The following is a 72,089-nucleotide window of genomic DNA, read 5'->3' as shown; positions in this document are numbered from 1 at the left end:
AAGGGTTCTGAGTAACTTGTCTAAGTTCTCACAGCTGGTTAGTGTCAGAGCTAAGACCTGATTTGGGGTTCCTTAACTCTTGGTTGAGTGTTTTTTCCATGATACATATAGTATACATGCAGCACAAACTGATAAAGAAGGAAAGATTTGTGATTATTTATTTTTCTTCCTTAAAGCTGAGGTTCCCTACTGGGGTAGTAAAGGAGATAGTGTAGCCTAAAAGCTGTATCTGTCACGTGGATTTGAAACCCAGATCCTCCATTTACTATTTGCTTGATGGTGGGCAATTTGCTTCTCTGCGTTTAAGTTTCTTTATCTTTAAAGTGGACACAGGGGCGCCTGGGTGGCTCAGTCGTTAGGCGTCTGCCTTCGGCTCAGGTCATGATCCCAGGGTCCTGGGATCGAGCCCCACATCGGGATCCCTGCTCCGCAGGAAGCCTGCTTCTCCCTCTCCCACTCCCCCTGCTTGTGTTCCCTCTCTCGCTATCTCTCTCTCTGTCAAATAAATAAATAAAATCTTAAAAAAAAAAATTTTTTTACAGTTCAAAAAAAAATTTACAGTTCACCCATACTTTGGAATTAAATAACAATTAAAAGCATATCTATGAAGAATATTTAATGGCATGAGACTATTCAAGACATTTTTAATACCATGGAAAAATTATTGACATATAATAATATATTCAAAAGGCAGTATGTACACACTACATTTATGATCCCAATTTATAAATATATACTAGTGTACATATATATTTACACTGCAAGTATTTTTGAAGCTTTAATATATTTCCTGACAATCAAAATATTCCTAGTACACAGTTTCCACAAATCAATGAAAAAAAGATAATTAACACAATGGAAATACGAAGAAAAGACCTGAACAGGTAATTCACAGAAGAAATATACAAATGTACATGAAGCATATGAAAAGATTCTCAGCCTCAAATAATTACATTCAGATTAAAACAAGGTATTTTCTTTCTAGCAGATTGGAAACATTTTAGAAAAGCCCTAACATTTTATTACAGATGTAGAGAAACTGGAATCTTAAACACTGTGGTAAGAGTCTAAACTGTTGAGGAGGAAATTTGACAATATTATTAAAACTTAAAATGTGCACTCCTCAGACTCAACAAAGTCTAGTTTTAGCAATTAACCTTATAGAATGACTCCCATAGTATAAAAACATAGGTATAAGGATATCTGAAAAAAAGAAAAATTTGAAATATTCCATAGATCTTTATATTTATGTTGGATATTCTTTTTAAGAATATAAATGTTATTGGGGCACTTGGGTGGCTCAGTTGGTTGGGCGACTGCCTTCAGCGCGGGTCATGATCCTGGAGTCCCGGGATTGGGTCCCATATCAGCCTCCCTGCTCAGGGGAGTGTCTGCTTCCCCCTCTGACGCTCCCCTCTCTCATGGTCTCTCTTTCTCATTCTCTCTCTCTCAAATAAATAAAAGAATATAAATGTTATTTATAAATATATTACATGTTAGAATTTGAAAGAAATCCTTTTTACTTTAGCTTGTCTGAATGAGTTTCTGCTACCTGTGATTAACTCTTCACTGGGATCAACAAAATTTTAGAATACTTCATGATATTGAGAAATATTCATTACAGAACATTAAGTGAAAAAAATCAAAACACAAAATTTTACATTTCACTTTATCACAGTCTGTAGAAGTATACAGACATACACCCACACATAGTAAGAACTGGAAAGAACTGATCTGTATATACACACATGCACACATATATAAAAATACATCGAGCTGTATACTTAGGATCTGTGTTTAAGTTACACTGCAATAAAAATGTTTAAAAACTAGAAGGAACTACATAAAGACATCAAAATACTAACAGCTTAATTCTGGACAGAATTATGAGTCACTTATTTCTGTACCTTTCTATAATTTCTAAATTCCCTATAAGAAATTATATTTTAGGGCGCCTGAGTGGCTCAGTTGGTTAAGCGACTGCCTTCGCCTCAGGTCATGATCCTGGAGTCCTGGGATCGAGTCCCGCATCGGGCTCCCTGCTCAGCAGGGAGTCTGCTTCGCCCTCGGACCCTCCCCCCCTCTCATGCTCTCTCTATCTCATTCTCTCTCTCAAATAAATAAATAAATAAATCTTTAAAAAATTTTTTAAAAAAAGTTTTTTTAAAAAAAGAAATTATATTTTATAACTCAAAGTTTTATTTTTAGAGAAAAATACCATGATCTTCAAACATGTTTTTTCCAACCCTCAGATTCTATAGTTTATGTACAGGTCCACAGGTGTTTTTCCACATATTAAATGAGCACTGAATTAATCAATGAATAAATCAGAGAGAATATGTTTTTGTTCAGGGTCACACCCAGAGCTAAGCCCTCTGTAGTAAATTTTGCAAGATATAAACTACAAAGCTAGAGAACAGTACTCTTTCCCTCTCCTGAACCCTATAAGGAACTGATCTTTTCCGAAGTTACCTGATTTATATGCCTGCCTCCTCAAAAGACTATGAGCTCAAGGACAGCAACTGTATCTCACACATCTATGCAAACAAGTGTCCTATCATCAGGTTGGTCTTTTAGTAAGAGAAAAGTATGGTAGAGGACTTTGGAGACAGGGAAAACAGGCTTCCAATTCTTGCTATATGACCTTGGGCACATTATTTAAATTCTCTGCACTTTAGGTCCCTAATGTATAAAATGGGGATAATGCCATCTCATACCTGGCATTGAAGTATATTCAATAAACAATAAACACCTATTAATTTAATTATCATCTATTATAACAGGATAAAATGCTACTCTAACCTCACTTTCTTACCTGTGTTCCCTATAACCTACAGTGTCCTTGTCAGTGGGATGGTGAGCTGAGAGTAGCACAAAAGTAGATAGAACAAAGCTAGCTGGTCCTTATGGAGACCGACACAATGACCTTGGCCTCACTAAATGCACCACACTCATAACCAACTGAGCTAAGCAGCTAACAGAGCAAGATCAGCAGACCAACAATCCTCCACAAAACACTACACATTCTTCTAGAAGATAAAACCACAAATGATTAAATACGCTTTCAACACAATAGAAATGCAGGGGAAAGAATGTGTTTCATACAGATGTGAAAAAGAAGAAGGCTAGGAGAAGAATATTAAGTAACTACTTAGCAAAGAAAGGGATTAAATACTATTTGGACATACAGAAGCTCAGAGGTAGCAAACTGGAATGGCTGTCAGTTCAGCAAGTGATACTCCTAGATATCTGTTATGGTTTTTTCCCAATAAGAGATCATGATCCTGAGTCAAAAGAACTGGTTAAATAAATTAAAACCAGATTCATACTGGGTATTTACCCCAAACACAGATGTAGTGAAAAGAAGAGCCATATGCACCCCCATGTTCATAGCAGCAATGTCCACAATAGCCAGACTGTGGAAAGAGCCGAGATGCCCTTCAACAGATGAATGGATAAAGAAGATGTGGTCCATATATACAGTGGAATATTACTCAGCCATCAGAAAGGATGAATACCCAATTTTTACATCAACATGGATGGGACTGGAGGAGATTATGCTAAGTGAGATAAGTCAAGCAGAGAAAGTCAATTATCATATGGTCTCACTTATTTGTAGAACATAAGGAATAGCATGGAGGACATGAGGAGAAGGAAGGGAAAAATGAAGGGGGGATATCGGAGGGAGAAACCATGAGAGACTATGGACTCTGAGAAACAAACTGAGGGTTCTAGAGGGGAGGGGGGAGGGGGGAGGGGTTAGCCTGGTGATGGGTATTAAGGAGGGCAGTACTGCATGGAACTCTGGGTGTTATACGAAAACAATGAAGCGTGGATCACTACATCAAAAACTAATGATGTATTGTATGGTGACTAACATAACATAATAAAATAAAATTTAAAAAAAACAGATTCATTAAAAAACTAAAAAGCCAGGTTCACCTGAACTATTATAAAATTTAGTTTTATAGGGGCGCCTGGGTGGTTCAGTGGGTTGAGCGTCCGACTCTTGATTTCAGTTCAGGTCATGATCTCGGGGTCATGGGATGGAGCCCCACATAGGGCTCTGTGCTCAACACGGAGTCTGCTGGAGGTTATCTCCCTCTCCCTCTCCCTCTGCTCCTCCCTTGCTCGTATGCTCTCTAAAATAAGTAAATATTTTTAAAAATTTAGTTTTATAAATTAAAAATTATAAAACAATTGGAATGCAGTACAAAACACTTCTTCCATCACCATCTTACCTCTAAATCTGACTTTGACCCTCAACTTTTTGAGTATGGGAAAACAATCAATGCTATTCCTCTCTTCTACAGACCTCCACATTTCATCGCTTATTCAGCACTTAGAAAAGTTGTGGAAGCTTGGCTTAAATTCTAAAGGTTAAGTCTTGTGCTTTATATCAGAAAAAAAAAAACAAACAAACATGATTATATACAATTCTTTGAAAATCTGAATAGGCAGCCTCTATCATCTCATAATTAATAGAACAAATCTTTATCAGCAACTACTATGTAAAGCACTGTCTTTTAGCAAAGCTAAGAAATTTGTCTAGCTAACTCTGGGAAACAGGAATTTATAACATAACTTTATAATGTTTTAATTTTTATAATGACCTACAGTTTTTTATCATCAGTAAAAGAAAAATTAAGAAAAATTTTAATGGTCATTGTCAAATAAACACTCTGGGAAAAACAGGAAAAGGGACATCGAACTTACGTAAAATAAAATCTCTAATTTTCCTCAATATAACAATAATCAACACCTATCTTCACAACTAGGCTAAAACAGTGTCAGAGGGCTATCATTTTAAAACTACAGGGGCGGGGCGCCTGGGTGGCTCAGTTGGTTAAGCGACTGCCTTCGGCTCAGGTCATGATCCTGGAGTCCTGGGATCGAGTCCCACATCGGGCTCCCTGCTCAGCAGGGAGTCTGCTTCTCCCTCTGACCCTCCCCACTCTCATGTACTCTCTCTCTCTCTCTCATCCTCACTCTCTCAAAATACATAATAAATAAATCTTTAAAAAAAAAATAAAACTACAGGGGCGACTGGTGGCTCAATCGGTTAAGTGTCTGCCTTCAGCTTGGGTCATGATCTCAGGGTCCTGAGATCGAGCCCCTGGCATCATGCTCCCTGCTCAGCGGAGAGCCTGCTTCTCCCTCTCCCTCTGCTGCTCCCCCGCTTGTGCTCTCTCTCTGTCAAATAAATAAATAAAATCTTAAAAAAATAATAAAAATAAAATACATAAATAAAACTGCAAAACCAAAGAAAGAAAAGGACATCAGCTGATAACTGAGAAAAGAACCAAGTCCTTTGACATTCCTGTGGAAAGTAATTCTAATGTATAAGAAAAATGCATGTAGAGGCGCCTGGGTGGCTTAGTCATTAAGCATCTGCCTTCAGCTCGGGTCATGATCCCAGGGTCCTGGGATCGAGCCCCGTATCGGGCTCCCTGCTCAGCGGGAAGCCTGCTTCTCCCTCTCCCACTCCCACTGCTTGTGTTCCTGCTCTCGCTATCTCTCTCTGTCAAATAAATAAATAAAATCTTTTTAAATAAATAAGCATGTAATTTGTTATAAACTGGTTTTATCCATTACAAATTGTAGCTTATGATTATCATTTCTAAATCATTTCCTCCTCTGCCTGCTTTTAAAAATCCCGGAAGTTTCTTTGTTGCTTCCCATAATATTTTTTCGTTATACAGAATATGGTAAACCAGAAGTTACAGCCAGCCTCCAAACTATAACCACAAAATATGCAAACTACAGCCTACACTGAGGGATTTCTGAGGTTAACAGACACAAACCCTTTTTTTTTTCAAAGAAAACAAACCTCAGACAAAAAAGCATTAAACATCCTGAAATAGCCACACCAAAAAGGGAGCTTCTTAGAAACAAAACCCTAGTAACTATTTGATCTAAGACAGACATTTCCAGAACTGATAACAGTGGGGTAGACAGGAAAATATATATATAAAATAACAACCAGCCTTAACTACAATTCAGACCATGAGTGACCTGGTTCCTCTCCCAACAGAGCTCCTCTACTGCAATGTGGGTTGGGGACTGAACTAAAAAGGTCACACCATAGCTCTGCTATTCAATGATTAAGCCATTGCTTCAGTTTTCCCAAATCTGTAACTAAAAACAATAATCTCATCAATGGTGTGACAGCAGGCAGAAGATATGGATTCTAACAGTTCTTTCTAATTTGCTAGGTGGCAATGGACAAAAAATTATATTTCAAGTAGGGCTGAAAAAATTTTAAAACTCTTTAAAAGTACACTGCAAAACTATAAAGTCACTTACAAATATTAATCATTACCATCAGTCAAAAGTGATGGAAAGACTATCTCTCATTTCTAGCTCTGACTCTTTAAATTCTGTGACCAATATTAATGAACGCACACTCATATTATGTTTTGCCAACTAGGAATAGTTTAGAAGCCAAGGAATCCCACACTCACAGAGGAATGAAGCTTAACAAGAGGAACCTCCATAAACCTTCTTCTCCCTGCTTAGGACTCTCAGCACTCCATGAAAACTCTACTTTAGACTAACACAGCGAGTTCCACCTATACAGTAGATTACAGATAGCCTAGCAAAATTCTGACTTGACTTACCCATCACACTCATGAACAAAAAAATATTAACCTGGCTACCTTTAACAGGAAACTATGACAGATCCCAAGTATAAAATATTATACTTAAGGTCTCAGATATTAGACCTTAGTATAACATCTGAAAAACCTGATGATCTAAACTATACCTGTTCCCATCTCACTTCCTAGAGTCATATCTGATCCTCTAGGAGCATACTGAAAATAGCTTGAGAGCTGGCACATGCTCTCATTTTCCACCATGACAGGACTCTGTCACTCATAAACCCAGTCCAGGGTTCCATATACTCCAAACTAAAATCAGTCACCACAGGATATCTGGAACACAGACATTTGTCCATTATCTGCCTCACTTAGTAACTTTTGAAACTAAATCTAAAAATCTGGTATTGATAGCCTATGTGTAATCACTGAATTCCCTAAGTCACCAACTTCTAAAAGGTTAAGTCTTTCTTTCACTGGATCCTATGCCATATCCAGCAGGTTCCCTCATGTACACCTAGGTTCCTGAGAGACCTCTAAGACCCCTTGACAGTAATTCATATCAAGAGATGGCAGAGGAGTTGAGGAGCCAAGCCAAGTCCAAGAATGCCATCCACCAGAGTTAGCCAGAAAACAAGCTTATAAAAGGATATAGAACTGGAAACGGGCTTGCCAAAGGACGCCTTAGGCAAAAAAAAAAAAAAAAAAAAACCTGTTTCTAATCTAGGAGGGAAGGAAGGGCAGAGCAGAGTCTTAAGAGAATTTGGTTTAAGCACCAAACACTGTGATTTAGGATTTCCTCCTAAGAAGAGAGGAGCATGGCTCCAGTGCCATTCAGGTAAAATTCACTTACCTTCAATGTGATCTTCCCTACCTGAGGGAGTGCAAAGTGGGGTTCTCTCATGTTTAAGAATATACAGTCTCTCCAATTAAATTTAGCACGTAAATAAAAATTTTTTTTATTTTTTTAAGTAGGCTCCATAACCAATGTGGGGCTTGAATTCATGACCCCAAGATCAAGAGTTGCATGCTTTATCCACTGAGCCAACCAGGTGCCCAGCATGTACTTTTAACTGCCTTGGACTGCTCTGTTTTCTGTGTGTTGACCTCTTCTCTTGATTTCTCCTCTGCTCAACTTTAAAACAGGAAATATGTGACCTAACTTAGGAAATCTTCACCTGATTTAGCAACCTTGACCTCTGGAAGTTATCACAGACACTTGAGGTAAGCTACCAGGATTTGAGTTTTGCTTCAGCTAGGAGTCTAGGATTCAGAGCAGAGGTGCTTTTAAACAATGACCATGAGAGAACCTGCATAAAATTGAAAGACTAGCAGAGGAAAATAAAAATAAAATAAAAATTATCTCATACTGACTCCCTGTTTGAAACTGGCTCATCAAGCTTTTTATAGCCACTTCATCTCTGGAAAGAGATAGCCTCTTTTTCTTTCTTTTATATAAGATATCCTTCTTAGCCATCAGGGATATGAAAATCAAAACCACAATGATATATATTCACACCCACTAGGACGCCTATAATCAAAAATAAAGTTAATAAGCGTTGGCAAGGACATGGAGAAAGTGGAACCTTCCTTCATACACTGCTAGTGGGAATGTAAACCAGTATAGTTGTACTGGAAAACGGTCTGGCAATTTCTCAAAAGGTTATTAAACACAGTTGCCATATGACACAGCAATTCCACTCCTAGGTATGTACCCAAGAGAAATGCAAAGGTATCTCCACACAAAAACGTGTACAGGGGCATCTGGGTGGCTCATTTGGTTAAGCGTCTGCCTTTAGCTCGGGTCATGATCCCAAGGTCCTGAGATGGAGCCCCACATCAGGCTCCCTGCTCAGTGGGAAGCCTGCTTCTCCCTCTCCCTCTGCCATCCCCCTGCTTGTGCTCTCTCACTCTCTCTCTCAAATAAATAAATAAAATCTTAAAAAAAAAATGTACACAATGTTCCCAGCAGCATTATTCATAGTAATCAAAAAGTATAAACAACCCAATGTCTATCAATTGATGGATAAATAAAATGTGGTATATTCCTACAAAAGAATATTATTCAGCCATAAAAAGAAATAACATACTGATAAATGCTTCAACATGGATGAACCTTGAAAATGTGCTAAATGAAAAAAGCCAGTCACAAAGACCCTATAGGACTCCATTTTATGAAATGTCCAGAACAAGCAAATCTATAGAGATCAAAAATAGATTAGTGGTTGCCTAGGGCTGAGGAGGGTTACAGAGTTGGAAGGAAAGGGGGAGTGACTGTTAATGGGTATGGGTCTTGGGCAGGGGGAGGGGGGTAACGAATATATTCTAAAAGTGACTATACTGATGACTGCACAACTCTGTAAATATACTAAAAACCACTAAGCTGTACACTTTAAATATGTGAATTATATGGTATATGAATTTCATCACAATGAAGTTGTCTATATATAGGTATATATAAGAAAGAACATACACATACAAGTGATAAAATAAATGGAGCAGAATGTTAATCAGTGAATCTGGAAAAAGGATGTACTGAAGTTCTTTGTACTATTCATGTCAATGTTCAGTGTGAAATTATATGAAAAGAAAAAGCTAAAAAAAACAAGATATCCCTCATGAAAATCACACATAGTATTCTTCCCTAATATGAAACAGAAACCTGCACTAGAAAAACTGCCATAATGTCTGCTCCTGCCCCTGCCAAACAAATATTTTACTTGTCCCCTCTACTCAAACGGATTACTGCAAAGCATCACTCAAATAGCAGAAAAGAAGAATAACATGTGACAAGGGAGAAAAATATTCTCCAACCTTCTCATGGCCTCAGTTTCTTCATCTGTAAAATCAGAAGTTTATATAATCTCTTGAAGAGTGCTTCCACATTTGACATGCCATGAATTTTAGGTTCTAAATTCACTGCTCAATATGGTTAAGGAGGAATATGATCTCACCAGTCCTCTGACTTTTCTAGTCAGTAAGCATTTTTTTCTCTCTTCTGATATTAAGAGATGATTTCAGTATATTCTCAGTATTCTAAATAGACTCATACAGGACACTGGCCAGTCTCCTATCTATGGCCCCAAGCCCTTCTGTTCAATTCTTGGCAAGGCCCTCTGCTCAGAACCTGGGAAAACTGGAGTAGCGGATGCATGAACCAATACTTACATCTCAACGCTAGGTGCAGGTCAGTTCAGAGGAACTTAAAAAGATTCCAAAGCAAGAAATAGGTCACAAGTATTCTGGAACCTTTATTCTCAGGCAGAGACAGGGAAAGTTAAACTCAGGAATCCCATCTCACAGTAAGCCTTCTCCTGCAGTCACTGGTGGCGACCACAAGAAGAAAAAGGGGAAACTAAGATACCCAGGACATTCATGCATCAAAGGGGTAAAGAGGGACTGGACTCTACTACCATCTGCCTCCTCACTTAGGATGGGCCAACAGGAATGGAAAACATAAAGACAATTCTTACAGGTTTGCTTATCTCTCTGACAAGCTCAAAAAGCTAACAAGCAGACACTATTTCCTAAAGTTGGCTAAACTTATGATTCATTCATTGATCACCTCCCCCTCCAACCCAAAATACTTCAACTAACCTGAAAACAATTTTCATACCTTCCTCAGTTCCTTGCACAACAAATAAGCATATGACTTGCCTAATTACTTACTTATGAAAGAAAGGGGAAGTGGCAGGGAGAGACTCCTATACAATCCAGTGATTTGAGTTTATATTCAACACAGCAAGCTCTATGCTTCTTGTTGCAACATGAGAATGAATCTTAATCCTTCTCCACAAAACTAGAAGGAACAAGTAAGTGTCTTCGATTTGCCTGTTCTGGATTCGCTTTGTAAGGGTATAGAAGTTATCTGAAGTATAGAATTTAATTTGCATAGAGAGAACTTAAGACTCCTCAGTACCTCCCTAAAGACCTGGGTGCAATTCTCAATTTCTTATAGTTTGACTTATTATGACATCATCAGTTTGAGAGCTATAAGGCCAGCTATGGAGAGAAAACGCACCCTGGAGAGTCTCAAGACTGACCTGCATAAAGCTATTTGTATTCTGGTTTTATTTTATTTAGATTCCCCCTGGGTAGTCCAGATTCCCCTACCAACTCACCAGAAATGAAATGAAGGAAAAAAAGAAACCCTTCAATCAGTGCCCATTCGAACAAAGGCCACCTACTGAATAAATGGTCTTGGCATTCCACTACTGCAACCACATTTAAAAAGACAGAAAAAATACTCTTTCTTCACACATTTTATACAATTGATTCCCCCTTTCTTTATTCTCCCAATAAGCTTTCACAGGGATATAATTTTAGCTTGCTGAAAAAGCAGATAATTAACAGATATTCACTAAAAGAAAAGTAACATTTTTGAGTGTCTACTTGATGAAATGCTTTTTACTTACATTCCGTTTTTTATAGATGAAGATCCCAGCAGAGTTATCTAACTTGCCCCATAGTCACAGGGATAGCCAACATACTGCAGAGGGTAATGTTTAACTGCAAAACCCATGCTCTCACTAACACATCACTTCCCAGCTTCATTCTTATGCTTTACCATTTGCAAACCATTCTCTTTATTTTCTAAAATCAAATTTCTTTTTTTTAAGATTTTATTTATTTGTCAGAGAGAGGGACTACAGGCAGGGGGAGTGCCAGGCAGAGGGAGAAGCAGGCTCCCCGCTGAGCAAGGAGCCGGATGTGGGACTGGATCCCAGGACCTTGGGATCATGATCTGAGCCAAAGGCAGACGCTTACCCGAATGAGCCACCCATGCATCCCTAAAATCAAATTTCTATATAATTTAGTAGACACTCAAAAGCACAGCATAAAAAAAAAAAAAAACACTTGTGTAGGGCCACCACTTTAAAGTTTCTTTTACTGGGTTAAATTAATAACTGTGTTATTTTTAGTCTTTCTCAACATGTTAATGTTTTCTGAAGACCCAACCAGGCAATGTGATGCAGTTCAGTGTAAGAGAAGAGCACTGAACCAAAAGTCAGGCAATTAACAGAATGTAGGCCCTACTGTCCTTCCTGGGGCTCATTTTCCTCTCTGAGGTCTCTTCCAGCTCCAACATTATGAACTGAATTCCAACAATTACATCACAAAGTCACAAATTTAATAAATATGAAACACAGATGAAAAACTAACATCTGTATTATAAGAATTTGAAGACCTAAAAAAGTGATCTTGAAACAATAATGTTGCCCCAACAAAAGGCCTAGTATTAAGAGCATTACTGCTTCATGATTCTTTTTCTCCATCTGGTATTAATTTGAGAAAATAGTGTATTTGTTCTGACCTTGTTAAAGGTCACCAATTTATCATGTTTTTTAAAAGATGGTCTATTGTCATTTGAAGTATGCACCTAAATTTTTTTTTATAAGAAACACTGGAATTTCTCTGGTAACAAAAAACAAAAACCCTGTCCTATTATCTCCGAAGCAAGGTAAAATTAGTCAATAGCATAATCACTTTCAGGAAACTTTGGTGACTACATCATGACAAAACACTGGAAAGGAAGATCCCTCATCAAATCAGGATGATACAACAAACCTCCGCGCACATGAAACCTGCAAACTGGACACTCCAGACAAAAACTTTTTCAAAACTGTTGCAATTCAAAGGCTCCAATGACAGTGCAGTGGAATTCATGGGGATTTTACAATTATCTTTTTCAATTCTTGTCAAATTTGATCTGGGCCCCATCTTCACTTTCCTACCACTTCCCCTTTGAAAGATGACTTGAGACGCATCACTACCCAACCAAGAATCTCCCCTTTTACTCACGAATGAAGGTGGTCTCCTAACAGCCACCAATTACTTTTCATAAAAAGAGGCATGGCCCCGTGGTACAGGCCCTTTCTGGAACTAAGAGAGTTCTCACCCTTCTTGTTGTGGCTCAAGTTCACTTTATTACTTCATGTCCTATCAAACCAGGGGGCCCAGCCCAGGGCTGAGTTAAAACGGTTTTGAGGAACTGGCTTCTTGGGAAGAGGCCAGAAAAACTCACAAGTTTCTGTTTTGCTCTCCTTGTTGTTAAGTCTGGGTGGAACTTACTTTCAACTGAGATGTGGGATACCTTCTTCCCTCACTAGCGGGTGTTCGACAACAGGCTTACCTTCATCTTGTACTAAGTCGCCAGATAGAACCCACAACGCTTCCCCCTCCTCCTGGTCCCCTACTACAGGACCACAGCGCAGAGGGGAGTAGGGGCCGTTCGGACCCCTCCCGACTCAGAACCCCTCATCCCGCTTCCCCACCTCCAGCCCGACGCCCCCTTCCCCCGCGCCAGCCGTGGGTCCTGCGCACCGGCCCTCGCCCAGCTCCCGGGACAAAGCGGGGAGGTTTCCTCAAGGGTCCCCGGCCGCACCGGGCGCAGGGAAGCAGCCCCGGGCTCCGCGCGCACTCACCCGACAGCTCGTCCGGCTCCAGCCCGGTCTCGGTGTCCAGCCCGCAGATGACAAAGTAGTCGGCGAAACGACTGGGCGCCGAGCCCCCTCCGCCGCCGCCGCCGCTCATGGCGCCGGGGCCGAGCCGGGCCGGGCCGTGCGGAGCACGGAGCCCCCGCACCAGGGCGCCCGCCCGCCCTCAGGCCGCCCCTCCCGCCGCCGCCGCCGCTACCGCGGGTCGGGCCACCGCCCCCGGCCCTGGCCCGGTCCCCGCGGCCGCCGCGGCTGCCGTGACGGGGCAGGGGGGCACCGGGCCGCCCCGCGCCGCATCCTGGACGCCTTCCTCTCCGCGCCGCCGCCGCCGCCAGCCGAGAGCGCCGCGACCCGAGAGAGCCTGGAGAAGGGCGGAAAGCGCGGAGGAGAGCCCCCACCGCGACCCCCTCCCGCCGCGCCTGCGCAGGCGCCGTCGGGGAGGGGGCGGGCGCCTGGCGGAAAGGATGACGTGATGCTCTTCGTGCCCGAAGGGCCGCAGCTTCCCAGGCGGCCGCCGCAACGCGGCCAGCCACTGCCCGGCCAGCCGCAACCGCCACCCCCTCGAGGCTGCGACTCCTTTTGAGAGGATAAGGAGGTGATGGATGAGTGGGCGCATGCCGCAGAGCTGAGACCCTGGTCCATGTTCTGTCCCCCACCTACTCCTCACACTGGAGGTCCCGACGTCTCATTAACCCGGCCCTGTCACAGGGATGGGGTCACAGGACTGAGCTCGGCAGCCCACCTCGTCCCATCTCCAGGCTAGACCTAGACCCCAGATAGCTCTTTCCCTCAGCCCCTGCACCTTGGCTTCTGTGCCCTGCCCTTTCCTCAGGAGAGCTGAAGATGCCCCCTTTTTTGGCGAGGGTGGATCAGCCAGTCCCATATTTACCTTTTTTTTACAAATGGGGAAACTAAGGCTTAGAAAGAAACAAGGACTATATAGACTCTAAGAGACAAACCCCGGACGAGAATTCTGGGCTCCTCCTGGTCAGCTCCCAGCTTCCTCACTCACCGCCCCAGGTAGGTCTTTTCCCATGCACCAGACTGTCCCCTCTTCTCTCCTGGAGCCTCCAGAGGCTCAGGCCACTTAGGAGCTCCCCTTCCACTTCTGAGAATTTTCAGATCCATCTCTGAGCCGGTCCTCCTGAGAGAAAGTGGAGAAACTTGCTTCCTAGCCCTTGTCTTGGGACCCTCTGATTTGGTTTCCCACAGAAGATAGGCAGGAAACTGGAGATCAGAAGTCAGGAAGGCAATATAGTATGATGGTTACTATCATGGGCTCTAGAAACAGAATGCTCAGATTTGAATCCTGACTTTGTCATTTACTATGCGACCTTGGGCACTCTCCAGGTGCCAGCAGTCATATTTTTGTGAAGATTACATAAGATAAATGTGCAAACTGGTAAAATGGTCATAATGGTGCCTGGAACATAGATGGCATTCCATATTATTATAAATAATAATAATTTTTTTTTAATTTTTATTCCAGCAAGAGGTTTGCTTTGGCAGGCTGCCACTAAGGACTCTGGAAAGCAGCTGGTTTCCCCAAGGGCCAACCATGGGTTTTCTCCTGGGTACTTCTCGCAAGCACTGGTTCCCTTGGGGAGGGGGGCCTGGAGGTCACAACCAACATCACTGGGAACCATAGCACCTGCCCCTCCCTGTATGTAACCTGCCTGAACTGATGGGACAAAAAGGAGAGGGAAAGAGGCACCTGGGTGGCAGAGTTGGTTAGCATCCAACTATTGATCTCAGCTCAGGTCTTGATCTCAGTTCCGGTCTTGATCTCAGGGTCGTGAGTTTAAGCCCTGCATTGGGCTAAAAAAAAAAAAAAAAAAAGTGGGGAGGAGAAGGTAGGTTCACAAAGCCTATTCAGGATGATGCCCCACTCCATCCTGTATGTTGGGGACACAGAGACAGTAGAGGGGCTCAGAGAGCTAAATAATTATAGAGCATCTGGGGCATCTCCCCATGTTGGGAGATGGTCAGGGAATGCTTCCAGAAGACAGTGTAATCCAACGTGAGTTCCAAAGGATCAGAGAAATTTCTCAAATAAAAAGGGAGAGAAAAAAGATGTTTCAGAAAGCATGGGTGACAACCGGGAGTGATTAAATGGTACATTCAGGGAGTGATTAAAATGGTACATTCAGGCAACAGCAAGTAATTCATTTCTATGTGAAATGGAGAATTAAAAGGGGATAAAACCAGGGAAAGAGGAGAGGGACAGAGCAGAAAAGGCTTCATACGCCAGGCCAGAGAATTTATCCTGTAGAGTGTGTGTCAGGGGTGGTAACTTAGAGGAATTTGAGCTGGGGAATGATAAGATCTGACCGACATCTTAAAATGACCACTGGGGGTGATATGGAAGAAGAGACTTGAAAAAGACTTAAAAGTCCTCAGTTTGAAAGTCCAGAGACTTTTTATCCGATGCATCCAGGGCAAGCAGGTACTGGGAGATCTCTCACCTTAACTCAACCCATAAAACACAAGTTTGAAACAAAAGCCCAACTGTATTGATTTGCCCTGGGAAATGTAACTGCTCAGAGGCCCAGAATACTCAACCATAAAGTGATCTCCTTCCCAGTAGGAAGTATGTTTGGCAAAGTGATTGCTTCTTTTGAGAGTCAGAGAGAAAACAGAACCGGATGCTCTGTAGATTTAGTGTTTAAATAGCTGTGTGAGCTGAGGCACATAAGTTAACCTCTCTGGAATAAGAATAATCATTATTACCTTTCACAAGATTGCTTTGAAAATTGTTAAATTAGGGACACCTGGGTGGCTCAGTCAGTTAAGTGGCTGCCTTCGGCTCAGGTCATGATCCCAGGGCCCTGGGATCGAGCCCCACATCAGGCTCCCTGCTCGGTGGGGAGCCTGCTTCTCCCTCTCCCTCTGCCTCCCTCTCTGCCTACTTGTGCTCTCTCTCTATCTCTCTGTCAAATAAATACATAAAATCTTTAAAAGAAAATTGTTAAATTAATTTTTTTAAAGATTTTATGTATTTATTTGTCAGAGAGAGAGACAGAATGAGCACAAGCAGGCAGAGGGAGAAGCAGGCTCCCCACTAAGCAGGGAGCCCTATGCGGGACTCATCCCAGGACCCTGGGATCATGACCTGAGCCGAAGGCAGACGCTTAACCGACTGAGCCACCCAGGTGTCCCTGTTAAATTAATTTTTTTTTAAAGATTTTATTTATTTATTTATTTGACAGAGAGAGACAGCGAGAACACAAACGGGGAGTGGGAGAGAGAAAGCAGGTTTTCTCCTAAGCAGGGAGCCTGATGCGGGGCTCGATCCCAGGAGTCTGGGATCATGACCTGAGCTGAAGGCAGACGCTTAATGACTGAGCCACCCAGGCGCCCCTGTTAAATTAATTTTTAAAAATCAATGGAGGGGTGCCTGGGTGGCTCAGTCGGTTAAGTGTCTGCCTTCGGCTCAGGTCATAATCCCAGGGTCCTGGGATCGAGCCCCGTATAGGGCTCCCTGCTTGGCGGAGAGCCTGCTTCTCCCTCTCCCTCTGTCTGCCGCTCTGCCTACTTGTGCTCTCTATCTCTGTTAAATAAATAAATAAAAATCTTTAAAAAAAATCAAAGGAAAAAGGACTTTCATATATCTGGGACATGATATACTCTTAATAAGTGGCATATTGGGGCACCCATCTCACGATGAAGGACATGAGAGAGAGCAAGAGGACATTTGAGGGAAGGTAATTCCAGGAAAGGGCATGAAGCCGAAGTGTGCCTAGAGTGCTCAAGGAGTTATAAGAAGGCTAGGGCAGCTACAAAGGGCTGGGGTGGGAGGAGTGGTAGAAGATTGTAGAAGGTGTGGTGGATTTAGCTTGTAGTTCACCAAAAAATGTTTCTCCTTCCACAGTGTGTGGAGTTGTCCCTAGGAAGCAGCTGTCTGGTCATGGCAACTTTTTCCAGTCCCACTTGCATCTAGATGTGGCCACGTGACTAGTTCTCACCAATGGAATGTGTGCAGGAATTTATGTGTGTCACTGCTGGGTCAGGGTATTTAAGAAGCAAATAAGGCTTCTCTCTCTCTTTTATGCCTTCCACCAGCTAGAAGTAGAGGATTCTGAGGTTCTAAGGAATGGTGAAACAGAAGACAGAAGGAGCCTGGATCTCCGAAACAAGCACATAGAGGAAAGGCTCCAGCTGACCAAGAATACCCACACTGGACTGTTTTGTTTTGTTTTGTTTTTTATTTTTTTAAAAGATTTTATTTATTTATTTGACAGAGAGAGACACAGAGAGAGAGGGAACACAAGTAGGGGGAGCGGGAGAGGGAGAAGCAGACTTCCCGCGGAGCAGGGAGCCAGATGCGGGGCTCAAACCCAGGACCCCGGGACCATGACCTGAGCCGAAGGCAGACGCCCAACAACTGAGCCATCCAGGCACACTCACACTGGACTGTTTTGTGAGCAAGAAATAAACTTCAATTATGTTAAGCCCCTGGTACTGTGGAGTTTATTTGTTAAGCAGCTATAGCACTACCATCACCAAAGCAGAAGAATTTGGGGGTGGGGCTAGGCAGATTACAGAGAGCTTTGTCGGCACACTGTAAAGATTTGGCTTTGTCTCTGAATAAACTGAAGAGTTACTGGAGAGTTTTGAATAAAAGAGAGTCATGACTTTGTTTAAAAGGACATCCAAGGCACTGTTTTAAGCACTCTATACATATTAACTCTGCCTAAAACTTGTCCTTACACTCAAGATTTGTGTATCTAACTGACTTCTTAACATCTCAGTTTGGAGTTCTAAAAGGCATCTCCAAGTTAACATATTCCAAATCAGATTTCTGATTTGCCCCCATAATGCTGCCCTTTCCACATTCTTCCCCCTTCTCAATAAATGGCAACCCCATTCTTTCAGCTCATGCAAAAACCTTACATTCATTCTTGATTTCTCTCCTCTCTGTCTTTCTCTCCCTCTCCTCTGTCTCTCTCTCTCCCTCTCCCCTTCAAAAACACACACATTAGAAAATTCTATTAGTGGGGTGCCTGGGTGGCTCAGTCAGTTAAGCATCTGCCTTAGGCTCGGGTCATGATCCGGGGGTCCTAGGATCAAGCCCCATGCCGGGCTCCCTGCTCAGCAGAGAGCCTGCTTCTTCTCCCTCTGCCTCTCCCTTCTCCCTCTCCCCTCTGCTCTTGCTCACTTTCTCTCTCAAATAAATAAATAAAATCGGGGCGCCTGGGTGGCTCAGTGGTTAAGCCTCTGCCTTTGGCTCAGGTCATGACCCCAGGGTCCTGGGATCGAGTCCCGCATCAGGCTTCCTGCTCAGCGGGGAGCCTGCTTCTCCCTCTCCCTCTGCCATTCCCCCTCCTTGTGTGCTCTCTCTTTTGCTCTCTCTGTCAAATAAATAAATAAAAATCTTTAAAAAAATAAATAATAAAGGGCGCCTGGGTGGCTCAGTTGATAAAGCGACTGCCTTCGGCTCAGGTCATGATTCTGGAGTCCTGGGATCTAGTCCCACATCGGGCTTCCTGCTCAGCAGGGAGTCTGCTTCTCCCTCTGACCCTTTTCCCTCTCGTGCTTTCTATCTCTCATTCTCTCTCTCTCTCAAATAAATAAAATCTTTAAAAATAAATAAATAAATAAAATCGTAAAAAAATAGAAAATTCTATTAGTTCTGAAAAACAATGAATAAAGCATAGCACGGTACTGTCCAACTTTTAATCCCTTTAAAATTATCTGGCTCAAAAGTTATAAGGAAACTGAAAAAAGAACAAGCTACTGAAAGTGTGAAACATTTTGGTTATATGAAATCCAGAAAATCACTAAGCATAGTTTGAAAAATACTTTGGAACTTCATAAGTTTCCTCTACTTTTAGTGAGTGTTGCTAGATAATGATATCAATAATGGAAAAACTGGGAAATAAAAATAAGTTCATAGTGTATGAAACATAATGATATATGCAATGCATGGATAAACCCCTCATTTTAATATAAAAATATATAATTTGTATTAATAAATCAGTTTCCTTTTGCTTGATATATATTCAATAAGTTGGGTTTTTTTAAGTAAGCTCCATGCCCAGTGTGGGGCTTGAACTCACAACCCAAAATCAAGAGTCACATGCTCTACTGACTGAGCCAGGCAGGCACCCCTCAACAAGTACTTTTAAAATACCAGTTTGAAGGGACACCAGGTTGTTTGCCCTTTTATTACTCCCTGGAGTGTTGGTGCTGCCCTGGAGGAATGTAGGAATAACAGGGCTGTCTATACCTTGCAAGTCTCTACCCTGAAAAAGCAACACCAAAGTAAAGGAGAGGGATGATATGATCACAACAGATCACGCAATAGCAGAACCAAACCCTGCTTTGAAAGATGGAATAAGGGGCGCCTGGGTGGCGCAATCGTTAAAACATCCGCCTTTGGCTCAGGTCAGGGATTGAGCCCCAAATCAGGCTCCCTGCTCAGCGGGAAGCCTGCTTCTCCCTCTCCCACGCCCCCTGCTTGTGTTCCCTCTCTCACTGTGTCTCTCTCTGTCAAATAAATAAAATCTTAAAAAAGAAAAAAAAAGAAAGATGGAAAAGGTCATTGGTGTATCTTGGATAAAAACTAACTGGAAAAATATATATATATATATATATATATATATATATATATATATATATGTGCATTGTAGTATGTAACAGCAAAGACAAACAGAAAAACTAAGTGGTAACAATCAATATCCAGCTATAGGAGACAAGTCAAAGAAACTACAGTTTGTGCAAAACTTGAAATATTACTCATGTGTAAAACAAAACAAGCAAGAGAAAGAAGGAAAGACAAAAAGGAGACTCATTGTGTGCTGATATGGAAAAATGGCCAAGATATATATTTTTTTTAAAGATTTTATTTATTTATTCATGAGAGACACAGAGAAAGAGAGTGAGAGAGAGGCAGAGGGAGAAGCAGGCTCCCAAGGAGCAGGGAGCCCAATGCGGGACTCGATCCCAGGACTCTGGGATCATGACCTGAGCCGAAGGCAGATGCTTAACCATCTGAGCCACCCAGGCGCCCAAGATATATTGTTAATGTAAAAAACAAGGTGCAAAACAGTGTGTGTAATAGCTAAAATATGGAAGCAACCCAAGCGTCCATCCATGAACGAATGAATAAGCAAAATGTAGTATGGAATGGAATATTGGAATATTATTTAGCCTTAAAAAGGAAGGACAATCAGACACATGCTACACCATGGATGAACCTTAAGGATATTACGCTAAATGAAATAAGCCAGTCACAAAAAGACAAATACTATATGATTCCACTTACATGAGTTGCCTAGACTAGTTGAAATCCTGGAGACTGAAAGTAGAACGGTGGTTGTCAGGGGTTGGTGGGGAGAGAAGAATGAGGAGTCATTATTTGATGGGTATAGAGCCCCACACAGGGCTTGATGCAGGGCTCGATCTCAGGACCCTGAGATCATGACTTGAGCCAAAATCAAGAGTTGGACACAACCAACTGAACAACCTAGGTGCCCCTGGACACTAGCTTTTAAAAAGGAAAGGGTAGGAGTTCCCGAGTGGCTCATTTGGTTAAGCGTCTACCTTTGGCTCAGGTCATGGTCCCAGGGTCATGGGATCTAGTCCTGCATCGGGCTCCCTGCTCAGCGGGGAACCTACTTCTACTTCTGCCTGCCGCTCCCCCTGTTTGTGTTCTCTCTCTCTCTCTCTCTGACAAATAAAATCTTAAAAAGAAAGCTCCCTCTCCAGTTGTTGCTGGTACTCTGGGCCAGTATCAACAGGTCCTCCAGATGCCTGTCACTTAGTTCTGTAGTCTCTAGTCTTGTCCATGAAGAATTTCTGTACAGGATCAAGTTCCTTATTAAATGCCATTGCTGGGGTGCCTGGGTGGCTCAGTTGGTTGGGGGACTGCCTTCGGCTCAGGTCATGATCCTGGAGTCCTGGGATCGAGTCCCACATCGGGCTCCCTGCTCGGCAGGGGGTCTGCTTCTCCCTCTGACCCTCTTCCCTCTCATGCTCTCTGTCTCTCATTCTCTCTCTCTCAGATAAATAAAATCTTTAAAAATAAATAAATAAATAAATAAATAAATAAATGCCATTGCTGTAACGCCAATGTTGCTCCTCAAATGGACTGAGACTGCAGACCTAATGACAGAGGAGAACCTGAAGAGCCTCTGAAGAATCACGGTGATTCTGTTGTGGACAGGACACATCTCGGAGACAGTCTGTGACTGGCCGGCTCTAGGCGAGACAGACGAAAGACAGCTCTTAATGGAACTGAAAATTCTGTAAATAACTGAAAATTACCTTACAGAAATGTATGCTAAGATAGCACTTCTTAATTAATGTGAAATGGCTCAGTTTCCTGATTTATAAATTTTACCGTTGGGATTTTTAGTAGAATAAATATTGGTATTATGACATTCCCGTAATAATACGGGTCTCTGAAATCAGATTCCCCAGGTTCAAATCTCAACTTTACCATTTACAAAATCTGTAATGTTAGGTGAATTTCTTGACCTCTCTAAATGGAGATAATACTACCGGTCTCGTGTTTGCTGTAGGAGTTAAATGAGATGATACATGTAAAAAAAACAAGGGTGTACAATATGTTATTATCTGTGTGAAAAAAGAGAAAACAAAAGAACTATGTACTTTCTTTCTTGTATATACATATACTATTTTTGGAAAAATAAGACCTTGTTAAAATTGATTACTTCTAGGGAAGGAAACTGAATGGCAGGGATAAGAAGGGAAATGTTTCATTGTACTTTTTGGGTATTGAACCATAATGATGTATTATCTCTTCAAAAATAAATAATAACAAACCGAGGGGTGCTGGAGGGGAGGGAGGTGGGAGGATAGGGTAACTGGGTGATAGGCATTAAGGAGGGCATGTGATGTAATGAGCACTGGGTGTTATATAAGACTGATGAATCACTGACCTCTGCCTCAGAAACCAATAATACATTATATGTTAATTGAAATTAAATTAAAAATAAATCATTTTTTAAAAATAAATAAATAATATTAAAACTTTTTAGGGGCGCCTGGGTGGCTCAGTTGGTTAAGCATCTACCTTCGGCTCAGGTCATGATCCTGGAGTCCTGGGATTGAGCCTCCCATCCATCAGGCTCCCCACTCAGTGGGGAGTCTGCTTCTCCCTCTACCCCTCACCTTGCTTGTGCCTTAGAATAGGGTCTTGCTGCCCCAACTCAGACTTGTAATTCCAAAAGGAAGAGCTATGTGGGTCCAAAAATCCCTGGGCCAATGGCCTTTGTCCACTAAAAAACTCAGGAAGCAGAAGCATCCCCACCTTCTCCTTCCAAGCTAGGCCTGCCCTGGGCCCAAAGAGAAAAGCAAGTGGTGGGACACTGTTAGGCAAATATGAGGACCCTCACATGACCTGACATACTATACAGGCAAGGAGGCTAGAACACCCCTCCCTTAACCTTCCCATCTATACATTCGTACCTTGGCTCCATATAAAGAGCCTCTGAAGAGAGGATAGGGCCGAGGCGGGATTCCAAGCAAATACCAGATTAATTGTCCTCCTTCACCTGTTGACCACATTCAGGGCCGAGCTCATGCCCCACCTCTTCTAAGGGTCCTCCACTGAGAACCCCTAGAACCCTCTTCATCTCATCACACAGGGCTTTGATACCAGCTGCTCAGTTTCCTTCCCCCAAAGCAATCAATGTTAGCAATGTCTTGTTTATCCTTCCAGAGATAGTCTATGCCTGTACTAACAGGGGCACTTCCTCCAACAAGACTGGAATCAACTCGACTCCACCCAGGCAGAACCTGTCCACTCCCCAGCTCACAGCACAGCATTCAAGACAAATCAGCTGATGAACCCTTATTCTCCAATGCTCAGTGAAGAGTTCATTGTGTGCAAAATGAAATGAATCTCATTGATGATACAGAGAAACGGATGCTTTACAATATGGGTTTTCTTAAGACTAGAAACACAAATTCAGCTAGATATAGACTGACAGGCCCACAGCCATCTGTGGCAGCCAGTTCCTTCTGCACAGGGATCCATCTCTACAAAAGTCACACAGGCTTCACTTTCCCATGCCCTACTGTCCCACCAGCACCCCGTACCTCATTCATAACCAGCATCAGGCTCCTCATATCTCTCAATGACAAGAGCTCCCCGAATTGCTTAAAAATTAGACATCATCCTTCCACATCCATCCAGTAACAAAGAAGCCCCAAAGAAGAGTCAGCATCAAGCAGTATCTGATGGCTCATGGCATGGGGAAATATGAAGTTGAGCAACAAGAGAAGCAAATTGCAGATAAGGTCCACAAGTGATGCAACGTTCCCAGAAGTAGTTCATGAGCACATGCATATGCATATCTTTGTACATGTCTGTTTTAGTTTATATGTAAGTGAGCATCTGTGCATAGGGTTGATCATGTATATGTGCGCATTTATGTATATTAGATTATGTTTGTGTATTTGCATGTGCAAATAATTGTATGGTGTTGGTATGTGTGTGTGTGTTGTGCGTACCTGAGGAGGCTGAGACAGGGCAGACTGGCAAGACCAGATAAGCAGAGGGATATGTCTGCCTCTTGACAAACCCAGGAGTGACTCACTGGTGGTCCACTCTTTCCCTCTATCCTCTTAGGTTGACGAGTCTTTTGAGAGTCTGGGTGGATGGCCTTATACATGCTGTTGCCAGCCCTCTCCCTTGGACTGTGAACATAGTGGCCTCACTCTTCCCATCAACTTGAGGGCCAAGAACTTCCTGGGAAAGGCCAGATGGTCCAGTGAAGAAGTGAAAGGCCTTTGGAGAAGATCCCAAAAGGAAGATATATTTAACTGTGGCTGAACTCTCAAAAATTTCTTTGGGGTGATGAAATTATAATGTATCTTGATTGTGGTGGTGGCTACATAATTGTTTGTATTTCATATCTCACAGAACGATACACTAAAAAGAGTGAATTTGACTATATGTAAATGATACCCTAATAAAAAAATGAGAAAACATCTATAGAATTGATAATTGAATATTTTAGGATTTTTTTCCAACTGACTGTAAACAAAAACATAGAGTCATACTATCAATTTTCTAAGTTATATCAATCTGCCTTTAGTGTGACAGACAGAAAAAATCATACCAGAATTATTATAGAGAAAACTAATGATATTTATTTATTAGATGATTAAATTTATAATAATGATATCCACAAAATTCAAACAGCACATCAAGAATTAACTGTAATCAAAATAAACTGAATTTCTAAAGTTCAGGGCATTATGTCCTAGAACATATTTGGAGAACACTTTGTCTTTCTTCATGCATAGGGGTTGCTCCACTTTTAAGAGTACAATTTAATGTATTCTGTGGACAAAGAAGAGATATAACTGGGTCACTAGTAAGTGGGGAGCTTACAAAATAATTATTAGTCATTGTTATTAAATGCAATGCATTCACAATATCCAATAATCTTTTGGCAAATGTTAATGAAATGGTTTGGGCCCTTTCTGAGTCTGACTAAAGGTTCATAAAACTTCAGGAAAAAGAAGAGGGGGCGCCTGGGTGGCGCAGTCTTTAGGCATCTGCCTTCGGCTCAGGTCGTGATCCCAGGGTCCTGGGATCGAGCCCTACATCGGGCTCCCTGCTCGGCAGGTAGCCTGCTTCTCCCTCTCCCACTCCCCCTGCTTGTGTTCCTGCTCTATCTTTCTCTTTGTCAAATAAATAAATAAAATCTTTTTTTAAAAAAAAGAAGAAGAGAAGAAGGATGAAGAAAGAAGCAGATGCTCATTCATGGGGATTGAGAAGGCGCCTGGGTCAGGAGCCAGGGAACCCAAGCTAGAATCCTAATTCTGCAATTTACTCAGATGATGTGACCTCAGACAGACCCCTAGCTCCCTCAAGTCTTTGGCTCACCGACTTCTGTGAAGAAGGGCTTGGCCATGAGCAGGGTTTCCAATAGCTGCATCTTTGAGAGTCCTTTTATTTTTTTCCCACTCCAGGGATGCTATAATTAGAAAGAGGGCACCTGGGTGGCTCAGATGGTTAAGCGTCTTCCTTTGGCTCAGGTCAGGATCCCAGGGTCCTGGGATCGAGTCCCGCATCGGGCTCCCTGCTCCTTGGGAGCCTGCTTCTCCCTCTGCTTCTCTCTCTCTGTCTCTCATGAATAAATAAAATCTTAAAAAAAATTTTTTTTAAAAATTAGAAAGATATCTCTGGGGTTGCCTGGGTGGCTGAGTCGATGAAGTATCTGCCTTCAGCTCAGGTTATGATCCCAGGGTCCTGGAATCGAGTCCCACATCAGGCTCCCTGCTCAGCGGGGAGCTTGCTTCCCCCTCTGTCTGCTGCCTCCCCGCTTGTGCTCTCTGTCTCTCTTTCTCTGACAAATAAATAAGTAAAATCTTTAAAAAAAAAAAAAAAGAAAAGAAACATGTCTCTGAAACAAATTGCATGTAGTCAGTTTTCCCATGTTTTATGAATAAAAGATATATTCATCTGATGTTAAGATTTTTTAAAAAGGTTTGTTTATTTATTTTGGAGAAAGAGAGAGAGACAGAGGGGGCAAGCAGGGGTAGGAACAGAGGAGAGAATCTTCAAGCAGAATCCCCGCTGAGCAGGAGCCAGTTGCTGGGCTCAATCCCACCGCCCAGGAGATCATGACCTGAGCCGAAACCAAGAGTTGGACACTCAACCGACTATGCCACCCAGGTGCCCCTGATGTTAAGAATTTTTTTTTAAGATTTTTTATTTATTCATTTGAGAGAGAGTGTGGGCAAGAGTATAAGGGGGTGGGTCAGAGGGAGAGGGAGAAGCAGGCTCCCGGCTGAGCAGGGTGCCTGACACGGGGCTCGATCTCAGGACCCTGGGATCATGACCCGAGCCAAAGACAGATGTCCAACCAACTGAGCCACCCAGGTGCCCCAAGATTTTTTAATTAGCACAAAATATGGGGATCACAAAGAGTTAATGTAATTCCAGCCAAAAGCAAAAAAAAGTTAGGGGTTTGTATTTTGTATTTTATTTTTGCCTGTAGAGGCTTCCTCTACATAAAAATATTATTTCTGTCCACTCGGCTTTGTCAGGTGTTGGAACTGGCCAAAAGTCCCCACCATGACGATCTTCACTGCTGCCAAGAGGTAAGGCAATGTAAAAAAGAGCAACAACTGGTTTCCATTCTCAAACAAGGCCTCTGAGACTGGGAGCCAGAGGTATGCCTGGGCCACCCGTAGGCCTGCCACCTCACCCCTGCCAAACGCCCACTAAGATTGCCAAGTTCAGGTTGTGAGTTGTCTGCGTGTGTGCCTCTGGCCCCCAGGGGCCCTGAAGGTAACAGGCAGGGCTGCCACTCACGTTTTTACAGATGACCATGGCCGGAGAGACACCATTCACTGTAGTCACTATTAATGTATAAAGTTATTATGACAGTTTTCCAACAGATGGCAGTAAAGTATCTTAAGAAAGGAGCACCTTTTTCTAGTTCACTCAAAAATCACAGTATGAGCTAATGACAGGGCTGCATTTTCTCTACGTTGCCCAAAGTGGTGCCAGTAGATAGCACAACACAGGAAGTATGACTGGGCCTCACAGAACTAAAAAGTAGTTGAGTCAACACCCATCCCTACCTCCTTCGGTTATGCCCAGGGCCAGCTTCCTGGTGTTTCACCTATGCCCAGGGCTCTGTATTCAGAAGGGCTAAGCCCTCGGTCTAATGTTCGGCAGTAGCCGTTTTAAAATCCTTCATAATTTTATCTTGGAACTTGTACTTTGTAAGTGAAGTCTTATGGGACAAAGGAGTGTGCACATGAGCAGATGCTGTATGAGCAATATGCACATCTGCTGTTCTTTGCTGCCTTGTTCCCACAGAGCATTTGCAATACTCCATGAGGAGACAATTCTGATGGGCTTGTGATACCTGGGAGTTCAGCGAAACTAGCATGTTATGTCTACAACTGCATAAGCAGGGGTGCTGACTGTCCTGACGGGATATGCTTTCCCTTCAAACCAGAACTTGGTTTGAACGCAGAAAGAAGGCAATGTCATTCTAAGAAACACAAGCTACCAAAGAACCCTATCACATTCTTATGTATGTGACTTCCTTGTAGCAATCACTTGCTTAAAATGATGACATGGAAGCAAAGGGAAAAACGGGGCCATCCATGGTCTCTTCTCCTTTCAGTCCTTCCTTACTCATCAGTAAATAGAAGGCAGAGACTGTTGGTAGAATGTGCATAGATCAAGAAGTGACATAAAAACAGTTGAGTTACTTTCTGCAGCATTTCTACTATTCATGTAAGAATTGAACATATATGCATGTATGTGCTTCAGAGTAGAACTGTATCATTTCAGAGATTCCACGCGCAGTTAAATACTCTTGTATTAGCATTTAAAACCAGCACAGCACAATATAAAGATAAACGTAAGCTAATAATTTACAATTTTAACTTTACTTAGAACAATGTTAAATAGAAAATAAAAATACCATAACAAGTCAAGAAGGAGACCCTGGAAGAAAGGGGAAAAAAATCTCTTTATTTTACTACTTTTAATGGCACTTTTTCCTGCCTTTTGAATAAAGGGCTCTGCGTTTTCATTTTGCACTGAGCCCTGCAAATTATGTAGCTGGCCCTGATTATTCTTTTCTGTATTGCTGAGGCTGGAAAGCTACAAACTCTAACAACTAGAATTCTGCATGCAAAATAGTTTCCACAAATTAGATGCCCTTGCAAGAAATTTGAATGGAGGAGAAACAGATGCTATTTTCCTGCTTTTGGCAGTGTTCTATGGGGAGGAAGGATTGTAGAGATGCCAATGGCCCAGCTCTAGCCTTGTGGATGATATGACAGAGTTTCAGTGGCAAAAGTAGCAGGCTCTTGTGGGCGCCTGGGTGGCTCAGTCGTTAAGCGTCTGCCTTCGGCTCAGGTCATGATCCCGGGATCCTGAGGTCGAGTCCCGCATCGGGCTCCCTGCTCTGCGGGAGGCCTGCTTCTCTCTCTCCCACTCCCCCTGCTTGTGTTCCTGCTCTCACTATGTCTCTCTCTGTCAGATAAATAAATAAAATCTTTAAAAAAAAAAAAAAAAAGGATGCCTGGGTGGCTCAGTTGGTTAAGCGTCTGCCTTCGGCTCAGGACATGATCCCGGGGTCCTGGGATCGAGTCCCGCATCGGGCTCCTTGCTCCGCAGGGAGCCTGCTTCTCCCTCTGCTTGTGCTCTCTCTCTCTTTCTCTGACAAATGAATAAATAAAAACTCTTAAAAAAAAAAGTAGCAGGCTCTTTCTTCCAGGATCTAAGAAGCAACATAAAAATCTTTTTAAAAAAATTACCTGGTATACTGTCCAATCCTTCCATTTTAAATTTTTGTTTCTTTGTTTTAAGTATGCATTTATTGTATTCTTTTTAAAAATTATTTAAGTAATCTCTATACCCAAAGTGGGGCTCAAACTCACGACCCCGAGATTAAGAGTTGCATGCTCCTCTGACTGAGCCAGCTGGTGCCCCTGTATTCTTTTTTTTTTTTTCAAGATTTTATTTATTTGAGAGACAGAGAGAACATGAGGGGTGGTGGAGGGGGAAGGGCAAAGGGAGAGGGAGAAGCAGGCTCCCCAATGAGCAGGGTGTACGACACTGGGCTCGTTCCCAGGACCCTGGGATCATGACCTGAGCTGAAGGCAGACACTTAATCAACTGAGCCACCCAGGCACATCCCCTGTATTGTTTATTTCGATGATTACATATATCATACTTAGTATTTTTACCTAGTTCTTTATGATTTCTTGTTCTTGCATCATATTAATGCCTTTATAATCTTGAATATGTTATTTTTAAATGTATCTGATCCAATAATTCTGCTTTAAGTATTATACATTGTTCAATTTGTCTTTCTTTCATAGTGATTGTTCTTCTTAGGTATCTAGTTATCTTGGTTTATGACTTCATGTTCTAGTTACTCTGTTTATTTTTTTTAAGATTTTATTTATTTATTTGACAGAGAGAGAGAGCAAGAGCAGGAACACAAGCAGGGGGAGTGGGAGAGGAAGCAGGCTTCCCGCTGAGCAGGGAGCCTGATGTGGGGCTCAGTCCCAGGACCCTGGGATCATGACACGAGCCAAAGGTAGATGCTTAAAGACTGAGCCACCCAGCCACCTCTTGTTACTGTTTACACGTGTTGAGGAGGGGCTGAATGCCAAGTCATAGTGTCTTTCTCCGTGAATACAAAGCACTTCGGACAAAGTTCCTTTCACTGCCACTCTATTAGGCCACTCCTCTGGCCAGGGACTTACTATAAACTCTTGGGAAGAAACCCCAGTGTAAGAGTTAGTCTCCTTAGCTTATGACTGCTCAGTCCTGGATGGAGGAGCAGGGAGAGAAAAGTGATAGTCACCAATTCTTCACCCCAGCAGGGCTTTTGCACTATCCTGTTATTCTGGTGACGCAGTGAGTCTGGGCTATCATTTAACACAGGAAGACGTAAAATAGAACTTCAAAGCCCCATTGTCTCATTGTCCTCTAGTCCTCCACCACAGCTACTAGTTAACACATGCACGCACAAACACATCTACACACACACACACACACACACACACACACACAGGTAGAGCTAACTAAAGCTTTCATTCTCCCCAGGGGTTTCTCATGGTGTTTCGTTGCTGACTTTTCTAATCTATACTTCTCTCTTGCTTCCATTGTTTCCCTAGGGTTGACTCTGGGGAGGAAACCAGTAGGCTAAGCTAGTTCACCATTCTGATAGGAGACAAGTTTTTGTTTTTTTTTTTAAAGATTTTTTGACAGAGAGAGACACAGCGAGAGCGGGAACACAAGCAGGGGGAGTGGGAGAGGGAGAAGCAGGCTTCCTGCCGAGCAGGGAGCCCGATGTGGGACTCGATCCCAGGACCCCAGGATCATGACCTGAGCCAAAGGCAGACACTTAACGACTGAGCCACCCAGGTGCCCAGGAGGCAAGTTTTTAAGAGACAGTGCTGGCTGCTGTGTAGAAAATGGAGTTCAGGAGGGCAAGACTGAGACAAGGAAGACAAGTTAGGAAGTTATCGAGATACTTCAGGTCAAAGGTAATGATGGATTTGGATGAACTAGGATGCTAGCAATAAAGATGGAAGAAATTAAGATTCAAAGGTTCTGGAGGTACAATTAGTAAGTCTTGCTGATGAACTGTTTTCACATAAAGAAGAATAAATAATGGCTACCATTTGGCATAAAAAACTGAACATATGAATGAATCCATTTTTAGGATAAAGACTAACAGGCAAAATTCAGGGACTTTCAATTTTAGAGTTCTGTATTGTATATTCTTATTGGATAAAACAGCAAAACCCCTGAATTGGCTGAGTTCCCAGGCAAGGTCTTCTGCCACTCTCCCCATCCTCAGAACCACGTCTCCCTTTTGTCTCTGTCCCATGCCAAGAAGGCCTATCATAGATGGGCTTTCTGATGGTCTCAGGGTCTCATTTCAGAGTCTCTGTCACTGTTAGAGGAAAGGACATGGCATGTATGATCTCCAAGCTTTCTGCTCACTGGGATCAATCACTGCAGGGCCTCGTTTCCAATTTCCCACTTGTTGCTTTTTAGTTACCTCGAATCCATTTCCCCTTCCTGTCAGCATTCCAATTTCTTTTTGCCTTAGTCTGGTGGAACTGTAATCAGGTGCTCTGCTCTCCCCTGGCTTGAGTGGGGGGAATGTGACCCCTAGAATGTGAATGCTGAGCAAGTGGCAAAAAGGTGAAGACAACTGTATTCATTCCATCGGCAGTAGCCTGACTTCCATCCTGCTGAGGCCATTCCAGTGTTTCTGGGTCTGGGCCTCCAGAGGTGCTAATAAATGTCCTTTTGCTCAAGCCAGAGTGAGTTTTTGTTGCTTGCAATCAATGAATTTTAATAATAACCACACTTTATGAACTACCAGGACATAAGTACAGCCTAGCCCCAATGCCCAGCTTCACCGTTAACAGTAACAAATGTGTTAGTGTTGACCCTAACTCACCCCACCCTCCCACTCCCAAGCAGCCCTTTGTTTTCTCAGAACTGTCCCCATATATTCTAAGTCCTGGTAGGCTTCTGCTTTGTTTGTTACAAAGACTTCCCACACACTCACAGCTGAGGTAAATTGATGTCCAGGGTAGCATTCAGGCAGCATTTTGACCAAAAGGGAATGTGTTTATTTCCATTGCCCAGAATCTTACTCACTGGGCCTCTGAACTCAATTCCAGCTCAAGTCTGAACTGAGGCCTCCCTTCCCAACAAGGCTGATTAGAATTGTTATCTGAAGATGACCAGTGTCTCATCCTGCTTCTCCTCCACCCAAATTAGGTCCCTAAGAAAGGTTAGCAGGCCTCTCAGGTCTTTGGTGGTCTTAATTTCTACACTTCACTAAAAATCGCTCCTATAGGGTTTAAATCTAGCTAGGACGGCTGTTCCAAGATGCATCCCATAGCACCCTTATCACATGACTTGATGCAAAATCTCCCAAGCCTTACATATAATTTTTCCTTCCTACTTTTGTGTAGCCAGAAGCTATATTTATCAATTCTGACAATTATCCATGTTACCAAATACATTTTATGAGTCACACATACCCCTAGTGACATGAGCACTTGCACGTTTGACACATCATTCTTTTCTTTTTGACACATCATAATTCTTGATAACAAATTCTGTTTTGTGTCCATCACTATTCCTTCATCACTTCCAAAGCCTCTACTTCTATAACATTTTGGCATGTTCTAACCAGAAGTTCCAATTTTCCTCTACACTATCTATTGCTCTTTTGCGTCTCCAGTTAACAGTTGCCTATAACCTTGAATTAGTCAGGGTTCTCCAGAGAAACAGAACCAAGATGTGTGTGTGTGTGTGTGTATAAGAGATTTGTTGTTAGACGGTAGTGGTTCATGATCATGGAGGCTGAGAGGGCCCACCATCTGTTGTCTGCAAGCTGGAGATCCAGGAAAGCTAGTGGCATAGTTGGAAAGCCTGAGAGACAACAATGTCAATTCTAGTCCAGGTCTAACGGCCCGAGAAACAGAAGTGCCAGGGGCAGATGATCAATGTCTCAGCTCACCAGTCAAGCAGAGTGAATTCAACCATTTTGTTCTATTCTGGCCTTCAGTGGATCGGGGAAGGCTATCTGCTTTACTCGGACCACCAATTCAAGTGCTAATCTCTTCTAAAAACACCATCACAAACACACCTAAAACTAATGTTAAACCAGCTACTTGGGTATCCCATAGTCTAGTCGAGGTTGACACATAATTAGAAGGGCTTATTAACTGGGGCGCCTGGGTGGCTCACTCGGTTAAGCGTCTGCCTTCAGCTCAGACCATGATCCCAGGATCCTGGGATCAAGCCCCACAATGAGCCCCATGATGAGCCCCATGATGAGCCCCACGATGAGCCCCACGATGAGCCCCAGGACGAGCACCAAGTCAGGCTCCCGGCTCAGTGAGAAGTCTGCTTTTCCTTCTCCCTCCTCCCAACTTGTGCACGTTCTCTCTCTCAAATAAATAAATCATAAAAAAAAGAAGGGCTTATTAAATCTTTCTTGTTAATTTCAGAGAATTCTATCATATCTGAGCTATAAGGAACCTAGACCTTAGAACTCACTTGTACCAGATGAGAAAAATGAGGCCTGGAGCTTAAACAATATCCTCCTAAAGCCATGCAGCCTAGAAAGTTTTCCTAGGTAAGGAAAAAAAAAGAAAGAAAATAATGAAAATGCACTACGATCCACTTTCTAAACATCTAAACTACAAGCCGTGAATGATCATTTCCACACCAGGAAAGCTTCAGCCCTTTTGATTTATTCTCCCCATTTTCAAAAAGACCGAAGAGGGGTGCCTGGGTGGCTCAGTTGGTTAAGCATCTGCCTTCAGCTCAGGTCATGATCCCAGGGTCCCAGGATGAAGCCCCACATCAGGCTCCCTACTCCGCTGGGAGCCTGCTTCTCCCTCTCCCTCTGCCACTCCCCCTGCTTCTGCCCATTTACTCTCTCTCCGTCAAATAAATAAATAAAGTCTTTAAAAAATTTTTTTGTTCTTAGAGGGGAAAATATGCGTCAGAATTTTAGGAGAATGTATTTTTATTCAATGAATAAAATGGTTTTTTTAAACATAAATACTTCCATGAAATAAATCCCAAGTACTACATTAAAGTTTTTTCAGTACAATTTATTCTTATTACACTTTAATTTGCATTTATTAAGTAACTTAGAAATATTATACTCAAAGTAATAGAACTCCAGAGAAAGGCCATTAACTAAGGTGAACAGTTTCAGTGTGTCAGCTTCTTAGCGAGCTCGCCTCTCCACTATACATACTTGCTCTCTGGTGGTTATTACTATGTAAAAGTCTTCAAGATGCGGCTGAAGCTTGAATCTACATCTGGTATCAGGCCAAGTCTGTAAATCCACGAATATAGGTCACTGACTGCTTTTAGGGTACAATTAATAATGATGAATCTGAAAAAGACTCACTATTCTCTTGGGAGAAAATACACCTCACCTAAGTGGCAGCTCAGTTTTCTAAGAAACTCAGAAAAGAATCATCAGCAAAGGGAAAGAATCAATGATAAGGAGAGGGATAATACTCTGAGAATAGAGTAAATGCAATATATACACACTGGAGTAAATAAGCTTCTCCTGAGTCCAAGCTCTTACTTTTATTTTTAAAAGTCTGATAAAAATGTACACAATTACATTTTATACAGTAATATTTAGTGAACTTTGTCCAAAAAGACTTGTGTTTTAAGTTCATTTGTAAAAATAACAAAAGCTGTATCACTCAATCTCTGGTCAATAAGGAAGGAAGAAAAACCTTGCTAGAAATGACAAATAATTTCACACAAAAGGCCAGGTGACATAAGAATAGTATATTAATTAATATATTTTCTTTGTATTTACAATAAAGCCATTTGTTAATACTGTGATAGAAAAAATATTATGTAGTATGTAGTATTATGTAGTAGAAACAGGCTTTGAGAATGACCATTCCTCTCACAATAAAAACATACAAGGGTCTCTCCCAAGCTAAAGTACTTTTCAACATGACAGTCTTGGGTGAAGGTAAAACTGACAGAGTACTTTACCTTATAGATCAGCTATGTCCTAGAATCAAGAAATCAAGGGTTATTACCATTAAGCAAGCAGCAGAAAGCTGTTTAGTTTTTCTAGGACCATTTAAATACAGTAGTTACCATGTGAGAATTTAATTTTACTTTGAGTTATAAAAAGTAAAAACACTAAATTGGGTAACTGTATTAATCAAAAGCAGTCCCAAACAAAAAAGCCATCAATAAAAATGAATAAGGCATTCTTATAAGTGTATCATGCATAAAAAGGATAATTACATAATACATACTTTAATGACCAGACTAATAAATAAATGAGGTAAATTTTTCAGTTATTGAAACAAATCAACTATATTTAACTACTTAAGTGTTGTGCTGCCACTGTTTCAGTTTCAAAATATAAAGGAATATAATTAATCATCTAAAAACTGCATACTTTGAATGTTTGCTTTTTTTTTGATCCCATTTCGAGATAGTAAAGGGAACTGTGTAACAAAATATTATCTGAATATAAATTATCAACACCAATATAATACAATTATCATGTAATCGCCATTTTTATATGCACAGTGCAAATACTGTGAAAGCTAGAAAAAAAGATGACAATAGACCAGCCAGAATTTTAAATTTCAGACTAACCCATGATAATCTAGAACAGGAAAAACAAAAATAAAATTTAGAAAATAGAACTTGAGATCCTTTCCAAATTCGATAATCCACCAACATGCAGCTTCTAAACAAATTACCTCAAAGTTAAAAAAAGAAAATGTAAATCTCTTTTTGAGCTTTAGTTTTCAAGTTTATGCTCTTAAGGAAGACTAACATTAGCAAGAACTGTAATACTATTTTTAAAAATCTAGACTCTGCTAATTTTGTAACTGCTTTCCCTATTTTAGTTATTATTAAGGGATAAGAGAGAAAAACATTAAATAATCAAGTAAAGGGTAAGTGTGTACAGCCAGTTCATGAAATATATTAAGTTGAATCAGCTGGATCAAGAATCTCCTACTACGCTACTACTAATTATCTCCAGCTACCCTGGAGTAGTAATTCAGAAGGTGTCTATCATAACATATCAAACTGACAGCACTTTTCATAGTGTATCAATTTCTATTTTTACTTTCTTCTCTCCCTTGCCACTTACATGCATTATTTTAACTGTGTGATAGGAAATTTTATTTTACAAACTCATTTCGAATTACTGAAGAGGTGATTTTAACACATAAACTTGCCAATCCTGAGATGACGACGATGATGATGATGATAGGAAAACTAAAACCCAGATGATTTCTCACTCAAATTTCTGCTTTAGTTTCTTTTGGAAGATGGCTGGCAGAATAGAAAGAAGAGCCAAAATCATTAGAACGAATACTGAGTTCCAGGAAACAGCTTCCCCTGCTGTTGTAAGCTGGTACAGCGTTGTTCCTGCTTTAATCGCTACAAAAGAGGGAGGTGCGACACCTAAAATAAAAAAATAAAAACATAAACAATCATTTTTAAAAGTAAGATTTTGTAATATAATATACTTTATCTTCATAAAAATACTCAGAACTCATAACAGCACTGATATTATATCATATATATTATTATAATGTAATATTTTAAACTGATTCAAATAAATCCATATTTAAATTTTTTTTAAAGACTATTTATTTGACAGAGAGAGACACAGCAAGAGAGGAAACACAAGCAGGGGGAGTGAAGAAGGAGAAGCAGGCTTCCCGTGGAGCAGGGAGCCCGATGCAGGGCTCGATCCCAGGACTCTGGGAGCATGACCTGAGCCGAAGGCAGACGCTTAACGAATGAGCCACCCAGGGGCTCCCATATTTAAATTTTTAAAAATTAAAATTTTCTCTGTGTGTAAAATTTCTTGCAAGAATATACTGATCTCCATTTTGGAAAAATGTAATTTAGTTTAAAGCCCCTCACATTTACTTCCATATAAAGAATTAAAGCTTTCCTAACTACCTCTGAAGGATAATGAATTTAAAAATTCAAGAAAAATTTCCAGAAAATAATTTACAACATTTATCAACAGCTTTTAAAAAAAAAGAATGTACTTTGACCCAGCAATTTCAACTTTAGGAAATACTAATGCATATAAGCAAAGATCTAGTCTCAAGGATGTTCATCAATGCATTATAAATAACAAAAATCTGGAAACAATCTAAATGTCCAAAAATAAGATTGAGTAGATTGTCATTCATCCTTGACAGAATATATTTAAAAATGAAGTGGTAGGAGATACTCATAAATAGAAAGATACTCAAAATATGAGTAAGAGCAGTTTATACAACAGCATAAGTGGCACTACATTTTGTTAAAAACCAGAACAAACTGGAAAAATTACTTTGGACCAAGTTGAAGTTAACTAAATCTCTAGGTATTCCACCTGTAAAATAAGGGGGTAGGGATAAAAATCCTCTTTTCTGATTCCATGAATGTAACATTATTTTACAAAATCCAAAATTATCCCTGCTCAGATTGTCAATGAATTTTTTTAAAGTAGCAACAAAATATTGATTTTGATTATTCTTTTCAAGATCTATAAATACTAACTTAAACTTTAACAGATACTCAGTACAAGAGAAATCTGTTCATTTCATTGGTATCTAAACAATTCAAATTAAATTAGAAAGAAAAGCAGAATACTCTTACTAAAGAACCGTCAGAATTCACAAAATGTATAAATGAATCTTTTATGTCCACTAATTAATTTTATTTATTTATTTTTTAAAGATTTTATTTATTTGTGTGAGAGAGAGAGAGAGAGAGAAAGCACAAGCAGGGGGGAGCGGCAGGCAAAGGGAGAAGCAGGCTTCCCGCTGAGCAAGGAGCCCGATGGGGGACTCGATCCCAGGACCCTGAGATCATGACCTGAGCCGAAGGCAGTCGCTTAACCAACTGAGCCACCCAGGTGTCCCTCCACTAATTAATTTTAAAATTAAGTGCCAGCTACTTGAAAGCAAGAACATATTAATCTTTGCTTCCCCCATACTTTTGGTAATGCCCATAATAAATACTGATGTCAATAAAAATAGGATCAACTTTCTACTGAACATTAAAGTTCAATATTTCAATATGTGATTAAAAGACAAGGGAGTAAATTATTCAAAAAGGGCACCTTGATTTTCTTTTCTCCCCACCAAGGGAGAGAATGGAGTTAAATAAAGTCTTTTTTTTTTTTTTTAAAGATTTTATTTATTTATTTGAGAGAGAGAATGAGAGACAGAGCACAAGAGGGAAGAGGGCCAGAGGGAGAAGCAGACTCCCCGCCGAGCAGGGAGCCCGATATGGGACTCGATCCCGGGACTCCAGGATCATGACCTGAGCTGAAGGCAGTCGCTTAACCAACTGAGCCACCCATGCGCCCCGTTAAATAAAGTCTTGCTCAAATCTGTATGATTACAAATATATCCAATAGAAAGTACACTTCTTTAAAAGAAGTAACAAAAAAATACTTAACACAATCCAACAAACATTTCTGAGTATCTATTTACGTATGCCAGGCTCTGTGCCCAAGAGTTATATATGGTGCTGGCATGTGTGCAAAGAACACGAAAACCAGCCCAGCCGGACACTGTTAGGTATGTACACAACGAGTTCTAACACAGCGTGAACTTACCTAGAAAAGTGCCAATAAAAAAAACTTTCAACGGCACGTTTATCACAGGGGATGTAATATTAATAAACCAATTAGGCAGAAATGGTGTTATTCTCAAAAATATAATGTAGTTAATGAGATGTTCTCTGTGACGCTCAACCTGCCATAAGAAAGAAACCAGTTAGGATCAAGATAAGGCCAATATTGAAAATAAGTTGCTTAATATAAAATATTTATTTCAAATTCTCATACCCTGATAGTTCAGAATCTATCCAACAGAAATGATCAAAAAAGGAGCTTGAAAATGACAATGAACTACTTATCACATGCTCTTTACCAGAGCTAAATGAGTTTTTTTTTAATCGTACTTATAGCTTAATGTTACACTACTGAAGATGGTTCTGTATCTGCCTAGCTAATATAGCTCAACAATGACCTTTACACCTCAAAGAGCAAAATGAAACTTAAAACTATATACAAGATACACATCAGGTGACTAATATTTTAATGCCTTTAACTTCCCACAATGTAAAGGGCTAGTACAGCACATCACTAAACCTAGCCTCCAATTTAATCTTTATTTTTCTGTTATTATGATATACACTACACAAGTGACTCATTCATTAGATAAATGAGATTGAACAAGTATATGGAGATATTTAGCCAGTTAAATAAAAGCACTGATTATAGGTTATACTTCTAGATTTTGCTTTACAAATAATGATGGTGATTTGCAGTGAAATTTTTAATTTCTCATTTCCTAGTCTGTAAAGCAAAAGGGTAAGGGTAAGGCAGAATGATTTCTTCAATTCCTCTGGGATGTAATTAACAGGTTGTTTCTTCTAATTCTTTATAAAAAGAAGATTTTTCTTAGCAACACCGTATTAGACCTTTCTGTGTAGTGGTGCTTATATTTCTCATCGCTTGTCTTTGTAGAGATCCTGACTGAAGGGAACAGTCATTTCTACTGATGAAATGCATTCAGGGAGTTGGCTGATACAAGTTTTTCAGTGACCCACTAGAGTGGATTGCATCAACACAAAACAGGGTGTCCAAATATGTGAATGCTTTCACAGACACGTTGACTTCTCCGCTCTGACTGAACTTACTAGGAATGAAGAACTAAAACTACTGTTACAGTACAGAAACTTAATATTTGAAATGATTAACATTCATTATTTGCCCACCACTTTAATTTACTTAGATCGAAAGATCATTTTTATTAAAGCCCTGAGTCTGGGTTAACTCATATAGGGACTATACATTGATACACCGACCTCCCAATTAGCCAAAGAATTATGTTAAATAACTTAAAAATACATGTTTACCTGTTGTGACCATTTTACTGCTTTCTCTGTTAGGTATTTGTATACAACTGGCCTCCCAACTAAATAGGAGAGCATGTAGCAGAATGAGGCACCGAGTCCAGAACACTAGGAAACAACAAGAAGCCATAAGCACTGTGTACTTTTCCATCTTAGTCACATGGATATATTCACTTAAGGAAAAGCTCAACTAGTATATTTCTTTTGGGGTTAAGGGAGGATACTCTGCATGACATCTCTTGTGCAGAGAACAAGAACCCATTTGATCTGGTCCTTCCTCAGACCAAATTAGGACTAAAATGAGACCAGCTGAAACTAACTGGCACTTGTGATTAAACTTAGTGACTATATCCAAATAGTTAAGGATACCATCTAGCCTAAGAATGAAACTTAAAAAGCCAATTCTTTTTTCAATTGCTATGCTTGAAAATACCACCCCCAGCCCTGGACTTAACTCATTGTGCCCACCAACACTCCTGGACTATTTGAATTATAAAACACAATAGGAAGGAAGGCTAAAACAGAGCCTATAAATGCAATTACGTCTGTGATGCCCCTGTTCTAGGAAAAAAACAAACTATAACATCTGCTTATGGGAGGACGTAAAAGATATTACTTTAACATTAATCACCTCTTAAAACTAATGAGTTTATGCTTACACAGACCAGTGGGACTAGCTGCCATCCTTCTCCCTCATCATTCTAGCAAAAGCTTCCTTTTTTCTAGTCTCCCAAATTCATTTTATATACTTACCAAACAAACAAGAAATAAGGCTAGCGGAAAAGGATAAAGAAACCCTGAGAGTATACTGAGAAATATAGAGCCCGGGATAGCAAATGTTTGCAAGCTGTTAACTTCTAAGTTAAGGATTAAAACATAATAAAATGGAATTTTTAAAAGACAAATCAAACATTTCAGGGAAAAAAGCATCAATATAGAAGTTATATTAATAAGATTATATCCATACCTCAGTATTAATAAAGTAAAATTATATCTAAAAGTTTAAAAAACCTACAACTCAGTTATAATGCCTTTAACTCTAAACTGACCATTTGCTAGCACTACCATAAATACAATGCTAATAAGAGTGTGTTACTAAAAGAAAAACCAAGACAAATATCCGACATGTACCAGATAAAGAACTGGGCACTTTGGCAAAAGAAAAGAACAAAAGAAAAAAAAATAGAACAAAGAATGTCTCCAGTAATCTTATAAATATCCTTCTCTAATACATTCCATTTACTCCTAAATGTGTTCAGGAAACATGATTTCCATGGAAATCTAGGTACATATAGGGTTTAATAATTACTTGCTCTAATTTAATTTATAAACATCTACCTCAATTCACTACTGATTTAAAAAAGGATAGGGATTACAAAATATAGTAAAAATCACAAACCTTATTTTTAAAACAGAATTATGTTGTTTACTACTTCCCTCTTGTTCCCAGTTTTGGTGTGGAGCCCCGCCCACCCCTGGCACCTTTTTAAAACCCCTTAACATGATTAACTTACAAGTCAGTCAGACTAAGTGAATTCCCTCAACATCTACCCTTCTTTAAAATTTCTATCTTCCTCATTCTCTCACTCTTCTTTTCATCTAGTTCCCACTTTATTCATGTTTTCATCTCAATCTCCTCTGTCTTCTTCCTGGCTTCTTTTATCTTCCGCTTCTTGCTCTTCCACAGGATCCCTCCTGTAGGAAACTGCTCAGATGCCTATGATCTCAAGAAAACCTAGGCTTTCCTTGACCAAGGTATTCTATCCAGCTACTGCATCTCATCTTCACTTCCTCACAGAAGACTCTTTCCATGTCCCCTTGCAACCTGACTTACCTATGCACCACTCTACTGACACTTCCTCCTAGCCAAAAATAATGATTTTTTTCCTGTTTCTTTTTTCATTCTGATTTGATTGGTTTCAAAACTATGTAAAATATTTAGCTGGTTCTAAAGTCAAATCTACGCAATGAAGTACATCTAGAGAAATTTCACCTCCATCCCTGTATCACATTCTCTCCCCATAGGTAAACACTGTTATTGGCTTTTTTTTTTTAAGATAGTTCCTTTTTGTTTTGTTTTGTTTTAAAAGATTTTATTTATTTAGTCATGAGAGACAGAGAGAGAGAGAGAGAGAGAGAGGCAGAGGGAGAAGCAGGCTCCCAAGGAGCAGGGAACCCAATGCGGGACTCGATCTGGGGGTAATAATGCCTTAATGGCATAGAGAGACCTTTCTCATTCTTTTAATAGCTACAGAGTCTACTCCAGTGTTGAGATTTACCATGGTTTATTCAACCAGTCCCCTATGGACTAACACTGGGTATGGATCCTTCTATCTGAATATTTAAAATTCTGCATGTCCTAAATAAAAGCAAATATTTCCTTCCTTTACCAACCTAAACATGGTCCTCTACCTATTCTCTTTTTTTCAAAAGGCCAAAAATACAAAGCCAAAGAAAGGTAACCAACAAGAACAAAACTGGCATAATATTGGTAACTGTTGAAGGTGGGTGATGGGTACCTGGGAGTTCATTATGATTTTCTCAACTTTTGTGTACATTTTAAGTTTTCCATAATAAAAGAAACTTTTCAAGTTACTCAAAGTCCTCAATGACTACCCAATACCAAATGAATATTCTAAATTCCTTAGTCTGGTACTCAAAGTCTTCTACAGACTGCAGTGTCTAGCCTATCCTCCTAAACTTATTTCTCTATCCTCCCCTTCTCATACCCTAAACTCCAACTAAACTGATTGCCCGATCACTTCTTAACCATGCCCTGTGCTTACAAGCTCTGCTCTAGACTTGCTCCAACTAGAATGAAACTGTGCCACGTCTCTACCTGTAATTCCCCATTGCTCTAGTAGTTGTTCCCCTTTTGAACGCTCAAAAACACTAGATTTCTACTTAGCATATAATTAATAACCCAAAAGCTGAGAGGCAAAATAGGGCAAAACAAAATGACTTTCCAAAGTAAACAAAAACTATATGCCTTGTTCCCAAAAACCTTATAAAAGTCAAATGAGAAAAATGAACAAAGTTTTTATCTTACCTGAGGAAAATATTTTAATTCATGGGTACAGTGTATAAAGGCAAAATAACTTTAAGTCTAACACTATGGTTTTCCCAGATAGGTTCCAAAATAGAATTAGTAGGAAAAGGCAGCAGTTATGGATTTCTTAAAAGTTTATATATTATTAGATTACTTTACAAATAGCTGCCAAATAACTTGTTGAAAGATAAGTGCATAATAATGATTCATTGTCTAAATTTTCCCTAATTGGATCTTTTCTCACAATAAATAAATAATGACAAAGTTCCTACATACAGTACACTACCTAAATAAAAATGTATTCTCGCTAGATGGATAAAGGAGTAATGTTTATATCGTCAGCAAAAGATTTTGTAAATGCACCTGTAACAAATTGCTTATGTTGAGAATAACTGGTCCAGAATGCTTAAGTATATACTCAAAACATTTGTATAAGGAGGCAAATATAGAAACATATATATATGTTAAGTATATAGCATCTAATCTAAATCCAAGAAAAGAAAATGCTACTGAATTTTAGGAGAAAAAGTTTTAATTGAGAAGTCCAATAACCAAAAGCAATTCAGGAAATAAAAGAGGAAGCCAAAATAGAAATAGTTTGAAAGAAAAAAGAAAAAAAATAGTTTGAGAGAATTCACAAAGTAACTAATTTAACTTTTTAAAAATAAACGCTGGTTGGGGGGATGCCTGGGTAGCTCAGTTAAGCCTTTGATTGGATTTCAGCTCAGGTCATGATCTCAGGGTCATGAGATCAAGCCCTGCACCTGGCTCCACACTCAGCAAGGAGTCTGCTTAAGGGATTCTCTACCTCTCTCCCTCTGCTCCCCCCCCCATGAGCGCTCCCTCAAATAAATAATCTTTAATAAAAATAAAAATGGTGGTTTAAAAGAGATAATGATTACCTTTACAAAATCAAGAGATAATTTTTTTTTAAGATTTTATTTATTTGACCCGGGAGGGGGCAGGGGGGAAGAGCACAAGCAGGGGAGTGGCAGAGGGAGAGGGAGAAGCAGGCCCCCTGCTGAGCCAGGAGCCCAACATGGGCCTCGATCCCAGAACCCTGGGATCATGACCTGAGCTGAAGGCAGACACTTAACCGACTAAGGCACCCAGGCGCCCCGATAATGTCTTTCATTAACTGACAAGGTTTGAAAATAAGCTGGATTAAAATAAAAAATACAAAAAATCAGATTAAAGTTAAAGCCCATAAATTAGAAGATTAATCACCAGTAGCATAAGCCATTTGAAAATATGTAGGAAGAATAAAGCTAAAGCTATTTTCCTGACTAGTTAATACAACATATACTTCTATAAAATGAATACATACCAATAATTATTTTAAAAATTCATATCCTTTGAATTGACTAATTATCCTCTTAAGACCTTTTTACAAAGAAATCATTAAATGGAAGAAAAAAATCATGAACAAGAAGATTCATAACATGACAAGTAGAAAAGTAAAAAATTAAATACAAATTATATCTTCAAACCTAAGGGAACATTTTTTTAAATTATGCTGTGGTGACTATTAATTCAAAATAACTAAAGTAATCAATTAACTAATACAACCATAAATTAAATAGATAAATAAAATAATTATCTTGAATAATACAGAGGAAAGGAAAATGTTTATAAGTGAAATAAGCAGAATACAGAAGAACTGGTAATAAATATTCAGAAATAATAACTGAGTTGAGATAGGTTTAAGGTGAGAATGTTTTCCATTTTAATTTTTCTATATTTTATTAAATATTACACTGCATTAATAATTTTTAAAAGAAAAAAGTTATGCATAACTAAACAGTACTTTTAAAACTTCTTTCTTGAATAAAACTAGAAAACTTTTTTTTTCAGTTAAAAGGATACAAAATATATGTAGCAAAATAAGCTACAAGTACTTGTACATAAAAGGTGTCCTTATATTTGGATAAAACTTTTCCTAGAGCCTTGGCATCATCCATATCTCTGGGAACCTTCATATTCACTCTTTCTTCTCTAAAGAAATAAAATTAAAGTGAAAAATTTTAAAGCAGAAATTTGCCAAGATAATTAATACCAAAATCAAAGTTCAAAACATGAAGTTTTATCCAAAATGATTTGATGTTTGAATATTAACCATAAATTTGTAAGTTTTAAGTTCAAAAGTCTATACATTATTTGTTTTTAATGCTTTATTATGATTTCATGAGATCTGCAATCTATATATGAAAGTTCAGGATGACCCAGACTAAATTAGGTTAAAAGCATTTGCTCCAACACTGGTATAAATTTTGAATTAAGAAGTGAACTACTGATACTAGCATATTTAAAACATATTTAACATCATTTTGGGTAATCCTCATGATAACCTAAGGTCAATAATTAATTAAAACTAAAATTAAGTAAAATTTTTGGTGATTTACAGTTCACATCTTTTCTGGAATATCCCAGTTCAAAGTTAAGATAAAAACAGAAACATTTTTCCTTTTCTATTAATTTTACTTTATATTTGGAACTGAATGATTTCTTGCTTATAAAAGCCTCAAATAATTTACCTCTGTGTTTAATGTATATTGTGCCCATTTGTTTACATGATAAAATTCAACTGATCTTGCAGAACAAAGACAGACTGCTGCCTATGTTCTATAAAGATAGCAGGTAAACTAAAATGTGTTTTTTCATTTTTAAATTTAAAAACTAAAAAACTCATTATAGGGGTGTGCACATATGTATGCACCCGCACAGACACAAATAAGCAGAACATAACAGGTTTATAATAGCATACTTATATACAAGTCATGTTATCATTCTTAGAGCAGACTGAGAGCAAAGACAATCTCAATCTATACTCTACATTCCTGCCCTCTTTCAGTCAGCTCTTTACTTCCTCCTCCCTGATCAAAACCAGAAAGGATCTAAAATTCAATCATACTAATATTAACCTATCAATAGAACGTTAGCCTCCCAAAGGCATTTACACTGATGTAAGAAATCAAAGTACTAAAATAAAAATAAGTTTAACTATAAAATTTCAAGCATAAGGAATTGTTAATAAAAGGAAGTTAAGAGGAAAACAGGAACTTCCGAACACCTTGAAATCACATTTCACAGTTACCCATTACCCCACCAGTCTGGCCCTGTGTTGAAAATCTAACTACATTTTAGTAGTCCTTTGCGTAATCTATGATTACACAAGGATGGTATTACTGTTTAAACAGCCCTGGGAAAAAAATAAAAATAATAAAAAAAAATAAACAGCCCTGGGATATTTTGCCTCCTTAAAGTGTGTTTCAGGTCCATAAACTCTTCCCTAAAATTCAAAAACCTCTGAAAACCAAAAGTTCTTCATACTGTCAGCAAAAGTTGACTCACACTTACATAATTATTCATATAGTCTTTTATGATGTCCATTTCTGTGCAAAAATATTAATGTATTTGATTACAGGATGCTGCCCCAGATCTTGCTGGAGGTACTACATAGCATTTATTCCATGTAGTCTTTCCAAAATGGAAAAATTCTAAACTCTGAAACACATTTCACCCCAAGGTTTTGGCTAAGAAATTCTGGATGTATCGCAGATAAGATATACAAGGTTTATATAAAGTCCATTTCACTGTGAAAACTACCTATTCAGACCATATCATTTTCATAACACAGGGAAAAGAAAAAGAGCTAGGAGAGACAGATGTGGTGGGGATGGAAATGGATGAGTAGAAGCAGACAGAAACTGACCACAAGAAGGAAGGGAGAAAACATGGACGGAAAAGGGGGGGAAGGCAGAGAAGAAGAGCATCAATGTTTTTCAAACCGCACGTCAGTATCTTTCATGAATTTTAAAAGAAGTTTGCTTCGTCACTACTGGCATTAAAAAATAAATTAAATAGAAAAATTTAGAAACTATCAGAGACCATGACCTGTTGCATGAAACTTTAACTTAATTTTGTATGTATAGATGTATGCAAGTGAGCAGGGGATGGGGACAGGCACATGCATGCATGATCATGATATAAAAACGTATTTCTTAATGTGGTTCTATTTTTTTTTTTTAAATTTGAAAGCCATTTGAAAAATGAGGCTTTAACTAGAAGAGCATTGCTAGGAAACCCCCACAGATAAAATCAAGAGGCAAATTTGGAAAGGAGTGTTTAAATAGCAGTGTCAATATGGACTTGCTACAAACCATGAGAGCTGATATACAATCACCATGACAGTTCTGTTGCTTAAGATTTAACTTTTAATCCATTTTTATCGATAAACGTCTAGACATTTTTCAGTTTCTTTCTGTATACTTACTCACTAAGCTGAGGAAAGTTTTTATACACCAAAAACATAACAAAAGCTGCAGATAAGAAAATGGACACCAATATAAGAAGTGACATTCTTGCTGACCCAGCTTCTGCACAGGCTTTTTCTGAAAGGGGAAAAAAAAAAGGCTATAATTAAGATAAATATTTTAAAAAGACAGTATTCCAAGTCAGCAAATAATTTCCTTCAAGGCTTTCCTCCCCCAAAAAACTGTTCACACTTTTGTCCAAAACACTGCTTTAACAGAAAATTTTAACTACTACTGTATTTGACATTTATTAACCAGGCCTATTACTTTTGGAGGGATATATCCATTTCAGAAGCATGAAAAAACAGAACACCATAATTTGAAGCATTGATTTGTTGATAAGCCAAAGGGGAATAAATATTATCACCGACTTTCAAAATTGTTTACCTATATTGGGAGCTGACAGCATAGACACAATGGCCTCTTAGGGAAAATGAGGTAATAGGGCAATTACTTCAACTGTCATAAGGATCCAGAGAGTGACTAGTACAATTGGTGAATGTCATGCTTTTTTTTTTTTTTACACTGAGGGCTTCAGAATATAGTTGAGTCTCAAATGTTTTCGGTGGCTCTCCGAGACCCCAAGAATGGCAGAATTTGTTTACATTCCCTCACAAGATAATCTTAGTGTTATCTAAAAAATTACATGCATGATAAAAGTATGGAATGAGATCCAGGAGCCAGCAAGCAGAAGGATGAGCAAGGCTGTTTTTACCAGGAAGCATTAAATAGTGGGGAGGCTAAGATACCTTAGTAGTGCTCACTGGGGAAAAGGCAGAAGTGGGTGGCTCAAGTTTTATTGCCTACATTTGCCATTATCCCACGTATATACTGATAACACTCAGGGGATTAAAAAAAACATATGAATGCTATAATAAGAATTATTTTTAGTTCTCTGAAAACTAAATGGATGGATCTACCACTATGCCCGTCCCCTAACTACTGTCTATATAACTTTTATACACACTTTTATGAAGTATCCTAATCAAATGCCTGTACTTATTAATTTCACAAATCCTTCTTCACAAACATTTATAAAGGTGTATTAGACAGGTGTCATTGACTGTTCTACTAACACCCTCTTTCTCTGTGAAACTTTCCCATGTTTCCCTTCCCCCCAAAGGGCCTAATCTCATTGGCCCTATTACAGTATGATTCCAACCCTCTACCCTCCCAAACACAGAAGGCCAACTTGCTCAAGGTTGGAGACCTGAGTCAAGTAGAAACACTTCATTATTGGCTGACCAAATTTTCTTTTGAAAATTTGAACTAAAACAAAGAGATACTGTTGTCAAGAGGTGGTAGGTCTTGAGGCTGAAAGGTCAAGCAGTGAAAGCCACAGATAACAACATGGAAAGCCAAAGACATGGACCAGAAAATATAAGATGGGAGATTGAAACATAAACCCAGAGAAACTGGTTGATTTCTAACTTTCTCACTTTCCTTGAAGCCTGGCTATATTTCATTTCTTGCTCATGAATGCCAGTAAGATTGTCTCTTATATTCTTTTTTCTATATTCTCTTTTTTACTGGAACTGGTTTAAACTTATTTCTGCTCCTTTCAAACAAAAAGCCTTCACTAATTAAAAGATAAACTTCATTTTATCCCTTGTCTCATTATGGTAGTTTTATATATTTTACAACTGAATTAGTAAGATTTTGCTCAATTCTATGTTGAACATGGAGCAAGAGAAACCATCTAGCTGCATGCTACTCAAGGTGTACTGTGTGAGTTACATCAATCAGCATCACCAGGGAGCTTGTTAGAAATGCAGATTCTCAGGCCAACATCCCAGAACTACTAAATCAGAATCTGCATTTTAATAAGATACCCAGGTAATCTGCATGTACATTAAAGCTTAAGAAGAAACAATATGGCCCACTTTACCTATCTCATAGGTAAGTAAACAGAAGCCCTAAGGAGGTTACACTATCTATTAAAAAAAATTAAATCCTAAGCAACCGAATAGCATAAAGTATATCTCTAAAGCTCTTTAATATCCATTTATAATCAACTCATAATTTCTGTGGAAATACAAGTTGCTTAGGTTAGTGCTTGATATACTAGATATAAATTATTCTTACCTGGTCATTAAAGCAGACTTTCTGAAAAACAATATTAGGTTTATGAAGTTCTAGTATTTTGTGAACACTAAATTTAAAAAATTTTATCTTTTCCAATTTTCTGTAATCTAAACATTACTTTGTTATCATCTGAATCTAAAAGAGGACTTTACTTCAAAAACCAGGTCACAAATAGAAACTTACTTGCTCATTTCACACTTCTAAAATTTACTGCAGGAAGGAATAGGATTATAAAATAAAAGATGCCTTCAATGGAGTAATAAACCAGGCATGCCTGCCACTAAATATTCCAGTTCATTAATCCACATATTTATATATATGTTTTTTTGCAGCACAGAAAATTAAACAGGGACTTTAAACATCTGAGGTGGTTTTCAAATATGAAAAGGTCTCTGCAGAATCTTATGATAACAAATGCTAATTGTTCGTATCTTTGCCCTGGTTATGATACCTAATTCAATGCACGTCTTGAGAATTTAAGAAATCATATCTACTTACCCTAAAAAGAAAGGAGTAATCAGCCAAAAGTTACAAAAATATCAGTGTGCACTAAAACTAATTCAACCAAAAATGTAGTTTTAAATAGCAAAATCTATTGAAACACAAACTTCTCACAAGGCTAAAATGTTATGTTCCTACTTTATTAAATGAAGAAGTAATCTACCAGAAAAGGAGTAAGAGTAATATATAAACTTTAAGGTTTTGGGCATAGTTCTCTCTTTTTTTTTTTTTAAAGATGTTATTTACTCATTTGATAGAGAACGGGAGAGAGAGTGAGAGAAGGCACAAGCAGGGGGAGCAGCAGAGGGAGAGGGAGAAGCAGGCTCCTTGCTCAGCAGGGAGCCCGATGCGGAACTCGATCCCAGTACCCTGGGATCCTGACCTGAGCCGAAGGCAGACGCTTAACACTTAATGACTGAGCCACCCAGGCGCCCCTGGGCATAGTTTTCTTGGGCTGATATCAAAGCAAAGACATGTTAACACATATATAGTCTGTACAATTTTTCCAGAGGTCTGCTACTTCTTAAAGACATGTTCATTTTTTTTTTAAAGATTTTATTTATTTATCTGAGAGAGAGAATGGGAGAGAGAGAGCATGAGGGGGGAGGGTCAGAGGGAGAAGCAGACTCGCGGGCAGCCAGATGCGGAACTCAATCCCGGGACTCTAGAATCATGACCTGAGCCGAAGGCAGTCGCCCAACCAACCCAGCCACCCAGGTGCCCAAGGCATGTTCATTTTAAATCTACCTGGAATTAACTTGCTCAGCCTTCACTTTTCACTTACTTCCTTGCTTGAATCAAGTCCAGAGTACAAAACAGACTGATACAAATCATTTAATATTATGGGCATCTTTTAAACTCTTCAAAACCACTGCTTTTTTTGTTTTTCATCCGGAAGATATTTGTAGACACAAGAATTACTGCTAAGGATAAAGGGCTGATTCCCCACCACCACGACCCCACCCCTTCCTTGGTACTTTTCTTTAGGATTTCTCCTCTGCAAGGTATGCACTCAAATGTAGTTGCTTAGGACCACCTGCTGAGCATCTATTATGTACAAAATGTTCTGCTCAGTCTCTGCTTTTAAGAAGATGATACCAACATTAGCTAGATTCCCAAAGAATGGCACAAAGGGGTTTTGAGTATATAGAAAAGATTACTGGGCTGGAGTAATGGAGACAAGATTTACAGAGCAGGTAGAAATTTGGTTAAAGACTGAAAGATGAGAAGAGTTTACAGCCTTCTAACCCACACTGTAGCTAAATACATTTTTTTTTAGCTAAATACATTTTTAAAGATTTCAATAGGTTATATCATTCTCTTAAATTAAAAATTAGGGGCGCCTGGCTGGCTCAGTTGGTAGAACGTGCAACTCTTGATCTCAGGGTTGTGAGTTTGAGCCCCACACTGAGCACAGAGATTACTTAAAAATAAAATATTTCAAAAAATTAAATAAGACATTTAGCATGTTAGCTCTAAAATTAAACTATAATATTTTTCTTCCCATTAACTTACCAGTCCTAAGTAAGGGGTCACAGGGAAGAAAGGTATCAGGCAACATTTAACTGGACTACAGAAACCACCCTGAGTGTTCCCTGAGTACACATTTTTCTGACTGCTACTTGTTGTCTTACAGTTGGATTATGAAATATATAGACATTTGAATAAAATTAACTGCCAGGTTTAACCTGATACCTATTTTCTGCATGTTTTAAAATCAGGCAGGGCGCCTGGGTGGCTCAGATGGTTGGGCGTCTGCCTTCGGCTCAGGTCATGATCCCAGGGTCCTGGGATCGAGTCCCGCATCGGGCTCCCTGCTCCTTGGGAGCCTGCTTCTCCCTCTGCCTCTCTCTCTCTCTCTCTGTCTCTCATGAATAAATAAATAAAATCTTTAAAAAATAAAATAAAATAAAATAAAATAAAATCAGGCAAACTTTTGGGGGCGCTTGGGTGGCTCAGTTGGTTAAGCAACTGCCTTCGGCTCAGGTCATGATCCTGGAGTCCCGGGATCAAGTCCCGCATCGGGCTCCCTGCTCAGCGGGGAGTCTGCTTCTCCCTCTGACCCTCTTCCCTCTCGTGCTTTCTATCTCTCATTCTCTCTCTCTCTCAAATAAATAAATATAATCTTTAATAAAAAAAATAAAATCAGGCAAACTTTTTCAAGCATTGTGTTCAATAGTAACATAGAAAACAACTGATAAGAATGCAAAAAACACAGTGACATTCAATATTGAAGCTCTCCTTTCTTTCACACTAACTGGTGACTGCTAACTAGGGGTTGTTAGCTATTAGGAGTCAACAATTTTTCTTGAGTATAATTCTATTAAGTCCAGAGACTAGCATGTAATTGATTTAGAGTTCTAAACAGATAAAAGTTGAAAATATTGTTTTAATGATAATTCTACATCTAACTGTATAGCATGCATATTTATAATGTGCCTCCTCCCGGTTGCATCGGATGTATGTCATTTAGCATTTAGAGCTACCCACAACAGTACTTTATATATTCATTAACCTTCAAATCTTCCATCATAGTAATTCCCAGTCTGAATTATCCCATTATCTGCTTTCCAACCTCCTCCAGGCTAAAGGTACTGTTACAGAAAGTCAACATAATGTTCTCTTGGCCAACAGGTTCACATGCTTTTCTATGTTCAGTTACGGTTACGACTGGCAAACAATAATCCTTTCACAGCACTCTCTAAAAAGGCTATTTCAAGTCTCTTCAAGCCTTTAATTCTATCTTCATCTATTCTCAAACAATGACACTGCTTCCACACTTTAGTGAGCTCCCCAATCTCTACCTCAAGATCTGTTCCCCAAATTATCTTCCCTTGTTCCTTATGTTTGCATTAAATGCTAACATATTTCCTTTCAGATTTTGCTCCAAGAACGGTCTCTTCTCCATTCACCCTGTATCTTCAATTCTTCCTCTTAAGAGCACCTTTTCTCTAACTCCTAATATGCATTATCCTTTCTGAAAAATCATAACCTTAATGGCCCTATAGTAGCTCCCTATTTCTCTTATTATTTTCATATCAAAACCTTTTGAAAAGCAAAATCTGGTGGGCCTGGGTGGCTTAGTCGGTTAAGCATCTGCCTTTGGTTCAAGTCATGATCCTGGGGTCAAGTCCTGCATCAGGCTCCTCGCTGAGCCAGGAGACCACTTCTCCCTCTGCCTGCCATGCCCCCTGCTTGTGCTCGCTCTCTGACAAATAAAATCTTAAAAAAAAAAAAAGAAAAGCAAAATCTTCCTAAATCTGCAAGATCTTAGGAATGACTCTTACTGCTGATCAGGTCTACTAGTTCTCAACACTGTGTTTTCTAAACCTACTTGATCCTACCATGAAGAAGCAAAAGACTCATCTCATTACAGGACTCTAATAAGTTTTCATTGTCACAAGAATCTACTACGATATTTTTGGAAGTAAATTTTATCTCAAGGGCTTAATAATTTTTTTATTATTAAAAATAAAAAATGGTAGGGGCGCCTGGGTGGCTCAGTTGGTTAAGCGACTGCCTTCGGCTCAGGTCATGATCCTGGAGTCCCGGGATCGAGTCCCGCATTGGGCTCCCTGCTCAGCGGGGAGTCTGCTTCTCCCTCTGACCCTCTTCCCTCTCGTGCTCTCTATCTCTCATTCTCTCTCTCTCTCAAATAAATAAATAAAATCTTTAAAAAAAAATGGTAGTATCAAGTATAAATTCAAACAACTAAGATAACTATAAAATACAAATAACTATTAAGACCACACAGAGAGAGAAAGCATGTTGGTAGGTAGAAGAAACACCATTGCCAATTTTGTATAAAGGCTCATTTTCTAAGGCTTATGCCCTACAAGAGTGCTGCCATTCAATCCACACCCTCACTCTCATCTAACCACTTTCACATGCTTCCCCCCCTCCATTCACTGAAGGCTGAGATCAAGCTTATAGTAAACTTCATAATCCTAAAAGATTCATCATCCATTTAGATGATCCACCCAGCCTCAAAATTCTTAGACCTTCATTTCTATTCAACTTTAGCCACCTACTTCCAATATAAACTAAGTTCTCACATCCCCTGAGACTGCTCTACCTTGGACATTTTAAATCCCAATATGCCATTCCATGATCACCTTTATTCTCTTCCTGAGCTTACTCCCTCCACTTTCTCCCTTCTGTTGGGCCCCTCACTTTTCTTCCTTCCACGTCCAGCCTGGATTCCACAGTGTATCATCTTAAGCAGCACCTTTGAGTGGAATCCTTACCCTTTTCTTAAATCTAATCAAACCCAAAATCAGTGCTACAAGTTCACCTTCTTCACTAAGATGGTTGAGCACAAAGAGAGAAAAATCATGAGTGATCCATCACAGAGATCTATGTCTTTGGGAAAACTAACTTAGCCTCATTCTTACTCCCATTTTTTTTAGGTGTCTAACATGAGTCAGGTTGAGCCAATTTGGTAACAGTGATAGGTTCAAGAACAAGCATTATCTGAGACAGTCTAATCAGAATGAATATCTAGACTTCTATTGGTAATGCTAGGAAAAAGATTCTCAAAGTTATCAAGGAAGCATTTAACTTACCTGGACCTTCAAGAGAAATCAACCTTAAGGTAAAGTTGACATTAAAGATATGAAAGAAATCAGATCCTGACATTATTGGGCCACTGTTCCAGACTGAAGTCAGTGAATCCCATTTAATCTCTCAATTTTTTAGTTATATAAATCAATCAACTTCCTTTCAGCAAGGGTTTCAATTATATTTTCTATTGATGATAAACACAAGAATCCTGATACATAATATTTGGGTTGAGACTGGCATCAACAAATTGTACTAACACCTTGGTTGATGTCTAGCTGTCATCAGATGTCAGCTTTAGTCTTAGTTCCCAGTTATCAGTAAGAGCTTCCTTCTTCCTCTAAGTCAGTACCTTGCTCACAGCAGATGCTCAAAGAATATGTATTAAACCAAATGAGCAAGGCAGGATCAAGAACAGCCATCTGAGGGGCGCCTGGGTGGTTCAGTTGGTTAAGCCACTGCCTTCGGCTCAGGTCATGATCCTGGAGTCCCGGGATCGAGTCCCGCATAGGGCTCCCTGCTCAGCGGGGAGCCTGCTTCTCCCTCTGACCCTCCCCCCTCTCATGCTGTCTCTATCTCATTCTCTCTCTCAAATAAATAAATAAAATCTTAAAAAAAAAAAGAACAGGCATCTGAGAGGGGTTTATTATCCAAGTTTGAACAATACTGTCTTCTAAAAGCAGTAAAACCAACTTTGAGATAACGTTTCTCAAACATTTTTGGCTGCAACCACGATAAGCAACTTTATATCATGAACTGGTACACACAAAACCAATAAAACTAAAATATAAAATTCAAAGAACACTTATGCCTTACTACATGCAAAGCACTCTATTTTCTCTTCCATTTTTAAAAATATCTCATCATTACCCATCAAATTGATTTCACACTGCTAACAAGGATGATGACCTCTATTTTTGAAAAGCACAGCCCTACAAGTTCTCTCTTTTTTTTAAAGTTTTTCTTTTTTAGTAATCTCTATGCCCAATGTAGGGTTCGAACTCACGACCCCAAGATCATCAAGAGTCGCATGCTCTCCTGACTGAGCCAGCAAGGCATCCCAGAGTTCTCTTAAATCAAAATGGAAAACTTCTATGACTTGCTAATAAATAGATCAGCCAGGACAAATAACACAGAAGAAAATAAATACCCTAGTCCTGGCACCCTTGCAGATAGATTAGATCAAAAGCTTCTTAAGTGCTTCTACCTCTTGTCTTTTTTCATGTCATTCCTCATCATTCAAGAATTAGACTTTCAGTGTTATTGCCTTGCTCAAGTCTTCACAGTGGTCCTCAGTCTATAAGGCTAAGATGTGAGACGAGAGACTACAGTCACAGCAAGGGACCCACTAAATGCACCAAACACTGCATGTAGCATGTAAAATACCTCAAACATACACACAGTGACAACTATTTGTCAAAGTTAGGTAGGTGTGTCAGTTAAAAAAATACAAATTCATTTAAAGTGTCATGGAATTGGGCGCCTGGGTGGCTCAGTCGTTAAGCATCTGCCTTCGGCTCAGGTCGTGATCCCAGGGTCCTGCGATAGAGTCCCACATCGGGCTCCCTGCTCCACGGGAAGGCTGCTTCTCCCTCTCCCACTCCCCCTGTTTGTGTTCCCTCTCTCTGTGTCAAATAAATAAAAAAATCTTAAAAAAAAAAAGTGTCGGGGGACCTGGCTGGCTCAGTCATTAAGCATCTGCCTTCTGCTCAGGTCATGATCCCAAGGTTCTGGGATCAAGCCCCACATTGGGCTCCCTGCTCCGCAGGAAGCCTGCTTCTCCCTCTACCAGTCCCTCTGTTTGTGTTCCCTCTCTCACTGTGTCTCTCTCTGCCAAATAAATAAAATCTTAAAAAAAAAAGTGTCATGGAATTTATAGGAACATTCTATTACTATGTATTTCTCAATCAAGAGTTACTAAATATTTTTTTAAAGATTTTATTTATTTGTCAGAGAGAGAGCACACACGTGCATAAGCAGGGGGGGTAGCAGGCAGAAGGACAAGCAGGCTCTCCGCTGAGAAAGGAGCCCGATGCAGGACTCGATTCCAGGACCCTGGGATCATGACCTGAGCAGAAGGCAGACGCTTAACCAACTGAGCCACCCAGGCATCCCATTACTAAATTTTTATCTCTTCTCCAAAACCTGTAATCTTTTTGAATGCCAAGCTAAATACCACATGCAATTAACAAAAATTGTTTATTGTAATCCAGAATATTGGCTGCTAAGTAGTTACTAATGACATCACATTACCAGGTGATTAACACAAGTAACCAAACTCTATCATGTAAGGGATCTACAAAATCTTTTGCCCAGAAAACAAATTCCTAACACTAATTAAAGAGAGAGGGGCGCCTGGGTGGCCCAGTCGTTAAGCATCTGCCTTTGGCTCAGGTCATGATCCCAGGGTTCTGGAATCGAGCCCTGTATCAGGCTCCCTGCTCGGCAAGAAGCCTGCTTCTCCCTCTCCCACTCCCCCTGCTTGTGTTCCCTCTCTCGCTGTGTCTCTCTCTGTCAAATAAATAAAATCTTAAAAAAAAAGAGAGAGAGAGAGACAGAGACAAAAACAGAGAGGCAGAGAAGAAAAAGAAAACACTGGGAATCACTAATTAACAAGATGGATCAAAAAAGTTCCTCTGCATAGCACTTAAATCCCTGTGTACCAACACCATTTTGACCATCCATGGCCAACCTTATCTCCTACAGAAACAGAAATCCTCCACTCCCAACAAATTGATCTCTTTACTGACATTAAACTTCCAGCTTAATGTTTCCCCCTGCCAGAATCCCCTTACCTTCTAACAATCCAAACTCTACTGCTCCATGAAGGCATGCCTTCACATCTCCTTCTATCTTCCAATAGATTTGTAGTCTACAGAAGTCATTTGACAGGGGCAACTGGGTGGCTCAGGCGGTTGAGCATCCGACTCTTGGTTTCAGCTTGGGTCATGGTCTCAGGGGGCTGGGATTGAGCCTCATGTGGGGCTCCACACTCAGCAAGGAGTCTGGGATTCTCTCTCTCCCTCTGCCCTCCCACCTCCACTCCCACATGCTCTATTTCTCTCTCTCGTAAATAAATAATTTTCTTCAAAAAAAATGGCATAGTTGGTTAAGCATCAGACTCTTGGTTTCGGCTCAGGTCATGATCTCAGGTCATGAGATCAAGCCTCATGTCAGGCTCTCTGTGGAGTCTGCTTGAGACTATCTCTCCCTCTGCCCCTCTCTGCCACTCTTTCTCAAGTAAATAAATCTTTAAAAAAAATAATTGTCCTGAATGTGTCATTCTAATGATAAAATAAAATAAATAATTATAAAAGCACTTTGGAAGTGTCAAGGTTTTATTTTCTGAATAGCTTTAGGTTAAAACAACAAAAATCAGTAATAAACAACTGATGCTACCACAAACCAAATGACAATCTTTAGGGATGCCCTATCTGGTAAATACTTTTGTTTCCCAAAAGATTTTATTTATTTATTAAGATTTTTTTTAAATTTATTTATTTGACAGAGAGGCACAATGAGAGAGGGAACACAAGCAGGGGGAGTTGGGGAGGGAGAAGCTGACTTCCCACTGAGCAGGGAGCCCGACTAGGGGCTCGGTCCCAGGACCCTGGGATCATGACTGAGCTGAAGGCAGACACTTAATGACTGAGCCACCCAGGCACCCCTGGAAAATACTTTTTCTGAAAACCCTCGGATTACTGTCACTCTCCATAGCAGCATCTTCAAAACAATGTTCCTTTAATTTAGAGTGGATTTATACTTAGACAATTCATTTCTGGGTTTTTGAGTTATTTGGCCCTACTGGGAAAAGTTTTCAATTAGCAATAATTGCGCCTCGCATAAACCTCGTTGGCTATGATACTGCCACTGCGCAAAGCTATTTGGACCTACTGTCTATAAGATGGAGAAATACCCAAATACTATAAAGCTTAAAAAGCCAAATTAGACTGAAGACATTTTAAATTATTTGAAAATAAAATACCATTTTCTGCAGGACACTCTTTTAAAAATTTATTCTATTTTAAATTTCAGCTGAATTTTAAACATAAGATCTTCATATATATAAATACATGCTTTTAAGTGTGCAATACTTTATTGTTGACTATACTTATAATGTTGCTAGACAATCTTAAAAGACCCTCTCCTTACCCATCACTAGTGGTGGAACACATCAGTGTAAGCTGAAGACAACTTAATGGACATTTGTTAGCATCTCTTCAAGTTTATGGGCTTTTTTTAAAAAGCATGTTAAAAGTTTAATCATTTCCACTGTTGAAAAGCAATGAAAAATTCTATGCCAAGATGTAATAAAAGTATTTAGTTTCCAGGTATACTTTCTTTTAAAATAATATTTAAAGTCCTGAAAAATGGCAGAATGGTGTAATGCAAAAAAGCTTGAGAATGAGAGATCTCAGTTACGATAGTAATGCCTAATATTTAGCCTCCACTTCATATAAGCCATTACAATAAATGCTTTACATCAATTATTTTGTATAATGCACATGGCAAGCTAAGCAGATACTGTTATTACTAGCATCTTTGTCGTCCCCACTGTACAGTTCAGACGCTGAGTTTTGAAAGATAACAAGTCCAAAGTCATAAATGTACAGCAGGGACTCACACCCAAGTGTTCCTGCCGCTTGGAAGTGGCACCGGTACATACTTAAATCCTTGCTCTTAACTACTACTTGACTAATCTGCCTTTGTGACTTTATGCAAGTTCCATATCCACCCTGGGCCTCAGTTTCCTCAGCGGTAAAAATAAAGCAGGAGTGTTGAAGTTCCTTCCAGTTCTGTCTAGCTTCAATACTGTCAACCTTACATCCTCCCTGAGCTTCAAACAAACCAGTGTCAGTTCTTTTATCGAATTCAACTACAACAGCATTTACGACGCACCTCCTAGGTGTCGGCCTTGTGGTGGGCAGCGTCCCAAGCCCAGGTTCCCCACCCTCTCTGCTCCCGCGCCCCTGGGTGCCAGCAGGGCCCCTTCCCCTCGCAAATCCCCGGGGCCAACTGAGGTCTTTTCCACCCCGAAGCCCCCTCCAGCACACTCCCGCCTCTGGGCCAGCCCCAGCTCTGGCGCCGGTTCTACTCACCCTTCAGGTGGTCTCCGCTGCTCTGCGCCGTGACACCCCGCGTCCCCGTTGCCCTGTCCCCCACAGGGGTCGTGTGGAGTGCCCCCGTCTGCGATCGTTCAGAGACTCTGCCTTTCGCCATGGCTGCTGCAGGGAAGGTGGAGGAAGAAGGGTGATGCCGCCCCCCTTAATAACAACTCTGCCGCAGGCTTCTTACAACACCCAGCGGCCACAGCCACAGCCACTTCCGGGGCGACCACCTCACCTGAGACGACCTCAGCCCCGCGAGTTCAGTGACGCTCCCCTGAAACCTACAGCGCCCACTCAAACTAGGCTCCGCCCCGCACCGCCCCCGAACCTCGCGCGCTCACGCTCGCCCAGTAACTGCGAGACAAGTCAGGGTCCCGGCCCTCCCCATTCACTGTCCCGCCCCTCATCGCGACTGCAGGGAGCATGCGCAGTCGCGGCACCGGAGTCACTTGGTGTGGCGCAGGACGCAGGCATCTAATGCGCAGCTTTAATTATCCGGAAGTGCGGTCCCTGAGACTTCAAACCCTTTGTCCCGGCCGCCGGAAGTGCCCGCGAGTGATTAGTTGGCGTTTCGCGGCCAATGCTGATTCAACCTCGGCAGTTACCCAAGCTGCTGTCTTCGCTCTGCAGGGTCTAGGTGATGTCTGATCTGAAGATGTGGGAAAATACACAGCCTGAGTCGAACCTACCGAGTTTAAGGAAAGTTAAGGCTCAGAGAGGAGCTATAACCTGTGAAGGTCACAGGGTGGCAGAAATGGGTTTAGAAGCTTTCCCTGTTCATCACCCTGCCGCCCCTCACTAGTAAACCCAGGTCAGTTCATTTAGCTTTTCCTTTTGCTCAGCCCAAATGTGCCGTTCTTAACTGTTAACTTTTTCCACTCTTAAATCTCAGAGCAGTATTTAACTTACTCATTGGTGAGTGTATTGGAATTCCCTCTTGAAAGCAACTTGGCAGTCTGTATAAAAATACTGTGTTCCTATCCAGTAATTACATTTCTAAGAAAATATTCCATGGAAATGAGAATACAGAGAGAGTTATTCCTAACAGCATTATTTATTAGTATAAAGGTAAATTATAAATCTTTAGGTGCCAACACCTAAAGAATGGTTGAGTAAATTATGAGAGATTATTCAAGGGAACTGTTTTATGTACACAACTTCTGCCTACTTATATTAAGACCATCAGGGATCGCTCTAAGAGGTAGCTCCCCATTTTATTAACTTCATGGTCGTCATTAAAAGCAGTAATTATTTGGATTCTTTGTTTACTTGTTCATTGTCTGCCACCTCTACAATGTGAGCTCTACTAAGGTAGGATCTTTTTGTTCACCATTGTATCCCCCAGCAGCTGACAGAGTGCCAACACCTTAAGTAGGCATTCAATAAATTCACTGCTAAATTTTCAACCATAGGAAGTTATATTTATGAAGAGACTAATAATGTGGGCAATGCTTATTCAAAAATAAAATAAAAGTATAAAAAACAAAAAAATTACATAAGCATTTAAATTTATATTTTTAGGATAAAGTCTTTTGTTTTTATTTTTTTTAATGTAATCTCTATGCCCAACTTGGGGCTCAAACTCGGGACCCCATGAAAAATCACATGCTCCACCAACTGAGCCTGCCAGGCACCCCACCTGGATAGAGAAAGTCTTAAGTAAAACAAAACTACTTTTAAATATTTGATATATTTCACTACATAAAAAAAAGTGGGACGCCTAGGTGGCTCAGTCGGTTAAGCCTTTGCCTTCGGCTCGGGTCGTGATCCCAGTGTCCTGGGATTGAGTTCCACATTGGGCTCCTTGCTCAGCGGGGAGCCTGCTTCTCCCTCTGCCTGCCTCTCCCCCTGCTTGTGCTCTTTTTGTCTCTCTCGCTCTCTGACAAATAAATATGTAAAATCTTTAAAAAAAAAAAAAAGTAAGTATAACCAAAAAAAAAAAAAATCTTCCAAACTTAGGAATAGACAGTAAAGATATTGTCACATAAATAAGAATTACTACAAACTGGGCTTCTGGCTGACTCAGTTGGTAGAGTATGTATGTGACTCTTGATCTTGGGATCATGAGTTCCAGCCCCACGTTGGGTGCAGAGATTAACTTTTTAAAAAAAATTTTTAAAGAATTACTACAAATTAATAAGAAAAGCACAACTCAACAGAAAAACGAATAAAGGATATGAAGTCAGTTCACAGAAGAAAAAATTAAATAGCCAACAAATTAGGAAAAGATGAACAACCTCATTAATACAATATGATAATGTTGACTGAGAGGTACATAGAAGGCAATAGCAATAGAGAGGGGTATCTAAATTAGAGCGGGTTGCAGTGAAGGTCTCCTAGGTAGAATGATTCTTAAACTGATTTAAAGGATGAGTCGGAATTAACAAAGGGGAAGGAAACCTTTGCAAAGCCTAGAAGCAACTGCTAATCTTTGAAAAACAAGTGGAGGGGCACCTGGGTGGCTCAGTCACTAAGTGTCTGCCTTTGGCTCAGGTCATGATCCCAGGGTCCTGGGATGGAGCCCTGCATCGGGCTCCCTGCTCCTCGGGAAGCTTGCTTCTCCCTCTCCCTCTCCCCCTGCTTGTGTTCCCTCTCTTGCTGTCTCTCTCTCTGTCAAATAAATAAAATCTTAAAAAAAGAAAAAGAAGTGGAAGCAAAGAGTATGAGAATGGAAAGAAATGAGATGAGGGAGATAAGACAAAGGACTTGTCACAAAATGCGAGAAGTTTGAACTTAATCCTCAAAGATATCTCTGGTCATTGACTGGAGAGGGTCATACTAGGATTTGTATTCACAAAATTTATTCTGACTTCTCAGTGACAGAATTGAGGAGTGCCCGCATAGCAGAAGGAAGGTAAGAAACTATTAAAATCCTGGCCTGAGCCAGGGTAATGGACAGGAAACAAAGATCTGACATCAGATATAAGATGATGTATGAGAAAAACTACTTTTAAACTTTTATTATTTTAATTACATGAGTAAATACATAGCCATTACAGAAAAATAAAAAAGCAAGCTATCAGAAAAACAAAAATCATATACTATCATCCATAGATAATCATGATATTTGGGATTTATCCTTCTGGAATATTAGAAATGTTAAGAAAGTAGAACCTAGGGGACTAATGCCCTAAATAGACAAGGATACTAAGTGAGAGGGAAGAGACTAGTGTTTAGAGAGTTTCTGATTTAGGGGGCTAAGGGGAATATTTGTGCCTAAGAGACTAGAGGAGGAGGAGTCATAATGGAAGGAAAGGTGCTGAATTTTGTTTTGGATACCCTCTAAATTTTCTCACTTCCTGACTTCTTCCACCTTTTCTCAGCTAAAACTGTTCTCATTAATGGTCACCAGTGGGTTTCTTTTCATTGGATTCAGTAGTTAGTTTTTAGTTATTTGCCACCTCTCTGCATTGCTTAATACATTAACTACTTCCTCCTTCATGGTTTCCATGACAACTCTATTTAGTAGACTCTGGGAGGTAATTCTTTTCCCACCTCTTAAATGCTGGTTATTTCCCTCAAGATAGTCATCTCTTCTCAGTCTGCAAACTTTTTCTAGGCAATCTTGGCCATGACTTCAGCAACCACCAATACATGCATAGAGGACAAATAAATGTTTATCTCTAACACCAGAATGATACATATAAAGCTTATTTATACCAGGGTGTAGCACACACAAACACTTCAAACTCAGAACATCCAAATCTGAAATCAGTATCTTACCTCCCAAACTTTATCCGCTCCCTATATTCACAATATTGGGAGATGATACCATCAGCACCCCTTTTGCTCAAGCCAGAAACCCAAGAATTCTCATTTCACATTCATTAAATTCAACTTGGTTTTTTGTTTTGTTTTGTTTTTGAGAGAGGGAGGGAGCAAGGGAGGGGGTGGGGGAGGGGCAGGGGGGGAGGAAGAAAGAGAATCTTCAGCAGGCTCCAAATCCAGCCTGACACTGAGGTCATGACCTGAGCCGAAATCAAGAGTCAGACACTTAAATGACTGAGCCACCCAGACACCCCTCAACTTGTTGAATGAATGAGTGAATGAATGAATGAATAAATTCCTCCTTGTCTTTCACACTCACATCCAGTCAGACTCTTGGTCTAGTCAGATCTCCATCTCCTTACCCACTTCATTCAGATCTCATGATATCTCTTCTCATTTGCCTCTAAGCTATTTTACATATTACCACTAGAGTAGTCTCTAAGAGGTAATCTTGAAGCCATTCATGATCTGAAACAAGCTCAAATGGTCTAGCTGACTCTGAATCCAACATGAATAAACACATCAGTGAATAAAAGAAACCATTCTGAACTACATGTATCCTGAACATACCATATTAATTGTGCTTCTGTGCCCTTGCATAAGTTATCCCTCTGCCTTAAATGTCTTCTCCCCAGTGTTGCCCTATGATCAATTACTGCTTATCTTTGAAGAGTTTCTCTAAGGATACCAGTCCTGATAGGTACTTCCTCTCCTGGATTTCCTCTCTTTTAGCAATTATCTAATTATTTTCTAATTGTTTACTTATCTGCCAACAGACTATAACCACTCTTTGGTGATCCAGCACAGTGCCTTTTTCAATATGTTTTTACACAATGAATGCCTTTGAGATACATGAAAACTCTCCAGTTATCACTAGATAATTAAATGTACGAGTCTGTTGCTCAGCAGAAATTAAAGTCTGATGGTGAAAATATTGATACTTTTTTGAAAAAAGAAAGACTGAAGATGGTAGACCTGCACCAGCAGATATAAAAAATATTATAAAGCTACAGTAATTAAAACAAGGGTATACTGGGGCAGGAAAAAAGTAAGTAAATAAATGAGATCAAATAAACTTATATAATTACAAGGATTAGTATATGCTAAAGGAAGCATTTTAAGTCAGGGAAAAAAAAAAAGGTTACTGAGGGGCACCTGGCTGGCTCACCTAGTGGACCATGAGACTCTTGATCTTAAGGTTGTGAGTTTGATCCCTGCATTGTGTGTGGAGATTACTTAAAAATAAAATCTTAGAGAGAGATTATTCAACAAATGGTACTGGGATATTTAACCAATTTTTAAAAAGTCAGATACCTGTCATACTATATACAAAATTAATTATCAAATAATTTTATTTTTTTAAGATTTACTTATTTATTTTAGAGAGAGAGAGAGTGTGTGTGCATGAGCAGGGTTGGGGAGCAGCAGAGGGAGAGAAACCCAAGCAGACTCCTCAGTGAGTGCGGAGCCCGACATACAGCTAGAGCTCACAACCCTGAGATCATGACCTGATCAAAAACCAAGAGTAGGACACAACTGACTGAGCCACCCAGGTGCCCCTATCAAATGATTTTAAAGCTTTGAATTTAATGAACAAAACTATGAAAGTACTGGAAGATAAAATAGAAAAAAATGTTTTTGTTACCTTGAGCAAAAAGACCTTGCTTAGTATAACCAACAGGGAATCCTCCGATGTTACCCTCGTGCAACCCTTAAAAACAGAGTATAGCACTTTGTCACACACCCAAAAGAAAATCTGTACAAAACAATAATAAACAACATAGAGTTTACTGAGTTGTTTGTTTTTGTTTTTTTAAGCAGGCTTCTTGCCCAAAGTGGGGCTTGAACTCATGACCCTGAGGTCAAGAGTCACATGCTCTGGGACATCTGGGTGGCTCAGTTGGTTTAGCATCTGCCTTTGACTCAGGTCATGATCCCAGAGTCCTTGGATTAAGTCCCACATCAGGCTCCTTGTTCGTCGGGGAGCCCGCTTCTCCCTCTCCCTACTTCTCCCTCCACCTACTTCTCCCTCTGCCTGCCGTTCCCCTTGCTTGTGCTCGCTCGCTTGCTCTCTTTATGACAAATAAATAAATTAAACTAAATTAATTTAAAAAAGAAGATAGGAGCGCCTGGCTGGCTCAATCCTTTAAGCCACTGACTTTCAATTTTGTTTCAGGTCATGATTTCAGGGTCCTGGCATAGAGCCCCGAGTCTGGCTCCACACTCAGCACAGAGTCTGCTTGAAGATTCTCTCTCTTTCTCCCTCTGCCCCTCCCTCCAATCTCTCTCTCCCTCTCTCTAAGATAAATAAATCTTGAAAAAATATATTTACTAAATAAAAAGAAAATCAAATTCTATAGCATGGAATCCATCATGTTCAGCCTGTAATCTAAAATTACTAAACATTCAGGTGCCTGGGTGGCTCTGTCTGTTAAGCTTCTAACTCTTGATTTCGGCTCAGGTCATGATCTCAGAGTTATGAGATGGAGCCCCACATCAGGTCCCACACTCAATGGGGAGTCTGCTTGAGATTCTCTCTCCCTCTCTTCTACCCCTTCCCCTGCTCATATTCTTTCAAATAAATAAATATATATATATTTAAAAATCTTTTAAATAGGGGCTCCTGGGTGGCTCAGTCGATAAGCATCTGCCTTCAGCTCAGGTCATGATCCCAGGGCCCTGGGATCGAGCCCCACATCAGGCTTTCTGCTCAGCAGGAAGCCTGCTTCTCCCTCTCTCACTCCCCCTGCTTGTGTTCCCTCTCTCGTTGTGTTTCTCTCTGTCAAATGGATAAATAAAATCTTTAAAAAATAATAAAAAATAAAATAAAAATTTTTAAATGAATAAAATTACTAGATAGTCAAAAAAGCAGGAAAAGGTGATCCATAATCAGAAGAAAAATTAATAGAGACCCCCCCAAAAAATAGGGACCTAGAAATGACTCTTTTTAAAAGCTATCATTAAATGTTCAAGGACTTAAAGGAAACCATGAGCATAATAAGGGAACAAATGAGAAATATCAGTTAAGAAATGTAACCCACAAAACAACAAAATAAAAATTCTGGAACTAAAAAATGCAATATCTGATACGAAAAAAATCATTAGATTGATTTAACATCAGATCAGACACCGTACAAGAAAAAAAACAGTGACCTTAAAGACAGGGCAAAAGAATCTCTTCAAACTATAGCACAGAAAGAGAAAGGCTGAGTGTAATGTAAGCCTAATTAGAACTTTTGAAAGAAAGAAGAAAAAAATAAGGTATCTGAAGTACTTTAAGAAATAATGGCCGGATGCCTGGGTGGCTCAGTCGTTAAGCGTCCGCCTTCGGCTCAGGTCATGATCCCAGGGTCCTGGGATCCAGCCCCGCATCGGACTCCCTGCTCGGCGGGAAGCCTGCTTCTCCCTCTCCCACTCCTCCTGCTTGTGTTCCCTCTCTCACTGTGTCTCTCTCTGTCAAATAAAAAAAATTAAAAAATAATGGCCAAAATTAGTATAGATTTGTTGAAAAAACCTCAAAGATCAAAAAGTTCATTGAACTCCAATGGGATAAACACAAAGAAAAACACAGTTAGGTGTATCATATTGATACAGCCAAAGATAGAAAATCTGCCGGAGGGGAATTGGGGGAAAAGACACATTTCATTCAGGGGAACAGTATAAAAATTAACGTGGGCTTCTTATAAAACATAAAACATAATGCAAGTAAGAAGAAAATGGAACAAATTTCTTTAAAGTGCTTAAAGAAGGGTGCCTGGGTGGCTCAGTCGTTAAGCGTCTGCCTTCGGCTCAGGTCATGATCCCAGGCTCCTGGGATCAAGTCCCACATCAGGCTCCCTGCTCAGTGGGAAGTCTGCTTCTCCTCCCAGTCCCCCTGCTTGTGTTCCCTCTCTTGCTGTCTCTCTGTCAAATAAATAAAATCTTTAAAAAAAAATAAATAAATGCTTAAAATAAAACAAAACTGTGGACTGAAATTTTAAATCCAACAGAAATATCTTAAAATATAAAGGTAAAATGAGGATATTTCAGATAAACGAAAACTGTAAGATTTGTCATCAGCTGACTTGGAACATAAATGTTGAAGGAAAATGATAGCAGAAGGAAACGCAGATCTCCAGAGGAATGGAGAGTGCCCCTAATGGTAAACACAGGTAACTAGAAAATAACTTTTTCCCCATTATATAATTTTTTAGAAGATAATTGGCAATCATACATTATTGGTGGGAGTGTTCAATGGTACAACCACTTTGGAAAAAGTTTAGGCAACTTCTTATAAAACTAAATAAATACCTACCTTATGACCCCTCAATGACACTCTTAGGTATTCACCCATCAGAACTGAAAATAAATGTCCACAAAAATACTTTAACACAAATATTCACAGCAGCTATAATCACAATAGCTGAAATCACTAGAAACAAGTGGTATGAGGACAGTGTCCTTGAAGTGGGGTGGACTGGCAGAGGGTGTCAGAGCCTAGACAGAATGAGGAAGCTGGCTTGGCATAGAGGTTTAAAACCCAGGCAAGTGAAGAGAGTGTCTTTACAGAAAGGCAGCCCACTGTGGCGTTTCAGAGCCCAAGCCAGGTGTGTCAGAGGTCCCCAAGACCACCCCCATTTTTAATGATTAACTAGGACTCAGCACAGTCATACTCGTGGCTAGGATTTATTACAGCAAAATGATACAAACCAAAATCAGCAAAGGGAAAGGCACATGGGGCCAAGCCCAAAGGAAACTAGGCACAAGCTTCTGAGAGTTCTCTCTCCCAGTGGAATCATAGAGAACATGCTTAATTCTTCCAGCAACAAATTGTGACAACATGTATGAAATGTCTACCGGGGAAGCTTATTAGAGACTCAGTGCCCAAAGTTTTTGTGGAAGTTGGTCACATAGGCACTCTATGCCTACCCAGAATTCCAGATAAGCACAAGGAAAGCAGTTGTTCAGTATAAACCATGCTATTTATACAAACGGTTTGTACACAGTGAGCCACCCTTATCAGTATGGGAATGGTGAAACCCTCCTGAAATCCAGCTTACCAGACACTAGCCATGGGCCAACCTCGTAAGCAGGCTCTTTTAAGGATAGCAGTCTCAGGCCTGCTATATTAACTCCGTTCATCGTGACAAGTGTATCCCCCAGAAGGGGCAGCTCAAAGCAGGTTTTCAAAGCCAAAGGAGGATGAGGAGAGTTTCCCCACAGGAGGCAATGATGGCACTAGCCTGGTACCAGGAGTCAGAGGCAAAACTGAGTGAAAGTGTATCCATGCAGGACGACCTAGTACAAGGTGTTTGTTGGAGTTCAAGTGAGATGAGGTGGGCATCCACACAGGAGAGAGAGGTGTACAGCAATAAGGGATTGGTTACAAACTAGTAGATTGGTTAAAAAAATAAATAAATAATTGACAATATTAGGAATAATAGAAGCCTGGGTTCTGTTTCTTTTTAAAAATATTTTATTTATTTATTTGAAAGTGAGAGTGAGGGAGATCATGAACAGGGTGAAGGGCAGAGGGAGAAGCAGACTCCCGCTGAGCAGGGAGCCCAACGTGGGACTCGATTCTGGGACTCTAGGATCATGACCTGAGCCAAAGGCAGATGCTTAACCAACTGAGCCACCCAGGCACCTGAAGCCTGGATTTTCCTACCACCAGTAGAGTTAGAAACATGGAAAGGAAGAAGAGTGGAATGAAACCCATAATGTTGGATTGAAATTGGAGGTATCAGTGTGAAATCATGGTTTTCAATACAAAGATAGATTATAGATGGATAGATCAATAGATGATGGATCAATGTAGGAATGAATATAAATGTAAATGAGTATGACCCCTATAAAGTTCTGGTTGCAAGAGTGCCTGACTGGCTCAGTCGGTAGAGCATACGATTTTTGATCTTGGGGTCGTGAGTTTGAGCCCCATGCTGGGCATAGAGTTTACTTTAAAAAAAGATAATAAAATAAAAAATAAAAGAGCCTGGGGGCAAAGACACCCCAAAAACAAATTTACTTAGTGTCAAGATCTTGGTTCTAAGTAATATTCTTGGAGAAATGGCTGATTACAAGGTTGGGGCGTGAAAAAATACAAGAGAAGACTGGAACATCTTGTGCAAGAAGCAAGGAAGTACTCAAAGAATGACAGGGATATAGCAAAAGGATTTAAGAACAAGCTCGAAGGGGCTCCAGTGATGAATTCGGGTATAATGTGAGCTGCAAAATAATATTAACAGACCATATTGCTCATTGGATAAAATATGAAATTATGAAATTATATCAATAAAAATCAATGAATAAAATTTTGATGAAAATAGAATATATCATTTCAAGATATAATAAAATATGATTAACTACGAAAGGAAAAAGTAACTTTACCTATCATATCAACGACTGCTGGTAACAATTCTGAAAGAAATAAATAAAAATCACAATTATAGTTGAAGGTTTCATCACTCATCTCTCAGTATTAACAAAACAAGTAGATCCTGATTGTGACGTTGGTTATGTGAATCTTGTATCTTTGTTAAAATTCATAGAACAACACTGCAAAAACTCAATTATACTGTAGGATAATTTTTTTTTTTTTAAGTAGGCTCCATGCCCAATGTGGGGGCTCAAACTCACAACCCTGAGATCAAGAGTCGCACGCTCTACCAACTGAGCCAGCCAGGCATCGCACTATAGGATAATTATTTTAATAAAGTAAAAATAATATATACACATATATATTAGAAAGAGTGGCAGAAAGGGGTGCCTGGCTGGCTCAGTCATTAAGCGTCTGCCTTCGGCTCAGGTCATGATCCCAGAGTCCTGGGATCAAGCCCTGCATCAGGCTTCCTGCTCCACGGGAAGCCTGCTTCTCCCTCTCCCACTCTCCCTGCTCATGTTCCCTCTCTCGCTGTGTCTGTCTCTGTCAAATAAATAAATAAAATCTTTAAAAAAAAAGAAAAGAATGGCAGAGTAAATTAATAACCTAATTCTTTGTACATCTTAAGGAACTAGAAAAAGAAGAGCAAACTGAACCCACAGGTAGTAGTAGGAAGAGAATAATGGAGTGGGGACAGAAACAATAGATAACAGAAAAACAATATAAGGAAAATCAACAAAAACAAAACCTGTTGTTGTTGTTGTTGTTGTTGTTTTAAGATTTTATTTATTTGTTTGACAGAGAGAGACCGAGAGCAGGAACACAAGCAGGGGGAGTGGAAGAGGGAGAAGCAGACTTCCCGCCTAGGAGGGAGCCTGACGCAGGGCTCTATCCCCGGACCCCAGGGATAATGACCTGAGCCGAAGGCAGACACTTAACCAACTGAGCCACCCAGGTGCCCCCAAAAGCTGGTTCTTTAAAAAGATCAACAAAATTGACCAACTTTACCTAGGTTGACTCAAGTATAGAGTGAGTATAAAATTTACATATATAAACTAAAAAATTTTTAGTATAAAATTACTAAAATAAGGAAAGAAAGTAGAACATTACTACAGATTTTACAGAAATAAAAAGGATTATAAAAGAATAGTATGAACAGTTCCCTTCAGGGAAAAGAACCGGATGGCACGGAACAGTGAAATTTTACTATTTCAATTTTGTCCTGTGTGCATGAATAATATATTTAACTAATAACAACAAACTTCTGAGCATGAGAACAGATCAAAAAGAAAATAATCTATTAAAGCATAAATTATTTGTCTGTATTTTTCCAAAGTTTTTGCAATAAGCTTGTGTTACTTTCATGCTGGGAATAAAAATGATTTTTAAATTATTGTAATGTCAGTGTGCATACAATTTTGGCTGTGTTTCTTTAACTTACTATCATATCAGGGCACCTGGGTGGCTCAGTTGTTAAGCATCTGCCTTCGGCTCAGATCATGATCCCAGGCTCCTGGGATTGAGCCCAGCATCGGGCTCCCTACTCAGCAGGAAGCTTGCTTCTCCCTCTCCCACTCCCCCTGCTTGTGTTCCCTCTCTCACTGTGTCTCTCTCTGTCAAATAAATAAATAAAATCTTAAAAAAAAAACTTGCTATCATATCAAGTCTTACCTCTTCTTTGGCTAGAGGAATTTAGTGAAAACGGCATCTTCTCCTTGGCTGTGAGCAGGAACTCGAACCCCCAAGCTTTGTATTACCAGGTGAGGAGACCTCAGTCTGAACTGGGAATGGAAGCAGTTTAGAAATAAAAAGAAGAGTGGTTTCTCAGGGAGCCCAAAGAAGGAGGATTTGTCCTAAAAATAGATTGGAATGTGGTGACTGGACTCAGGCATTTAGAACTAATTTTTAAGTCCCAGTGTTCAGGCAGCTGTCAGGGCAAGCCAGAAGCCAGTGGGATCAGCCTCCTGGAAACCAGCTGGTGAAGCTGGAAAGAAGAAGTAGACAATGAATGTGAAATAGGCAGGGTCAGCACCTTCGAATACTGGCAGAGCAGTGAGTTCTGTCCCCTGACTGGGTGGGGAAAGGCCTGGGCTCCGGTCAAGAGCAACCAGCCAGGTCAAACTCTCTGAACTGACATCACTCTTCTGCCCAAAGAATGCAGGCAGCTCAGACTGCACTCTTCTGCCCAAAGAATGCAAGCAGCTCAGACTGCCTTTTCATTTGTGCTGGGTGGAGAGAGTGCAGAATGAGTCCAAATGGTTCTAGGCTTCGAGGCTTGGCCCTCTGGCCCATTTCCCTCAGTGCCATTTGCCTAGGCCAGTAAAGAATCCAGGCCTCTGAAGAGTCAAGAGTATCTGAACATATCAGAATAACTTTTTTATTTTTAAAAAGTATTTTTTTCCCATAGGACATGTCATCAATCATCACTATATTGTATGGCATGTTTGTGTGGATTTTGTTTTGTTTTGTGTTGTGTTGCTTCCCCAGTTGGAATGGAAGTTTCACGAGGACAGGGGACTTATTCTGCTTCATTCATTGCTGTGTTCTCAGAGCTCAGAAGAGTGGCACAAATAGAGACTCAGAAGAATTTTGTTGAGATACAGAAAAGTATCATGGCCAAAAGCTTGTCACACAAAGTTCAAATAATACAGTTCAAAAGGAAAAATTAAGGGTCCTTGTCCATATCTCAATCTAATTCTAGTCCCTGAAGATAACATTTATAACACTTCTGTGTGTACGATATTAATCCTAGAAAAATCTGTCTTGTTCATTTCTGCACCTCTTAGGCAGACCACAGTGCCTGGCACTGAAATACTTGATAAAAACTAGTTGAAAATCACTGAATGAGTTATAAGCAGTCTTAGGGTTGGGATGGGGTGACAAAAAAGGGTTGGCAGCTACAGGCTATTTCCCCAACCAAGTTAGGGTGAGTTTCTTGAATTAGGTATTCATCCATACATCACAAGCATCGAGGAGAGTGCTGAGCACTCTCTACCAATTATTTATTAAGCACTGACTCAATGACCCACCCATATACTGTGGAGAGAAATTTGGTTCTCTAGCCTGCAACACTACTTTGGGCCTCCTTGAATAAGACTCTTTGCCCTATTAAACTGGTCCAGGGCCTTCATACCAGAGCATGTTGGCGCCAGGGCAGAACTCCCATCCCAAGGGGCTCGCCATGTCTCTTGACTATTGGCGAGACAAAATGAGAAGCCCCTCCCATAGGCCAGCAGACACAGACACCCATGCTCATGCCCAGCCTGTCTGGATGGAACGCTGCCCAGTTAGATCCTCTGAGAGACAGAGATCTGTCAGCATCTCTTTGTGAGGATGTCTCAGGGGATTTGTCTGAGTGCCAGC

The 72,089-nt window shown here is 40.1% G+C and overlaps 2 protein-coding genes and 1 pseudogene across 3 annotated transcripts in view; all 3 read right to left on the bottom strand.

The window, feature by feature from the left end:
- Positions 1 to 13,210, bottom strand: part of DENND5A (DENN domain containing 5A) — a 113,692-nt gene extending 100,482 nt beyond the window's left edge. Inside the window, exon 1 of the mRNA XM_073883006.1 lies at positions 13,025 to 13,210. Coding sequence (XP_073739107.1) covers positions 13,025 to 13,133 — 109 coding nt within the window. The 5' untranslated portion in view covers positions 13,134 to 13,210. The remainder of the gene's footprint in view (positions 1 to 13,024) is intronic.
- Positions 13,211 to 33,136: 19,926 nt separating this feature from the next.
- Positions 33,137 to 58,995, bottom strand: TMEM41B (transmembrane protein 41B). Of its 2 annotated transcripts, none has more exons than XM_025894177.2 (8): positions 58,836 to 58,995; positions 58,592 to 58,714; positions 46,307 to 46,424; positions 43,900 to 44,028; positions 39,738 to 39,831; positions 38,988 to 39,092; positions 37,681 to 37,819; positions 33,137 to 35,516 (listed from the first exon to the last, which is right to left on the bottom strand). In XM_025894177.2, exons 2-8 carry the CDS (start codon positions 58,710 to 58,712, stop codon positions 35,347 to 35,349), a joined length of 876 nt encoding a protein of 291 aa, XP_025749962.1. In that variant the 5' UTR covers positions 58,713 to 58,714; positions 58,836 to 58,995; the 3' UTR covers positions 33,137 to 35,346. The 2 variants fall into 2 exon arrangements, with proteins under 2 accessions (XP_025749962.1, XP_025749961.1); XM_025894176.2 differs by having other exon boundaries at positions 58,592 to 58,717; positions 58,836 to 58,993.
- Positions 57,294 to 57,374, bottom strand: LOC112806370 (U4 spliceosomal RNA; annotated as a pseudogene).
- Positions 58,996 to 72,089: the final 13,094 nt, after the last annotated feature.

The sequence above is a fragment of the Callorhinus ursinus genome, unplaced genomic scaffold (genome assembly GCF_003265705.2).
Source record: "Callorhinus ursinus isolate GAN/ISIS: 27379988/994484 unplaced genomic scaffold, GSC_fseal_2.0 scaffold49, whole genome shotgun sequence".
In the NCBI taxonomy this organism is placed as follows: domain Eukaryota; kingdom Metazoa; phylum Chordata; class Mammalia; order Carnivora; family Otariidae; genus Callorhinus; species Callorhinus ursinus.
The sequence above is the reverse complement of the archived record's forward strand: the minus strand, read 5'-3'. Positions and strand labels throughout refer to the sequence as shown.

Bases quoted from the DNA above. Each gene is read 5' to 3' on its own strand.
- TMEM41B (XM_025894177.2), bottom strand. From the start codon at position 58,712: ATGGCGAAAGGCAGAGTCTCTGAACGATCGCAGACGGGGGCACTCCAC. The intron at 39,093-39,737 runs GTAAGTATATAA...GTTGTTTCCTAG, and splicing joins CCTTATTTCTTGTTTGTTTG to TGTTCTGGACTCGGTGCCTC. The intron at 35,517-37,680 runs GTAAGTTCACGC...TTTTTATTTTAG, and splicing joins TTTTATTGGCACTTTTCTAG to GTGTCGCACCTCCCTCTTTT.